Source organism: Nelumbo nucifera, chromosome 1 (assembly GCF_055504915.1).
Source record: "Nelumbo nucifera cultivar China Antique chromosome 1, China Antique-T2T, whole genome shotgun sequence".
NCBI lineage: Eukaryota > Viridiplantae > Streptophyta > Magnoliopsida > Proteales > Nelumbonaceae > Nelumbo > Nelumbo nucifera.
Window position 1 is genome coordinate 134,413,246 of NC_142649.1, and position 72,089 is coordinate 134,485,334.

Here is a 72,089-nt window from a genome sequence, read left to right on the forward strand (position 1 = left end):
ATACATATGATGGATCTCCCATCCCTTCACCATGTTGGGCATGAATGATCAACCCTACTAAGTTGACTAGTTTTATACTTGTATATGTATTTAGGGGTGAATAAATGGGTAGATTCTAATTGGAATAGAATGGAATTGACCTTGAACTAGCCTTGATTTGACTGTACTTAATTTGTTGCCAGGTAAGATCTAATTCCATTTTTTTGGCACTAATCCCTATTCAGGCCGATTCTAGGGTCTAAGGGTTTATCCTACCCAAACCGATCTAGATAATTGGCATTACTTGGTCTTGGTGGAACTAGCCTTGGAATTGGACATGCCTCAAAAGAAATATTGAAATGCTTTCATGATGTGAAGATTTGAACCCAAGCTCTCATGGTTATAATGGCCATGGTCTCACTTGATCATTAAGTCACTTAAGTGCTTTGATTATTATTTTTTTAATTTAATAGTTGAATGTGTACAATAAGTAATGTAAAAGGTAATATTTACAAACTTAAATAATAAAAGATGAGTTTTATATTGTATGTTAATATATTATGATCATATTAAATTACTCAATCCAATTAATTTAATTATTGTCATTATTATTGTTGTTATTGTCATTGAAAATCAAATTTTCAAAGATAGACATTGGAACAACCGAGACTAGAAGCAGCCTTGGAACTGATCTTCACAGGGTAGGTTCTAGTTCCAATTCCTACATAGTAAGCTTCAACCCATTCTCACCTAGGTTCCAAGTTTTGCTTCTTGATATTGTCTCAAACTAGTGAGCTGGATAAGTTGAGGTGTCTCGAATTGGTGAGTTGGACGAGCTATAGAATTCCGATGACTTATAAGCACATAAACAGTTAGAGGCCTCGAGATGGACCCTTGAAAAGATAGTCTTTGATGCTCAAGTCAGTAAGACCATTGAGAGGGTTGACTAGGTTGTATTGGCCATATGAGTTGTGAACTTGTGAGTGCAAGAAGAGTTGAAGAGAGTTTGAGTTCAGAATGCACGAGTGCATAGAGAGTTTTACCTAGGGTAGTGTGCCCTATACAGATGTTTGGGAAGCCATTGCACTCTGTGCTTGTGGGACACATGCCATCTTCTCAGGTAGTCCTCGCATTAACCGTTCTCTTACATGGCTTAAACATTCTACTAAGGGAGGATGAAGAGAGTTCGAGCCATTGCATCGATTTGGGGGTTGGGAGACACCTCATTGATGTTCACCACGTGTCTCGCCCATAACAAGACATGTGGTGTTTCCTTAACACTAGCTTACTCTGATAACCATTGTTTTAAAAGGCTTAAGGCTTGAGGTGAGACGCATAGATTTGGCTTCAAGGCTTAAGACTCACAATTTTGATGTAAGGCTTAAGCCTTTGCTAGAATGAGGCATAAACCTCAAGATACCTCATGCTTCAAGCCTCAATGATTATTTAGTGATTTAATGCAAATATATATATATATATATATATATATATATATATTATGCATTTTTGTAGTTCAAATATATGAAAGAAGCACTTCAATAATTATGAGCCAAATAGATAAAAGAGTAAAAATGAAAACCATAGAAGAAATCAAGTTCTATTAGTTTCTCATATTATTTTATGAGAGTTCAATGCAAAAGGGGTCAATCAAGTTCTTAGTTTCTCTTGAATATATCAAGTGAGCTTATTATTATTATTATTATTATAAATCTAACATCTCAAGTTTGTTAATTTTTTCCTAATGGATTTATTTTTCATTGATTTTTTTGCATAGATCAAATTAACAGAATTGTTTTCTTTCTTTTAAACTATTGAATGGCCATAAATCTAATATTAAATTATATGATCATATGTTTCATTTTTTTAAATCGGTCATTTGAATTATTTGAGAACTTTAAATTTTAAAATATGAAATGTAAAATATTTATAATTGTCACATTAATTATTATTTTATTTAATACTTAAATGTATTGATTATAAACTTTTATTTTATGAATATAGTTAAATGTATTGATTATAAAGGAAGGTCCCACTCCAGTACAGATATCCGTCCTCTATTCGGACACGTGTTATTTTCTCATTAGGCAAGGATTATGGCTGCATTAGCATCACTTGTATAAATCGGATTGTACACTTGTACTCTCTCCGTCTGTGTTGTCGTGCATCTATATTCAATTGCAGGTTGTTTTGTCAACCAAATCAATCAGATCAACTTCGTAGTTTGTCACTCAAAACCAATTGGCCATTAGCGAAAACCCACCAACTCGGGTTGTATCTATTTGGGTCTATTTTCAGTTTAGTTTGTTTGTTCAAAAGATTTAAACTTAAAAAATTAACTTTAAATTTCATAAATTACAATGATATTATTAAAAAATAAATTACAAAAATTAAATCTATGATATAAAATATTTTAGACTAACAAATATGGGAATTTTCCTACTTTCCCATATTACAAAATTAAATATAAAATATAAAATATTAATATATTTATTAAACCAAAGCCAATTTGAAGTACTAGAAAACCGACTAACTCGGGTTGAGTTTGATCGGATTGTTTATTAAAAAGTTCAAATATAAAACAATTATATACTCTTATGTATTTCTATTGTTTAACTTTCGCTTAAGAAAGCACGCGTCCCCATCACCATGCCTCTCCTTGCTCCATTACCCCCCTGCATTCTCTTTGACTTTCTCTCCTCTCCTCTTCCCACCACTCCCATTAAGCCATGTCACTCAAATACTTAAAAATATTCCTATAATCTCTCTCCTAAGATATCTCATTTAAACCAATAGGAAAGTATCATGTTGCCCCACTCTCTAATGAATTTCTAAAATGCATCCCCCTCAATCTATATCCATTCTCCCTCATTTAAAATATTCATATTAATTAATAAATAGTTAAATACGGTTAATATTTAATCCCACCCATATTCAATGAATATTAAATAGTGTTATTACCAAAAGTTAATAAATACGGTTAGTATATTTAACAATTATAAAAAAGTATACAATTTTAGTTATTGTTATTATTATAATTAATAATCAAATACAAATGGGGGAACAAAATATTATAATGTTAGAAAATGAAACTATTAATTAATTTATATTGAAAAATAAAAGATAAATTAGTGTAATTTTGTTAGTAAACTACCAAATAAAAATATAGATTTAATAACAATTTAAAAAAAAATCAATAAATCCCCATAGTTACATAAATGTAATAAACATTTCAAAATTTGTCATAAACTACATTTTCATAAAATAACATTTTTGAAATTAAAAGATATAAAGTATTTGAAAGTTTATTTAAAATGCATTAAATAATTATTGAAAATTATTAGAATATTTTGGAAATTTTAGGAAAATTTATTACATTTGATAGATTTTGGAAAATCATTGAAAAAATTATGTAATTTTCATTGCAAATTATTGAAAATTATTAAAGATAAATGACTATGGGAAATGAAAAACTATAATTTGAACAAATAATTACACAAATTATTAAGATACATTAGTATAATATTGGAAAAAGGAAATTATTGGTTAGTTTATATTAGAAATTATAAGATAAATTAGTATAATTCTGTAAGTAAACCATTTAAAAAGAAAATAATTTATTTAATAAAAAATTAAATAAATTTGAATAAACTTTCAAAATTACACAAGTACAATAAATTTTCCAAAATTTTCATAAAATTATATTTTTGAATATTAAACACAATTTAGTATACTTTTAGAAATTTACCATGTGGTTGATACTCAATATATCATTTTGATCATTTCTATCATCAAATTGAATATTGGGTTGACGAGGACAATGTTTTCAAAACTAGATCAAACCAGATGGTTAGATCAAAAAATTGGGAACCGAACACCGTTTTTCCTCAAAACCTCTTTTTGTCCAAAAACCGTTTATTTGGTTAGCGAACCGCTGACTTGGGCGGTCGAATCGTTAACCCAGACAACAGTTTTTGGCCTTTTTTGTTTTTCTAATTTTTTTTGTCAGAGCGGGTCATCCATTTGACAAACAGACTATTCGACCCCAAAACTGTTCCCTATCCGATCCAATTTTAAAAACCTTGGACAGGAAGTGGGTGTCTTGCCTTGAGTGTGCGGCATGGCCTAGCCCAAGGCCCGATCCATGGACCAACCCGACCCATGGCATGGCACGGGCCCGTGCCGAACCAACCCCCCAAATTATCCTAGAGGAGGGAGGCACGGCCCGGGATGCCTCGTGGCCCAGCACAGCACGACTCACACTTTGTACAGGCCACATGCGGGTCATGTTGTATCGACCCAACACGACCCAATTTACACCTCTACTTGAACCCGCCCAATATTGGGGACAGGGCAGGGAAATTCAAGGATTCTCCATCCTTAATGAGTGGGGTGCCTTGCCCCTGAACTCGCTCGACATTAAGAAGTGGTTACCTCCTTGAACCCGCATGACACTGGGGACGGGGCGGGGATGGATGCCCTGCCTTGAATCCACCCCATTGTTATTCCTATATAATTGTTAATTATTAGTAGAATTAATAAAAATGTTACTTTTATAATTATTTTTATTTATTTTAAAAGTAATCAGAATTTCATTTAAAAACAATAAAAAGAATAAAAATTATTAATAAAACTAAATTTATTAAAAAAATATTTATTCATATTTTATTAGTAATTATTATTATTTATAAATCAACATTAAATAAAAAATAAAATTATTAAATTTTTCAGATTTTTCCCGTGCATCGCACGGGTCCCTGCTAGTTTGCTTTTAAATTCTCCCGAAAAATGTGATTTTCGTTTGCTGAGTGCAAATTGCGACGCAGACATAATTATTATTGCAATAAAGGAAACAAAAAAAAAAAAAAAAAAAGAAAAAAGAACATAAAAAAGGAAGCCGAGTCGGATCAAGCAAGCCAAGCCGAGCTTGCTGCTGTAATTGGTTACTTTTTGTGTTTTTCTTTATTCGAACCAAGAGAGTGCAGAAATGGTGGGAGCTTCTTCCAAGTCGACTGTTACTTTTATTTATTTATTTATTTAATCAGATTTCATCTTGAATTTCTCGATTTAAAAAGTAGAAGCTTTTGCCGCGTCCGTCATGAAAATGGTTTTCCATCTTTCATTCGATTCTCCTCTTGATGAACAAATCAAAGATAAAGAGAAAGAGAATGGAGCTGCTCCCAGAGGGAGCAAACCAGAAGAATCGGTTATGGATGTTCAAATCGCTAACCCTTCTCGTCCTTTTCTTCTTTTTCGTTCTTACTACCATTTGCAGAAGATAAGGAACTCTCTTTTTGGTCTGGTCTTCTGCTTCCCTACCTCCCTATTGTCTCTCGTCCTATTTGTGCCTCTGGCCTACAACGGCGCCAGCATTTTCTGTCTAAACGTCTCTTTTCCGACCAAAATCTCGCCGGAATCTACTGGCTTTACACCTGAATATGCAGTAGGACAAACAGCACGAAAATGGTCTTCTTCGTCTTCCTTATCCTCCTCGTTCATGTATGCTGTCAAGGAGGAAACCCCACCTTCTAAACCGAAGGGACATGTGCCCCCTTTGCAGGAACAGGAGTCTTCAGTTCTTCCATGGAACTCTTCTTCGGCTCAGAGATCAAGGTGTCACAGAAAGAATGAGCTGATGTTTAAGATTCTGCAGCCTACCGCCATGTCAAGGCAATTTTCTGTAAGAGTACACGATTTCTTTCATGGGTCACATTCGAATTCTTCCTGCAAGGTTCGGTTTTTCATGACTTGGATTTCTACTTTGGAGTCGTTCGGTTACAGGGAATTGCTTTCAATAGAGAGTCTTTTTAAATCACATCCAAATGCTTGTCTCCTCATAGTCTCCAATTCGTTGGATTCAAGTGGAGGAGGCCAACTGTTGAAGCCGTTCGTAAACCAGGGATTTCGGGTCACAGCAATTTCCCCTGATTTCAACTATATCTTCAAGAATACGTCTGCAGAGATTTGGTTCAATCGCTTAAAGAAGGGGAGTGTAGATCCTGGGGAAGTTTCTCTTGGTCAGAACCTCTCCAATTTACTTAGGCTGACACTCCTGTACAAATTTGGTGGAATTTATATAGACAATGATGTTATAGTCTTGAAGAGCTTTTCCAATTTCAGAAATGCCATAGGAGCACAGACTATCGATCTAAAAACTGGAAATTGGAGTCGCTTGAACAACGCTGTCATGGTCTTTGACAAAAAGCATCCACTCCTCAACAAGTTCATCGAGGAATTTGCACTTACCTTCAATGGGAACAAATGGGGTCACAATGGACCTTACTTGGTTTCAAGGGTTGTTTCAAGAGTGAGCGGAAGACCTGGCTTTAGTTTTACTGTGTTGCCACCGCCAGCATTTTATCCAGTTGATTGGAATAGGGTTCCAAGCCTCTTTCATGGACCCCGGGATGCTGCCCATTTGAAATGGTTGTCTTCAAAGCTCAAGCACATTCACAGGGAAAGTTTTGCTGTACATCTATGGAATAAGCAGAGTAGGAAGATGAAGGTTGAAGAAGGGAGCATTATCAATCACATAATGTTGGACTGTTGCATCTTCTGCAACTATACAGTATCAGTCTCATAAGTATGCTAGAAAAATGAGGCAAATGTGTTGTCATCTCACTCTCTTCTTTTCTCATGTCCCGATCCAGTAATGTGGCTATGGACCAACTCAGTCCATTCCATTGTTTGTGTCAGAAAAAAGGAGTAAGAAAAAGAAAAGCTTTTCTTTCATCCATCATAATCTGAACATAAACAATTGAGTTTATGTAACCTACACTGTACTTTGTCTTCTTGCCAGATCAATTAAGGCAGTCACGGAAGACCATTTCACTTATTCAGTTATACACAATTTCTAGAATATCAGTGTTGATAAGATGGATTATGAGATTCTCTGAAATGGCATTTGTGAGAAAATTTTAACAAGTCATGCTAACATGAAAAAAAAAAAAAAAAGAATTTTATCTCTAAATGTCTGTTTAAACATTTTATATGGATGGTTTCTTAGCCTTTCTCTTTCATTTTGATATAGTAGGGGAATTAATATTTAGTTTCTGGTGTTAATACTTGCAATTATATATCAAGATCCTTATTCTCCCTTGACGTTGTAACTTGTACATATTTTCCATGCTTCTACTCATTAGGTGCTTCATGCTTCTTTCATGGTATGTTACAGTTATTTCACATGAATGATCACATCCTTTCCTTAACATTTTTATGAATTCCAGATCTAGGTTCATACTTGATTTATGCAATTTCTTCTAATTTATGTGTTAACTGTTATTTGTGGTAAGTTTCATTTTATTCTTTTTTTTTCTCTGGAGGAGGAAGGTGAATCCTTTCTTATCTCAGCAATTAATGTTATGTATACTAGAAAACTATCCTCACAGACTGATTAGTTCTCCTTTTGTGGCTGTGACTGCACACATCATATCACTGTTGCAACTTGAAAGACTTCTTTCCCATTTGCCAATTAATTTGAAGTTGGTATAAAAATGTGTGATTTCTTGGTATTGACTACTGCCATACGAGATATCTATCTCGAATTGAGACCATGAACAATTGAATAACTGCATGTTTTGCCGTTTCTCCTGATGCCTGATTTATGGACTGATTGCTCTCTGCTAAGATAATTTTCATCCTAATGTTATTAGGGTGCTAAATGCTTCCTCTTCATATATCTGTTTGACAACTTGTTATATCTGCAAAATAGCCATTTTGTGTGTTAACATATTAAATTAGTTGTTACAACTGGAACATGGGCTCAACTCTGTAACTGGATATGAAAACTTAACATTTATTTTCACTTGTTTTCTTCTGCAAATTATTGTAAAGATAATAAAAGAACAAACATGTTAAAGGTAGTATAGCATCCCAAATTATTATTTACTCAAATTTACATGTTTTTGGACCGTTGACATATCTGAGATGGATGCAAAGTGCTCATTTCCAATTTTCCTTTTTAATGGGTAATAAACTTATCTAAACTTCCCTAGACGACCGAATACATTCCATGGGATGACAACTTGCATGACAGTCTAATGGTTGGGTACTTCCAATATGTTTATTGAGGAAGACAATGATTAGCTGGTTTGCATGGCCTGGAAACTGCTCCTAAATGAATTGGGTTCTCTCAGGCCACATTATCATTTTCAAATCAGGAATATATTCCTTCATCTTCTCCCTTTGTTATATGCATCTGTGAATTTAAGGGCGTAATAGTTTTCATTTATAATCAGAATGCAGGAGATTGAATCATGGGATTGGTTAGACCATAATCTTTTGTCATTTCCTGCATGAGACACCATTTATGTCTAAAACAATTATCTTATAGATATGGAGAAAATATTTCAAACTCTTCTAAGACTAAAATAAATTCATGCTATTGAAAATTTTGAAGGCCTCTCTCTATCTCTATGGCAATTGTAATGAGGTTTGAAATCCTGAGTTTTTCTATAGAGATGCATAATTTGCAATATCTTCACTGAACCAATAAAAGGTAGGGGAGTAGATGGATCTACCATGTCCATGATCTCCTGATCCTTCCTAGCTATTGGAAGTTTGCTTCCTGATAAGAGAATGCATATGTTTTTAACTAGTATTTTAACATCAAATTGTTGAAATCTTCCTCAGTTGATCCTTGTTCCTAACAAAAACTGTTGTGCAAGCAAAATTCAAAGGAGAGCCAACTGCCTTTTATTTTCATGAAATTCAATTACTCTCAAAAACTGTGCTAATAAAACAAGATCAGCATATAGGGAGTTAACCTTTCTATTTGATGATGACAGATTGAAACTATTTGAGTTGAAAATGGGTAATAATAGTTATTGAAAGTGCACTTGTGCATGTATTCTGGATCTCTAACTGTCGGATCAGAATCCAATCTGACAATTTGCAGCTTTACAACATAGTGCTCAGATCCTGAGAGGGTGTTACACCTTGGGGATGCTGAAGAAATCATGGATTACAAGGACAATATCAACAGGGTCACTAGATCTTTTTCTTTTTCCTTGTTCAGGAGGCTGTTAGAGGGACCATACCCCCGTAGTCTGGACTCTGGAGTGATTGTCTGCAAGCACAAGTTACCTATAGCAATCTTCTGGTGACACCATGAATAATACCGTATCCATGGAAAACTATATAAGAAAACCACTGCTGGAGGCCCTACATAGTGATGGAAAACAATATACAGGATAATAGGAGCCAAAAAATAAAATGGTATATTCTAGTTATAGGCATGCTGGTGTTGGACCTATTCCAATGTCAGTAACATGGACTTCAGCTCTCTGATATTCACAGATATTCACATGTGCTATATCTGTTCCATCCAACTTTGATTAGAGGATTATGGAAAGAGAAGAAAGTAAAGCTTATGTAAGGGTGAACAAAGTTGGCTAGTTTTTTTTTTTTTTTTCTTTTTTCTTTTTCAGGTACACCATCCATTTCATGCTTTCAATTGATGATTGCAACTTTTGTCTTGCTCTCTGCATTTAAGCATTCAAGACGGTGATAGTTCTTTTTATATATTTTTCTCCTTCTCATAGGGTGTTCAGATTTTGGACTTTCTTATTACGTAAACTGTGACAGATAAAACTATGTATTCCTGCAAAATGGATCAGAGAAAATGCATTCACAATTTAAACCAACTACACAACAACATTTTTAGGTAATTGCAGTCAATTTCAATCAAATTTAGGGAATTGTTATTGTTTTATCATGTGAATGTGTGGATTTTCTCCTTGCATATAGTATATCAATAAAAACAAGCTACTGATGTTCTTTAGCTTGTTTCTATCCTTTCACTCTGAGCATCTACCCACAAAAAAGTTTGCCCTACCCTGGGAATCTTCTGGGTTTCCAATATTTTTTTCATCATATTGACTGGTTTGTATCCAATGGCTTCTTACATTTAAATGATATCACTTGGATGATGCTCCATGTAACTTTGAGGTAATAGGTTTATTCCCCATCTTTCCTATCAAGAAAAGAAAATAAACCATGACTACTTACTTACCTTTATCTGGACTTTATTAATCTGATACCAGGTGTTTGTCAAGGAAACACCCTGGAATGGTAAATAGGATTCCAATTTGAGAAGGTAGCACAGTGAAGATCAGTTCCTAACACAGCTTTAAAAAGCAATACAAAATTAATAGGTTCACAAACCAGTGGAACCACAGGCTCTCTGTGGTTAGGTCAATGGACCTCATGTGCACCCTGCTCTGTCCCCAGTCCCCAGCTGAGTCCCTCTATAATGTTTAATATGCAATACCTAAAAAAAAAAAAAAAAACAGCTCATGATGTGAGCAGAAAATCAAGAGGTTAGGTGTAAGCTCAAACCCATATAAGACCCTACAGATACTTGGTAAATTTAGAAGTTCCCTTATCCAAGTTTTAAAGCTTTAGTTATTTCATAATCTCAAGCTGTGGGCGGTAGGGACGATGATCGATGAGCCAGGATGGGCTTTGGGCCTATGGCTTTAAATATATTATATTTAATAATATTATTTTGTATCATATGACATAGTGTATGCATAAAATATATGTTATCTATACTTTATACTTAGAACACAGTTGTCCACGTCAGCTTACTCTCTTCCTCACATTGCTTCCCAACCCCCTTAGAATTTTGTAATTTTTTGAATTTAAAAAATAAAAAAATCAAACATGGATGAGGAAACTTATATACTAATCAACAGGTATCATAGTGGTAACCAGATGGTTTTCACCAAAATTCATGGGGGTGGGGGTTTGATTGGTCAAAGCTCTTCCAGTATCATACCTTTTGGGCACCATATTGTATGTATGTAATATATAAGTATATTGTTGGCTGGGGTTGACTAGAAATGAACACCCTACTCGGCAGCAAATCAAAAGATTAGTTTTAAGCTCAAGCCCATATAAGAAAAGAGTCAAAAGACCCTGCAGATACTGAGTAAATTTAGAAGTTCTTTAGCTGTTAATGCTGCAGCAAATAATCTGTTGCTTTATTACCCTTGGGCATTATTCTAGACCCAAGAAAGCATTGCTCTTCCACCCAAATTCGCAAGATTCAAGTAGCAAACTGGAGTGTATTTACCATGTTTCTGATGGATTTAGGTGGTGGGGGAGGGGGGGAGCTTAAAACATGAAAACATGAGGTTCTTGTGCGGAATAAATTTGTTCCTTGTTCAATAATTTCCTGTCGTGCAGATCTGTTTCAACATTCACACTGTAAGAGGCATTAGGTTTTTTATATAAAAAGGAAACCTTGTGAACCATTAGAAGGTGCAATAGTATAAAGAAATCATGTAACTTTATTCCTATGCACCAAGAAAGAATAATGCACTATAATCTCAATTCCTTATAAATATTGGGGCATGCCAACCCCAGAGGAAGAATTGTACACCACAATCTGAATAAGTTCATGTATGCTTATGACTAAATTACAACAATGTAATTTGGATAATATATGATTTCTGGATCTTTTTATGTCATGTATCTCTTATGGTGTAGCAGCAAAACTTCTGATGCAAGTCCTGCACAATGAAAATGTGGTAGGAGTTTCATTGGAGATGCAGAAACTCTGAAACATAGATGGAACTGGCATCTTTGAGCTAGCTGTATGCTTTCATAACTGCTTGGACTATCAAACTAAACTTAGTGCTCATTCTTTTTGCACTAGATGCTCTACATCTCCTAGTTCCACTTCACCTGCTTTGCTTTCTCCCTCGTTCTGAAATAGCAATTCTATCTCCTCTAGAGACTTTCCCTTTGTTTCTGGAACAAATTTATAAGCAAAGACAACAGAGAGAGCTGAAATCATGGAAAAGATGAAGAAGGTTCCTGCCACTGTAATGGCACGGGAAACAGAGAGGAAGGACATGGCAATCAGGCCACTGCACACTCGATTTCCTACTGCCCCTAAGGCTGATGCTTGAGCACGCAACCTCAAAGGGAAAATCTCAGATGTCAACACCCAGCAAATTGGACCAATTCCCACTGAGAAAAAAGCTACATTCCCACAAACTGCCAAAATCGCTAGCACAATTGTAACTTGTCCATGCCCCGTTAAAGATAGAGCAAGGCTTAATGCAAGCAAACAAACAGTCATCCCGATTGTGCTCACATACAGAAGTGGCTTTCTTCCCACTCTGTCAATGAGAAAGATAGCAACCAAGATGAAAGCAGTCTTGGTAAATCCAACAGCAACAGTTGCAGCAAGAAGTGGGCCATTATCCTTTATTCCAGCTTCTCTAAAGATGGTCGGACTGTAATATACAGTTGCATCGATACCTGTGATCTGTTGGAAACATTGGATTCCAAGACCAGTAATCAGCATTCGCCGAAGTGAGGGAGAAGGCTTCAAAAATTCACGCCACACACCCTTTTCTTCATACTTCTCTGCATTAGCAATTCCCGCTGCTGCTTGTATCTCCGCCAGCCTCTGTTCCACTTCACTCTCATTTTCATTTGTTTTCAGCAGCACCGTTCTTGCTTCTTCAACCCGGTTTTGCATCACCAGCCACCTGGGGGACTCAGGGATGATGAACAATGCAAACCCAATAAAGACCGAAGGCAGGATTCCCACAGCAAGCATTATTCTCCAGTTTATGTGTGCTGAAAGTCCTGAAAATGCATAGTTTGAGACGTAGCCAAGAAGGATACCTAGATTTATAAAAATTTCAGGAAAGGATGTGAGAGATCCTCTGGCAATGGCTGGTGATATCTCTGCAATGTATACAGGCGCAATCATGACTCCAAAGCCTATTCCCACCCCAGCTAACAGTCTTCCGATCATCAGAACCTTGAAAGAAGGAGCAAAAGTCATTATAGCAGCACCTGTTTGAAAGACAACAGCTGCCAGGGCCATTGTCCATTTTCTACCAATGGCATCTGAGGTTCTTCCACCGCCCAAACTTCCTAAAAGTGAAACGATGCTCAAAATCCCAACAAGAACTTCTTCTTGTACCTCTGTTATATTCAGATCCTCCTGAATAAATATGATTGCTCCACTCATGACACCAACATCTACAAATGGAGAAAGGCCCAAACTTTAAGCTGCAAATTCACTTTAAAAGTACTAATTATAGAAATGGGAGCAGAAATGGGATATGAGTCTTGGTTGCGAATAGTATCATCAAATAACAAAAAGCTGTTGAATAAAAAATTTCTCAAAATGAGCATTCTCCAATAACGAATGGTTTTGGAGATCCAAAGAGATCTTTCATCTCATATTCTAACTACAGTTCCGGACAATGAGAACTATTAAAGGTATATAAAAGAAAATTTATTGCAAAAGGGTAAGATGAGTTCTGTTGACAGAAATTAGATTCAACTCTTTCTGAAGTTTTACTCAAAGCAGATAGAAGTTCTAAAATTTGTTTGTCTCTGTATGCCCAAAAATGGAAATTTGAAGAGGACATAATGCAACAGTTTATTTATGGCATGGCGTGAAGTCATAGACATTGGATGAAAATCGACAAGCTCTCCAGAACATCGAGTCGAATTCATGTGCAGAGCACTGCAATAACCAAGATCTTGCATATATGCATGCCATTTTAGTGTGATAGAGTGAGCAGTCAGATGCCCGACTATCAATCCAAATAAAGCTTTTTTCTTTCCGGATGAAACATAAACTTCCTATGTGAAGTTTTACAAAAGAATTGCCGGTCAAAGAGAGAATATCGGAAAAAAATAAGGAGAAATAGAAGGAAATATACTTACCGTAGCCGAGGAGAACAGAGTTGAGAGAGGCGAAGATGGCGCAAGCTATAACGTATTTCTTGGTATTGTCGCTCCGGCTCTGTTGACAATGATGATAAGAGGGGTCATCCACATCTGGAAGATCTGAATCCATCCTCCTGTATTTGTTCTTGCTTCCCAAGGGAAGGTTAGATAACCCATCGGGGTTTCCATTTTCCTGAAGACCCATGTCTCTTCCTCTCTCTCTCTCTCTCTCTCTCTCTCTCTGCTTTGAGGAAGAGAAGAAACTAAAGTTGTGTTCTTTCCTCTGTTTCTCATCTCTTAGAGTCTCAGAGCAGAAGCCATTGTTCCAGATCTGAAAAACGAGTAAGAGAAAGACTTCGTCCATGTTGTTGGCTTTTATGGGTCCCTGTACTGAGAAGACCTTTTACTTTTGATTGGAAGATCTGGCTGCAAGTGGGCCTTCTTTCTTCGCAGTAAGCAACATTTCCATTAAAAAATACACGAGGTGGAGAGCATGGAACGCGACTTTGACCTACCCATTCTTTTTTATTAAGAAAAGTTCTGTTTCCAAGCATCCGGAGACGAGTAAAAATGAAGATCCTTTCTGAAAACGAAGATGAATATTTACTGTATTTGAGAAACCGAGAGTGTTTACCCAAAAGAAGAGAAACTGAGAGTCGGCAAATGGGTTACTATAGGAAGAGAAGACTGTTATTTCATGTTTTTCCCTCTTTCGTCAATTTATTTTGGTGGTAGTTGGAATTGTTGATTCCGTTTTTGCTGGTAAACTTCCTATTGGTTGGTTTTAACTTTTAAGATCACGCCGACGCGGGGCGCCAGAAGTCGGGATCTGAGCCTACATGTGACCCATGTGGATGAAATACTAACGTGTTCATTCGTTATTTTACACGCTATTGTTTGCAGCAGATCCGGAAATGGGTAATATCTTAATCCCGCCCGGTAGCCGATTGGGGAGGTCTTTCAGGCAGCAGCTCTAGCTAGGCTTTACAAGGTGGGCCCCCGAACAACATATTAAGCCGTGAAAATTCTTAATTCTGAAATGCCCAAAAATGATTTTTATTGATTTTTGTTTTTTCAAGAGCCTCATTGAAAACAGCTCAATCCAGGCTTAAGCCCTCTCAAGAGGCCAAGAGTTTTTAAGCAATGTTCAAAATTTGTATCGTATCGTTGGCTTTCCGAAACTCCGAAAGGGTGTCTCGAAATTTGAGCCTTTTTTAGGGATGAGACTGGATCTGCTCCTAACACCTGGGGCCTCACAGGTGCCTCACACGCACATCTTATCACGGGAGATATTCCCAATGTACAGTGGGTGTTCTTGTGAGACGCCCATTTGTGAGAAGCAGATCCCGTCACTTCAGGGGTAGGTAAAGAATTTACATCAACGCCCCACAATGCCCTATAGTAAGTACATCCCAACCTTGTATGGAAGACATCTCCCGTGGATGTCTCATACGTGTGGGGCGCAGATGTGGACTCGTAGCTAAACCTAAAACCAACCCCTGAATCATTTTTGAAAAAAAAAAGTTTGAAACACTCGATACACCCGTTTGTGCCTATCGATAATTTAAAGTTTAAACCATAATTTTAAGATGAGATTTATAGCATTTGCAGACTGGCTCCCACGTCAAATTTGAAAGAATCGAAACAACAAAACTTATGAAATGTTAACATACCTGGGGTCTTCGGTTTACCCTCACAGGTGCTCAACTAACACAGCTCGCCCCAAACACAGGCCATCTCCCAAAGGGTCTTAATTTCAGATGTGTCTGATGCGTTATAAAGCCGCCCATAGGATGATCATGGACTGGGCCTGACCCAGGGCAAGCCTGAAGTGTGAGCCTAGATCAGACTGGGCTTCAAGCATATATTATATCAAAGATATATAATAGTCCATCTAATATGACTTACAATATGTAAAATATATGTTGTGATAAATTCTAAGCCTTGCTGAAGCAGTTGTGGTGTTGTGTTTTTACGCTTGGCTCAACCTCTCAGGTTGAAAAGGATTTACGTTGAATCTGATTGCATGGTATTTGTTAATATGATAAAAGAAAGGAGCAAATAACTTTCCTAAGGAGATATGGATGATCTTTGATGATATCAGAGCTGAAGTGAATGGGTTTGTTGAGGTTAGATGAAAATATGTTAAGAGGTTTGTCAATGTCAGTGTATTTTAATATTACTTTTTCATAGTTTATAAAAAAAAACATCATCTGAGCCTTATTCCAACCCCAGCCATATAGGGTCAGTTACAGTCTTGTCTGTCATTTCTGTCTGTTTATATTAATTAATCCTTTATTTTGCTCCATAGGGCCAATGGGGGCAATCTATCCTCAAACCCACAACACCCCAACCCTGGTGCACGTAGGATTCAATCCCAATTTTCTTCTACAACCAGTTGAAAGACTTTACCAACTAACCAGTTGGCACTTTATTTATCCTACTTATGATACCGGTTGACTGGACATAAGTTTTTTCAGTTATAAATCCTTACAAAATTATATAAATTATGTTATACATAATTATCTTTTGACTTGTTCCTTTTTATTAGACTTTTGAGAGAACATCTTAACTTAGAAATGACCACTCTTATGTAACTTTAATCTCAAATTTCAAACACTTCCCATCTAGAGTTAATTTACTTTTTCAAAGGACAATGAAGGCTCCTTTTGAAGAGGGATAACAAAATCATGTTAACCAGATTAAAAGGATGGCTATTCATTATATGGTCTAGACCGCCACTGCACTGAACCAAATCGGAATTGGCAGTTTGGTCTGAGAATTCCTCAAATTATAACTTTCTGGTTTGGTGTGGTTTTTTAAATTTTAAAACCAGCCCAAACTGTAAATCAAATTATCAATAATCTATTCATTGATGTATATAATATATATGTATGTATGCATATATTCATTTAACATTTCGATTTCATACATTATTGTTGTTTGTTTCAATTTTTAACTTGTAGTTTGATGCTTAAAGAATTGTCTATATTTGAGGAAGTGTGAATGTAATTTATATAATAGTAATAGGTGGCATTTTTTAACATTCCAATTTAATATTTGAATTATATTTGTTATTTATGTTGGCATGCATGTTATTTGGGCTTTCTAATTGGGTTAAGCCCAATAGAATGACCCAAACCATAATTTATTGGTTTGGTCTGAAATCTTCTCCAAACCAAACAAACCAGACTGTGAACTCCCTTTATTAAAATGAGCACAAATTTTCCGACCATTAGATGGATGGTTAATGAGCCTTATCCCCTAGATTAATTGGGCAAGGATCAACATAAAATTGACTAATGCCCAAATCAGATTGTCACCCGTTAACTTCTGATTATGTTGATTTTTGGAAAATTTTCCTGGTTGAATTGTTAAAGGGAGAATGACTGATCAGCCCAGCTCAGCATTCTTTAGCCCCATCATACAGGGGGAATGAATCCTGACCATGGATTGATACCAAATCCACAGACAGGATGTGGTGATTTATAGGAGGGCCTACTAGTAGACTATGGGGGGCTGTAATTCAGAATTCTGCATTAAGCTGCAGTGTATTCTAATTGTTAAAAGGGCATGCCATTAAAAAACATTGGGAACTGACCTTTCCCTTAGATCAAACTTCAAAGCTTTATGTGTGAAAATGAGGGGAATCATCCACAAGATAGAAGAGAAGCTGCATATGGAGGGAATAAAAGAGGGGAGAAATAGCACAAGCCAACTTAATTACCATGAGGATTGCATGTTTAAAGAATACAAATACCTTGGGAAACCAAGGAGGGAGAGTTTGTTTACAAAATGAAGGAGAAAGATTCATGTAGAAGAGAAACACAACGGAGATAGTTGAAATTGGCCTTGGTCATTAATACAAGAGTTAAGTTAGGATTCATTCCGTTAAATCTAGATCTCAACCTACTTTAAGATTGGATTTGCTCGTCATAGAGCGTGCTTCACACCAAATCCACACAATACATCGTAGCCATGCATTGAGAACATCTTCCGTACTTGATGTTTTCATTCATGGGAAAATGTTTCCAATGCACAGCTACAATGCATTGTGAGTAGACCTGTTTATGTGCCGGATTCGGACTTGATTTTTACCAAAATTTGAATGGGGCTCTGAAGCCCGAACCCCACATAATGTCCCATGAACAGGTCTAACTGTGAGATTGGTGTGAGATGCATTATGATAGTTCACATTTAACAAAGTGTGAACTATCACATCTAATTTAACAAAGTGTACTTTTACTGTTTTACATTTAACAAAATGTACCTAACATTGTATTAAACCAATCACATCTTATTTTGCACACCATAGATTTTGTTTTGATATAAACAACAGTTGTTGCATTGTTGAATTTCTCTCAATAGTTTCTTCGATCTCCTTCTCAATATTTACTGGTCTTTCTCCCTCTCTATCCTTCTCTTGAAAATTTCCTACTCTATCGTGAGAATCTTGATGGCCTAACCAATGTTTTAAAACCTAGCCTAGATGTTGAATTGTTTCTTCCGGCAGGTTAAAGGGTTAGTGGTTCAACGATACAGATCAACAGGTCACATTCATAGTCATAATTATAAAATTTCCAAAAATTAGAAATAGTGCAAAAAGAAAACCCGATAACCCATCAACACAAGGGGCATTAGCATGGGTCCCAATTTAGCTGTTCAGGAGGCTGTGAAACTAATAATTACAACCCACAATAGTGATAAAACGCATGGACCCACAGTAAGAAATTAAATGATTGTTGAGTCCCGGAATTTTATTATTGGCATAAGCATTATCATTGATTCCACATCCTCTTGAACAGCCATTATTGCTGCATTCAGCTAATTTATGACAGACCAAATTATCTACTTCTATATATTATTGCATTGCCCTACACATTTTGACTAAATGGCCTCTTTACCATTAATTTATAGACGTAAAGGTTTCTTTGATGCCTTTTGTTCTTTTCTTTTCTTTTTTTCATTTCCTTGTGAATGCATTGATATTATGTTAGCGACAAAACAAATTTGAAGCCTCTCTTATATGACATCTCTTTGACACCATTGGTATTAAAACACTTTATACACTAATCTTTTACAAAGATATATATTTCTTTTCCTTTTTTTAGTTCTGTCTTAGTGTGGGTGTTGGAACTTGGAACCGATATAAGGATGGATGCAAACATATTAAATCAGATTTGAATCAGGGTATATCATATCCAAATCTGATTCAATAGCATATATTCAATTGGATCTCATAAAATGGTCATTCAAATCCTAATTGTTAAGAATGTTAGATATTCAAATCTGATTTAAATTATGAAAAGTTTAATAAATTATTAAAAAAATATAAAACTTTATATACAGAAAAATAAAAAGTATAAGTTTTTTAACTATTTTCATCATATATATATATATATATATATATACATATCTTTTTATAAGTGAATATATTTATAAATATATATAGGCTGAATGAGATAAGGGGTGATCTGAATCCGATCTAATTTTTCAATCGGATCTGATTATCCAATCCGATCCATTTTCACCCCTAGAACTGATGCGTTTCACAAATGTTACATTACACCAACTTACCACATAAGAAAGAACAAGAAAAAAAATGGAAAAATTACTTAATCAGATGTGGCAAGCAACAAGCTGTGTTGGAAAAGATGTTGCAGCAATGATTATGGTGATGTTGGCACCATTGCTGATTCCTCCATTGCAATTTTTCAGAAAATTGCTTATATTTTTAGGAATTAGCAATTTTGTTTGTTTGGTTCCTAACGTGAAGCCCACTTTTAAGAAATCGGCAATGATATGTATTGGGATTTGTGAGGGGATTTTCTGGAATCACCTTGGTCATCTTGAATCTCCAAAATGATGTGGCATGTAATACATATATATATCCCAAATGTCTTCTATATTTTTTTTATTTTTATACTTTTATTTATTTTCATCCTTTTTAATTTTTATTATTTAATTATGACATATGGGGTTTACAATTTAAACTAAAAGGTGGAATTGTTGATTTGCTACCAAATAAGAAAATAACTCTATTTTAGGTTAATTTTAAATTTATATTTTATTTCTATCATCAATAAAAATAATTATTCTTTGATACACTTATTTTTTAATATGGTCAATTAATATAAGAGTCAATGAAAAATGGGAATGAATACCCTAAAAATAAGACTTAATGAGGGGAAATTGAATGAGGAGAAATGTAGTATTTCAAATTACATTTTATACCCTCACAATTGGAGAGACCAAATTCAAAAATAGGGGTATTATAGTCAAGAATAAGATTCAATGAATGTTCATTGGAGTTAATACCTTAAATATAAGGCTTAATGAGAAGGATTTGAATAAGGAGAAAAGTCATTGTTCAAATTACATTTCTGTCCTTACAACAAGAGAGACCAAATTAAAAAATTGGGGGTATTCTAGTCAAATAAAAAATTCCACACTTTGGAGATTTTCTTGTATTGGGATTTGTGAGGGGATTTTATTGAATCTCTCTCTCTCTCTCTCTCTCTCTCTATATATATATATATAGTAATTTTCTTGTATTGGGATTTGTACTTTAGTAATTTTACTAAACAGGGGACCTATAGGGTGGGGAGTGCTCTCCTCATCCCCACCTACAGGGATAGGAATGGCAATGGGGCAAGCTCAGGGCAAGGGTCATATTCCCCATCCCCGACTCTTGTCAATCATCCATATTAATCCCGTGGGGGGATCATCCCCATCCCTTGCCCCATTTGTGATGGATCCTTGCAGGGATTAGGAAACAGGGAAAGTTGGTTGTCATCCCCAAGGCTTAGTTTGGAAGGAGTACAAATGCAAATATGTAGAATGCAAAACCTTATATTTTGTATGTATCTACATTGTACATATTTGCATTTGTACTCTTTCTTTTTTGAAAAATATATTGTGGGAAGTATTTGAGTATTTCCATCAAATATTATGTTTTCTAATTAGTTTCCTCTCTTATTTCAATAAAAACAAGAGAAAAAACAGAAATGATAGAGACATTAAATGACAGCAACAAAAAGAAAAATGGATTTTGCTTGCAGAAATAGTGAATTTGATGCTTCAGAGGGGTAAGTCAGAGGAGGACTTGAAGTTTCAGTTAGGGCAATTGAAATAGATCATAATCATAAACATACATATTTTGGTTAAAATGCTTAGAGGAATGATCACGTAGCTTCCCAATCTAAGGCTGCATTTGGCATTCCTTATTTTAAGGATTTAGCTCATTTTTGCAGTTAAAGATTCAGTGTTCACAAAGGGCATTTTAATTGCAAAAAGGACATAAGTCCTTAAAATAAGGAATGCCAAATGCAGCCTAAAACAGCATATATTTATAAGTTTTGAACTATGGGTACAATTTGGACGAGTCCAACCCAGTTCAAAATTTATATGAATTGGGCTTGGATTTTAAATCATTGCCTTGGGCCTGAGCTCAAAACTTTGGACTTTCTTATTTTTTACGTCAGTGGTGGATCTAACTTTAAGGTTCCAACCCTGGTTTGATCTGAGCCCAGTCTAGCTACACATATGTTAAAATTCAATTTGGGTTGATTGATCAACCTCAGCTTAGATTGGAACTGAACCCAATCCATGTATATCAAATTTCATTGAAGGTTGGGTCTGAATTGGACATATTAAACTTGACCTTGGACTTGGGTCTTTAGCTAAATACTTAGGGTTGGTCTTGGGATGACCTTAAATCCTGATTAGCTCACCCGACTTGCAACCTTAAAGAGGACTTTTAAGCATGGAGCAAATATATGTACTCAATATAGGGGTGCTACTTGGGTAGGCCCAACCTAAACTGGGATCAACCTATCCTATAATTTTAGATAGGCTAGGCTTAGGCCCAAAATTGTTTTTTTTTTCCTTTTTTTTTTGTTGGGTCTGAATCTAGCCATAGATTGTTCAAGCCTGGCTCAATATTATCCTAACCTGAACTTATCCAATTATGTACATACATATATACATATATAAACACGTATTTACATATTTTTTTACAACGGACTCTAACAAATAAAGGCAACTTTTTCCCTTAATATCAATAAAAATCACACTCTTAATATAATAACCAAGACAGAAAAACTTTTTTGAAAAAATATCAATTAATGGCACAACATGTATCATCCTATAAGATATCTTGTATTTATTTAATATGGGTATTGCTTACCTTCTTCCTCCAGAAGCACGAACAACAACGACAAACCTGTTCTCCTTCTTATTAACTTAGTTCTCTTCTTCTTCTCTCTCTCTTCCTTCCTCTTCCCCATTCTTTATTCCAGAGGGAATTTATCGAATTTTCCAGAAAGTTGATGTGTGCTCATCTTCTGGAGTTGTAAAGGGAAAGAGAGGGGCGTTGCGACGGGGTGCTGGGTTATTTTCGGTCTCACTGGCATCGCATGAACTTTGGGTTGTTGGTCACTGGATTCTATTGTTGGGGTTGGGAGTTCTTGATTGCCCTTTTACTTTTTAGTTGTGCTCTTTGTTGTTTATCCAAAATCATTCAATGCTTTTCTGCTGGAGATCTATGAATTTTTCTTTCTTTTTTTACATATTTTACTTTATTTTGTTTTTTGTTTTCTTTTTTTGCTAGGGTCTTCGGGTGGGTTTGCGTGCCAGCGCCATTTCTGATGAAGACGCATAAGCTAGTGGAGAATGCAAACACGGACGATGTGATCTCATGGAACGACAATGACACCACCTTCGTTGTTTGGAAATCTGCAGATTTTGCCCGAGATTTGCTCTCTAATTACTTCAAATACAACGATTTCTTGAGGGTATTTGGAAGTGTGGTCATTTATTTAATAAATGCTGTCACATAGGCTCTATTTTAGTGGTTCCTCTCTCATGTTTTGTATACATCGAGAATAGCAAAAGGTGACTTCAATTTCTTTGCATATTTATTGTTTAGAGAAATTATTTTTTAAATCTTTCTCCAATGGTTAGATATTTTTTCACTGTTATGCTAATGTGGTGCCTAGTTATCATAAACGGTTGTAATAATTACTTTTCTCCATTTGGTAAGCAAATAAAGTACTCACTCCTCCCTTTCTTTGTTACAGTCGTTTAATTATCTTTGATTATTGTTTTTGTTTTCTATTTATGCCAAAGTAAACGAGATGCTATTAATAAATAATAATATTTTCTTCGAGGATCTGGAGTGATCAGATATCTCCGGTGGCTTTAGCATGCATTTGAAGAATTCCGCTTTCAATGCTCAAGTTCAGGTGAATGGTGTGGATGGATCATTTGTCTAAGAAAGGAAAATGAAAGAATAAGGGAGTAGAGTCATTTGGTACCAAATATAATTTATAGGTGCATACATCTCGTATCACAATGCCCTTAATTGATATTTTTTTCAAAAAACACTATCCTAACCTAGCTATTATATTAAAAGTATTATTTTATTGATACTAGAGGCCAAAAGTTGTACTTATCAGATGGAACCCCTGTTTTATAATTATACATATATATATATATATATATATATATATACATTTATATCAAATTTTAGTGTAGACTAATTAACTAACACATGTCCAATTTGAGTGGCTTTATAAACAAAAAAAAACCCAACTTGAATGCATTTAATTTCAATACAATTGGGCCGGGATTGGAAATTTAAGCTTCGCCTCAAGCTTCAATTCTTGGTTAAATTGTTAGGGTTGGGTTTTCGTTGAATTTAGAATGCATTTGACATTCCTTATTTTAAAGACTTATCTCCTTTTTGCAGTTAAAAGTCCACCCAATTTACACATGTAGTCTTAACTCTCAACAAAAAACCGAGTCAATGATAAAATTTGTGAACTATTGGATTTGGAAACTTGAATTCTGGTTTCCTACCCATGATAACTCTACCCATACATACCCACATAACATCACCGCCACACATGGGGAACACCTCATCCTCTTACATGTTATTATGCTTATTATGCACGGTGAGATGTTTTCAATTTATAGAGGTAGTGTTTTGTGGGTAGGAGATGCAGAACCGGGGAACTTGGGACATATAAAATAAAAAGGGAAAATTCCATATTAGTACCCTGTACTTTGAGCCTAATGTCACTTTGCTCCCTGCTCGTGAACTTTAAAATGTGCCCATTTAGTACCCTACCATTAATAAACCGTCAATTATGTATATCATGTGATGACATATGCAAATTAAATATTTTAAAAATGATAAAATTATCCTTCCAAACTATGTTCATCATCTTCTTCCATATAATACAATGTTTGTGTGTGTCGTCTCCTCCCTTACATCCCCAAACCCAACGTGGAGCCTCTACCATGCCACTAGACTCCTCCAATTGAGCGGAGGAAGGAAAACAAGCAAGGCCCAAAGTACAGGGTAGTCTCTCCTTCAATAAATGAAGGGATGAGAGATCCATCATATGGATGGCCGAACCCTACAGGAAAGTAGGGCGAAATTTCAAAAATTTCCTCTCTCCCATCTGGGAATCGCATTTCCTATTTTAGAAAACTGCATTTTTCAAGGATCAATCTTGGACCAAGAACCAAACCAGATCTAAACCAGAACTGTAGGAGAGGGATATACATGATACGAAGAAATAGTATCTCCCAATGAAGGTATTCACGCCCAAAGAAGACTCCAAAGACTGCTCCCACTGAAGATGACACAGCGAACGGTGGAGCAGAATCAACAGAGTTTGTCCAGCGAACCGAATTCTTCAGCAAGAATTCGATGGAGGCAGTGAGCACGACTTCATATCAACCTTTCCCAAAAACTGATATCAAGACACCTCTTGATCGCTCCTACAATGGAGATCGAACTGGCAGTATGGCGGCAACTGGAGGAAATCGCAGGGAGAAGATAGCGTAGTCACACTGTTGTTGTCTTCTCTCTGGGTGCTATGAGATCTGATCTCTGAGAAGCTTGGGATGCTGAGGATGAACTGAATGGTTTGCCCCCTCCTCCTTTTATAGGCTTAAAGGGAGCTCCTAATCTCATTAGGAGTTTCCTAATCCAAATCAAGAGTTATCTTTAAGAAATAAGGATAATCTCTTATCTTATTTACAGATTAGATCAACTCTCTCTTAATCTCATTAGGAGGTTTCCAGATCTGAATTCAGATCTGGACTCTCTGAGTGGATAGGGTAAGACCCTATCCTATCTGCTGATTTAATCCCAGATCCGCCCCCTTATTTAACTAGTCAAACTAGGTCAGTTCGAAATGGGCTTTAGGCCCAAAAAGTCTAAGTGCTCAAACTGCTTCCAACCTACTGCCCAGTTGGGCTTCTTTATATAGTGTGGGACCCAAACATTGATCTACACATAAGCCACATTGGTTCAAGCCAGCCTCTGTTACAAGGCCTGGCCGAATTCACTATAAAGACAGTGAACCCCTTGAAGCCTATCACATGGACTCCTAATGGGCCCAACACTTACACTAAGTGGTCCCTAGGCTAAGCCACCTTATAAAAACCCAGGGACTGTGGGCAGATGCAAGATAGCCCATCAGGTATTACCCTCAATGGTCTTACATTTAACTTCTCAGCCCATAATGATCAAACACTACCCCACAAGAGAGGACCTCTCCCTCGGTTGCAAGGAACAATGCTCCACTCTCTACTCACATGAATCCCGGGAATTAAAACCTTTTGCAAATATTTTGAAACCATAATATATATATTTATATCCGTATATAAAATATATTTTGCAAAACAAATTTCAACGATTGAAATTGGCTGCCGGCAGTCTTGGTTTCCATCAGAGAGAGTGCATCCCCGATCATTACCTTTGTCCGACAAAGGGGCTGATCCTATCACTATGATCATCCACTCAGATGAATTCTCGAACTGTCCCAACATACCCAAGTTTTGACCCCTGCTAAGGATCTCACTGATTGGCATATCAAAGACAACCCAATCCGATACCTAGTGCAGTATCATAATCGAGTCTAGGGGTCAGGTGTAACTTTCCAGTTTTGCCCACTAATCACCAAGGTCCAAGGCAATATTGGAAATCTGGTCCAATTCAGGGTTTCAAGTAAACCTACACTACATGTACCTTGGGTCTCACCCTAGCAGCTAAGACAGGCCACCCCAACACTTGGCGGCACATCAATGTCAGCCTTAGCAGGATAAATCTCCCCAAACTTATCCAACGGCTATGAACATTCTAAACTAACACGAGTCTTATAAGTGTCTAGTTTAAGGGTATTACACAAAAACACACCACTATAACATGAATCAAATATGTACTTTATTCATTTACAATAAATGTCATAATGTACATCGAACTGATTGGAGCTAAGGGCATACACTGTTTAACAATAAATTCAATAGGCTGCTCTCTCTCTCTCTCTCTAAAGTGACAATTTTGCCATATCCTCAGTTCAAATCTGAATTTTGAACATGCATAGCAATGGCCATGCTTTTGCAAGTACTTCACCTTCTTCAAAAGCAAAACCCATTTAATTTTCTTTGTTGTTTTTCTTCTCAAACAACGGAGGAGAAGCCATTTCAGCCTTCTAGCTACTTAGTTTTCACCGTCAGATGTTCAATATTCATTGCTTCAGCTGAAGAAAATCTAATCCTTCTAAGTTGTCTAATTCGAAACATGTCAACTTACTGGCTGTAAGTTGACTCTTTTGTCACCTTCTCTCTTGTGGGGACCCAGGTTGGGTAATTTGGAGGAAAGTTTCTGTTCTTAGATGGGTTGAGATTGACTTCACTTTGGTTTTCCTAGTTCGATCTTGTCATCTCATCTCACTTCTATATATAAAATAATGGACAAGGAAGAAAGCTACTCGGTAGCCTAACTCTCAGTCATCTCGCATTTTTCTCTTATGATTATTCGTGGCCATGTGTCTCTTGAAACCTCAATTGTTGCCTGTCTACCGACGGGCTTCACAGGTTTAGATTACCCTCTAGATTACTATCACACAGTAATTGAAGCAACGGTTTGGTGATCAGAACTCCAGTGACACTAATACAAGAATGGTGGATTACATGCTGAACAATCCTTTGCCTCACCAAATGTCTCTTGGCTTTTGTAGTGCCACGTCTCTCGACAGATTGAGCTTCTCCGAAGTTACACAATTCACCGACTTTGGCCCCAAATTGGCTGTGAACCAAGCCAAGCTATCCGATGAGGAAAATGGGATTGACCAAGGTTATTTTCTTAAGTTTTTGGTTTTGAATGACAAACTACAGGATCAAAGCCTCTTTATTAATCCTCCACCAATAGCAAATGAGGAAGAAAAATTCAAAGCTTATTCTGATCAGACGTTTGAATTTCACCAAGGAAAGTGAGAGAATATCCCTAGATTTACCTGTTGAATTTATTGAGGTGGAGATTAAATTTCACCAAGGAACATAAGAAAATAATCTGAGTCCATTATCACCAAATTGCATAACTTGAGAACCTGGATCCATTATCTACACATGAGGAAAATAACCTGGCTCCATAACTTGAGGAAATAACTTGTTGAAGAACAATTTATTGAGGTGGAGATTAAATTTCACCAAGGAACGTGAGAAAATAAACTGGTTTATTATCAACAAATGAGGAAGAAAAAATCCTTGGCTGTAATGGTGAGAGGAAAACGTTATGTGCGTTTTCCGACCATGTGGGGATGGTGGATATGGTTGATGGAATTAGATTTATCGATAATTGTTGAAGTGGTAGGAGAAAGGAGGAAAACTAGTTCAATGAAAAATATATGACGCTTGAAGGGTATTTGTGTTCTTTCATATGCCGTACAACAACTGTTAATGGTTTTGCAGTAAAATGATGTATTTTGAAAGTTTAGGTACACATTTTAAAGTTTAGGGACCCTAATATAGAATTTTCACAAATAAAAAAGTAAAAATAAAAAGTTAAAAACCATCTTCCAGGTTGCCAGTTCTTAACCAGTTGATTTGGCATCTATTTGGCATCGATGCCATTGCTCCAGAAAATAGTGACACATCAGCACCACATCGAAAAAATGATGCTCCAGAAAATGCCAATATGTTTGGAACCGCTTTTCCATAAAAAATGGTGCTCCAAGTCATGCCTTGGAAATTGAGAAGGCATGGTTTGGAGCAACGCCGAATTTGACGTTTTCCTAGATTGGAGCTCATTGCTACCAAAGAGGACGTGATGTGGACTTCCTATAATGGGTACTAGTGCTGAAAACAGATATGGAGAATTGGTACCAAACATAAAGTGTTGTTGTTGCTCCAGGAAACGTCGTACTTGACAACAACGTTTTCCAAACAAAAAAAAAGACACCGTTTTATCAGAAAATGATGCCTCCAACCCATACATCAGCAAATGGTGCTGTATCTACACCGTCGATGCCAAACATATACTTAATGAAATCAGGATATACTCCTCATAGAGTAGAGATCGGCTTCCATTGGGATAAACCCATGCCTACGAGTTTGGCTTCGGTCAGGGCAAAGCCCATTCGAACAATCTTTTCTGCCTTACATTGAATATATCTTCGTACTTGTATATTTTATATTATGGAGAGATATTCGCAATGCAAAGTTGCAATAGTCTGTTGGAATGGTGTGGGCGGGTGCGGATTTGCCCTGATGAAGCCTAGGGTTGTCCACGGGTCGGGTTGGGTCGGTTTACTGGGGTTTTCCCAACCGACCTGACCTGGTCGGGTTACCTGAGATGGAAACCGAAACCGACCCAGTGTTAAGCAAAACCGACCTGGTCGGTTTGGGTCGGTTTCGGTTTTGCTCATGTACAAAAAGGACATAGAAGTCTAGAAGAAAATATCTATTCTGAAAACTGAAGTTTTTAAGATATTTTCTAAAAATATATTTAAAAAGTTAGAATTAAAATAGAAGACAAAAGTTATCAAGAAAATAAAAAGTCAAACTGTTTTATAGAAAGAAGGATGAAATTTGTATATTTCAAGAAACTTTTTAAGTTCTAATCTAAGTAAAAAATGACACCTAATTATAATTGTAGTTGCCTAATTGGTTGCCTATTTGGTGTAAAAGACTATAAAAACTAAAATAGAGACAACTTAGTTAAATAGGAACTAGAAGACTAGGTTAGGTTGTAATTAGGAATTAGGATAGAGGCAACTTAATTAAGTAGGAACTAAGTTGGTTCGGTTCGAGTCGGTTTATGAATTTGTACAACCCGAAACCGACCGGTGCTTATGAAAACCCAACCAACTCAAGTTGAGTCGGTCTGAATTGATCGGTTTGATCGGATTGGACCTTCTTATGAACAACCCTAATGAAGCCGTACCTAAACTATTTCAATCGCTTTTTGCAATTTTGCATTGACAACATGAAATAAAACACATAAACAAGGATATATTCTCGATACAAAACTGTAAGGGCTGCTCCAATGGGTTTTACCCTGACGGAAGCGAGACCACATCTCCGCCCCCATAACGTCCCGCCCCACAATGCCCTATAGCACATCCTCGTCGTGTATTGGGCACATCTCCCGATACCGATGATATTATCATCGAGAGATGCTCTCAATACACGGCGGGATGTGCTGTGGAGCGTTGTGAGGCGGAGATATGAACTCGACCGAAGCCGAATTCCACAGAGCGCATCTTATACAGACTTCAAACCCCATCCCACCGTGTATTGAGAAGATCTCCCATGAATAACAACACAAACGACGGAAGATGTTCCCAATATATGGTGGGACGGGCCTATGGGGTCCTCGTGAGGTGTGCTTTGTAAGGCCGGACTCGATTTGATGGGATCGATCAAATCTTGCGAATGCAGCACTCATGATCAGTTGCTAGACCTTCCTTGCGGTCTCCCAGCAAATCCTGATGTTCAGTCTGTTCTGTTGACGGTGCGCAGTTGCTCTGCATTGGCATTTGCCATTGAAATCGAAGAGGAGCGGGTGCGGGGATAAGTTCGTTCTGTCATTTCCGTCCCCAACTAGGCGTCTACGCGGGAAAGCCTCCCCTCGAACGTTTGAGAGATTTCTCGTAAATTCGGAGCTGAAAGGGCGAGGATGACGGTGGAGCTCGCGAACGGAAATGGACTCGCTAATGGGGATTTGCAACAGAAGAACTCTGACAACAAAAAATCGCGAGAGAGCGAGCGGCGCCGGCGGAGACGAAAGCAGAAGAAGAACAACAAAGCACCATCTCAAGCGACCACCGATGTTGTGGCCGACGATAGCGAAGGCGCCGAAGATGAAGCCAAGGAAAACGCCGATCCACAGAAGGTTTTTTTTTTGTTTTTATTTTTTTTGTTATTTTGGAATCAGTCATTTTCTTACTTAAGCTAACCTTTGTCGTCACTTAGAGACTTCAGAGTTTTGGTTACTGAGTACAATGATAGATTGAAGAAGCTTCTGTGAATTCGTGTAAACTGGTCTGCAGTAGATTAGGTTTGAGATCTGGTATACAATTACGGACTGAAATCCAACTCATTGTTCTGTTAAATTTAGGATTATGATATCATTAAGTCTTTTCCATTCAACTTTGTTGGATGGTTTATTGGCTGTTTGGGGTTGTAGTCCAGTTATCGTATTTTGCCTTCTCGGCATCATATATCTTCTCACAAATACATTGTCTCTTCAAATGGTGATAATTATAGGCTGTCGAGCAAGTTGAAGTAGAGTACGTCCGCGAAAAGGCTGAGTTAGAGGACGACTTACTTGAAGATTTTAAAAAGGTTTTCGAGAAGTTCAGCTTCGGTGATGCTGCTATTACGACAGAGGTGTGTATGCGATTGTAGAAAAATTAATTAATTCTGAAATTTATAACGTTTTCATGCTATTTTTCCCTTTTTTTTATTTTTCCTACATAAAGGCATCTTTTACTTCTATTCAGGAAAGTGATAAAAATAATGAAACAGCTGCTAATGCAGCCTCAAATAAGAAGGTGGATTCAGATTCAGAAGAGGAAGAGCAGGATGCCAAGCAGAAGGAAAAGGGACTGTCAAATAAAAAGAAAAAGGTTTGACTAACTGGCACCCCTATGCTTCATTTCTCTTCCGCCTTGTTGTTAGGACTTAATAATTTAAGCTATCTTCCTGTAGCTCCAACGACGAATGAATATTGCTGAATTGAAACAGATATGCTCAAGGCCTGATGTTGTTGAGGTATGGGTGACTAATATATCCCTGCATGCCTTGTTATTTTTTTTTACTGCCTCAGTTGTCATTTATGGAAGCTCATAATTGTCTTCTGTCTGTTCCGTCTAAGTTATAGTGTGTCAGTAGTAACCATTAGGAGAATTGTATCTGTCTGTATCTTAGGGGCCGTTACTTGGTGTAATGGTAAACCGGATTTTTAAATCTAAGGAAAACTTTTTTTATCAGTAACCATGATCAAAGAGGGTCACGAATGATTTAGAAATAAAAAGTAAGAGTATCTTGCGTTTAAGAATGTATCAAGTATGGATATGATGCACAACATGTAGATGAGCAGCTGACCATCCTAAATAATCTGGGAAAATAGAAAAGCAAGATAAACTCAGTCATGTGGCTAAAACCTTGGGCCTGGTGTCTCCAAACTGATTTGGATCTTTCTACCTTTCCTTGCAAGTGAATTGACCAGGTTGGTTGATCCAAGGACAAAACAACAGCTGACATCCACTATAAAACCACTTGGCATTCAACTAATAAGTAGTTCCAGATTGAAGAGGATGCCAGTTTAAGGCCCTGTAACAAAGAGAGAAGTTTGGCTCTCAAAGAATTTCTTCTACTGGTTTTGAGTTGCTTGGCAATATGTTACCCTACCTATTCATGAACACTTCTCCCACCTCAGATGGACTTTGATTGTCAACTCAGCATCCACTAAATCTAATCCTTATGTTTTCTTCTGTGGATGGGTCCATGCTTGGGTCCGTTATCTTTCCCTGTTGCAAAACTATCTACAGCTTGCCATCCCCCAATAATGGAGTTTGTATGTGCTTTAAATTCCTCTCTTGTTGAAATTTTTTTTGTTTGGTAATAAATAAAAAAAAAGAACATTTTATTAATAGAAAGAAGAAGTACAACTGTAAAGGTAACGAGAAATCACAACCAAAGGCTTACATTAGAACCAAGATGGTACTACATCAAACAAAGTAAAAACAAAAATAAGAAATAACTGCTTGACTCTAAACCAAGTAGAGACCAAAAATTTGCTCTAAGATCCTCCTTTGAGACTCCTTCAAATTCAGGGAGCATAAGAACCATGGTTTTCGAACCGCTGTTGACATGGACGGTCGGACTGTTTGGCCCGGGAACCGTCTAGGCAACTTGTTCCGTTTTACCCCAAATCCGGTCCTTGCCCAAAAACCATTGAACCGGTCAACGACCTATTGACCCGGGCGGTCGAACCGTTGACCCGTTCAATGGTTTTGGCCGTTTTTATTTTTAATTTTTTTTTATTCTTTAATGTTTGTTGTCAGAATGGGCCGTCCATTCGAACCATTGACCCGGAAACCGGTGGCCAGAACGGTTCCATTTCCGGGTCGTTTTCTAAAACCTTGATAAGAACCCAATCCATTACCTTTTCCCACATAAAAGAGTGATTTGATCCCTTCTTCATGCCTTATCTTCAAAAAGTCTTCTATTTCTTTCATTCCCAATCTCCCAACAAATGCCAAAAGGAATGCAACTTCAAACTATTTTTGCCGTGATATTTCCTCTCATTTTAGGCCAACAAGCAAATAGTTTATCTGCTGGTGATATTTCCCCTCTTGTTGAAATCTAATGGGCCACTTTTGTCACCAGAGTCAATCAAATTATAAACCTCTTATTCCTTGTTTTCAAGGTTCTTGCATTTCTTTTTTATTTCCAAACAGGCTAGAAGACTTCACCTCTTGTGCACTTCCATATACTTTTTCATGTTGTAATTTGGGGAACAATCTAAGTCCAAAAGCTCCATTAAGCCTGTATGCAGTTCCATAAAGCTCCAAAAAGAGCATTCTCACCACACCCAAGCAGAGGATGCACAAATATAGAGAGATGAACCAATATTATGATTGGAGTATGTCACCAATGTCTATTATTTTCAAAGCAGTTTCCTATAAAAAGGCTTTGATCCTAGCGGGATCAATAGAACAAGATAAAACACCAAAATGATCAATCTATACCCTAGAATCAAGACCTGAGGGTTGGACAAAGTTATGTTTAAGCAACTCAACAAGATTAAAAGCTTCATTACACTCAAAATCTCCAAGATCTCTCTTAAAGGCAGAATCTCAAGAAACATCAAGGGAGTAAAAGGATAACAAGAAAAACCTTTTTTTAGCAACTGAAAATGGACTTTGTTCTTAACGAAATAGGCTCTCTCTATCAATGTCAATGGACCTTTAGGAGAAAAGTCCAAACTAAGATTCCACAGCTCCCCCTGGAAAGAATTTCAGGAGATTACAAGCTCTTTGAAGAGGAAGATGTGGTAGATTCTTGGAAAGGAGATTCTCCATGAATTCCTCCCTAACCACAAGTCACACCATAATTTGGTGTTATTACCATTTCTAATCCCAAATATAATGTAAGGAATAAAATTATTGTAGGTTTTGAGAATATCATTTCAAGGATAGTAGGGCCCAGATAAAAGAGATTCTCTTGGAAACCGTCACACTTAACCAACCAAGCCAAAGGGTCCCTTGTTTCACCAACTATAGCCTAGTTAACCTCTTCATTGCTTAAAAAGATGTCCATAGAGAGTATTCTTACTTTTGGGTAGTAGGAAGCTTTTCTCTTAATGGATACAACATAATTGTTATTGATAAAAAAACTGCTGTCTTTTAATCAGTGTTTTAAAAGGCGTGGGAGGCGTATGCCTGGAGGCACGCCTCCAGGTGAGGCGCTTCCAAAACGCCCTGAGGCGTATGCCAAAGGCGCTGACACCTCTGAGGCGTACGCCTCTTGCGTTTTTTTCATGAGGCCTGCTAGAGGCGTACGCCTCATGTGCCTCATGCACATCTTAAAAATGACAAAAAAATGAAAAAAGAAAAAAAAGGAAAGGAAGGGAAAGGAAAAGAAAGGGAAGGGAAAGAAAAAGAAAGAGAAGAAAAAAGAGAAAAGGAAAGGGAAGGGAAGAAAAGATAAGGGGAAAGAAAGTGATTTGTCCCCTGCCCCTTCGGTTGGGGGGCTTCGTCCTCTAGACCCCCCCTTTCAACTAATGTTATGCATCTTTATTCTTCTTAATATAAAAGATTTTTATTAAAAATAAAGAAAAAAATGAGATCCTCCCTTCCTCTTCATCCTCCTCCTAACCCCCCTCCTCTTAAGGAGGCTTACGCCTCCTTGTGTTCGGGAGGCTTACACCTCTTGCGTTCTGAACTACGCCTCACGCTTCTAGGTAGTGGAACGCCTCGCGTCACGCCTCCGCATTTTAAAACATTGCTTTTAATCTATCAAAGGTGTTATTGTATTACACCAAAATGTTGCATGGACAATTGACATGGATACAAGAATCAGAATCTGAGACACATTTGGGTGTTTGACATGGAAAGACGAAAAAAGGGCTTGTGAGCACATCTATAAACTAGTATAACCTATTAAAATACTACACACTTTTGTTGAATTTTGACATTTTTTATGTTACTATATGATTATGCAAATATAGGTAATAGGTTGTCTGCTGATCCACTTAAGTTCTTTACTCAGTTAACTGGTTCCAGGGTGTCTAGCATTTTTTTCATATTTGATTGTATTTTCTATTTGATGGCTACAGCCTCGTTGTTTGATCTTGCATTAACAGTGTTGTCATTTCTAAGGTATGGGATGCGACAGCAGCTGATCCGAAGTTGCTTGTGTATTTGAAATCGTACCGGAATACTGTACCTGTGCCAAGGCATTGGTGCCAAAAAAGGAAGTTCTTGCAGGTGTGTCTCTGTATTGACATGAATGGAATTTGGGGTAATGCATGCTTGTATGCTTGATAAGAAGACACGGTACATGGAGGTTGTGGAAGAGGGTGAGGGAAGATAAAGTCGATAAGGTTTCATTCCTCTTATATGTATATGTGGTTCTTGCAGGGGACTGGCTGTAACAATCACGGAGACAGGACTTGTTGGTGTTTGGCGAAGGGGACTCTTGTTTCTCTTTTGATATATTTTCAAGGGTGGGTGGGGGTGTGATTAATTGAATCATGCCACTTCTGTATGAAAAATAACATGCCTAGGTTAGATGGCCTGTTCTGCATGCCAGAGAGTGGAGGATTGTTGATTGGATGGGGAATTAATGATTTTGCTATGCAATTCCACATGTGTTGTTTTCATTGTCAATAATGCTTGGACTAAATGTTCTCTTTTTTTGACAATGCAGATGGGCGGTTAACAGCGCTTTAAAATTCTTATTTGTGGACCTATTTAGCATTGAATGCTAGAACCATGATTCTATTTGTTTGTTGGTTTCTCTTGAGTAATTTGTGTATTTGGTTTTTTTTTCAGGGAAAGCGTGGTATTGAAAAGCAGCCTTTCCAACTTCCTGATTTCATTGCTGCAACAGGAATTGAGAAAATAAGACAGGTAATGAATAATTTTCCAGTGCTATTCATATTCATCCTTTTCCAGGTGATTCCAATTCTTAGAAAATTTTGATACTGCCTGAAGTCTTGCTTCACTTCGTCCTTTCCAACCATGTTGTTTAGTTACTAACCATAGTGTTACTGGCTAAAATCTTAAAAAATGCTGTTATGTCTCTAAATTACCAATATAGCATATAGCCACAGACCTGTAACAGGGTTAGTATCTTTTTCAGTGTTAAAGGATGATAGATGTTTTTGGGTTTTGGAATGATTTAGGATTATTTTGATGAATTTTGGCTATTATTAGGAGCCTAACTTTAGACAGAATGTCAATGACTGAGAGGTGGGATTGTTGGAGCAACTCATAATAAGGTTAAATGCAGTTAACTTAAATGTTCAGGAGAGGGGTTCAAGAATGTGGAAGCTGGAGAAATCAGGTTTGTTCTCCACAAAATCCTGTTACAGAGTCTTGAATGGCTCCTATCCTGTTAGCATTTGGGCTTGGATTTGGAAGGCATAAGTCCCCTTGAAGAGAATTTTCTGTGTTCTGGGTGGTGAAAGATTCAGACCATTGACACCTTGATGAGAATTGAGAAGGGGCATGCAACTGGAGAATGTCTGTTATTTGCGCAGAGAGGTGCTGGAATCAGCTAACCATCTGCTCATTCATTGTCCGTTTTGTTCTTTGATTTGGTGCCACTTCCTTTGTTTATTCCATAGAAAGTGGGTCTTTTTTCCTTGTTCTGTAACTAAGTTGCTGGCCTGCTGGTGGGTAAAGAGTTTCTCACCCAAAGCAAAGTTGCTATTTGGAATTTTCTGCTGTTTGTTATATACTGGACCATTTAGAAAGGAAAGGTAGCAACAGACTATTTGAAGACAAGGCCCCCCATGGAGGCTATCATCTCCAGAGTTGAATGGTTGCTGATGAGTTGGAGTAGAGCATTGAAGCAGTTCTCAGATGTTTCTCCTATGTTTCTGAAATTAGTGGAGTTCCACCATTTTCTGGTGTTTTTTTATATGTTTTGTGCCTAGGACAGATTTTTTTTAATGTTAAAAAAATAGAATTCTCTTTGATTGCTTATCAAAAAATAAAAAACGAAAATAACTATGCAAATAGTATAATTTTTTTTATAGATACTATGCAAATAGTATAATAATCACTACTAAATTGTGTATCCTGTGTCCTAGTGATATTCTCTTGGAATATCTTGTTCTTCTCTTATAGACAAATTAGCCTGAAGCAGTTATGGCATTAGTTGGTATTTGGCTATTTGATGATGTGACACTGTAAGTGGCCAAATTTCATCTCACTGAAAGCCATGGTGGGGACTAAAATTTGAAATATTAGCATGAAGTGAAGGAGAGTTTTTTCTCCGAATTTGTGGACTTCTTAGTTTAATCGAACATGATTCAGAAATTGAGCCAGTCTTTTATAGACCTTTTGGTTTTTAGATGTAAAAATATGCATGGTATCAATGGAAGGATCCATGGTTTGTGATTTTGATATCAATTAACATTTTTCCATGTAGAGCTGGAGAAATTTTGGAGATGTTTAGCTAATTTCTCTAGGATATTTGGAAAATCTAAAAAATCAGGAAAGTTTTCCAGAAACATGGAATTTTAATATAATTGCACATTAAGAATCAAAAAACCATAGCAAAGAACTGATTAAATCAGGTAGGAAAAATTAAGAGACTGTAATAGATATTTTTCTCTTTGTCTCCCTTTTGGTCCTTAGCCATCGTCTCATCTCTATATATGTCAATTACTTGTCATTATATGTCTTTATTGTTACATGTTTTGATTAGATTGAGAATACTCTTTTGTAGTTATATGCATTTTTCTTTTCTTCTTTTTTGAATTATAGTGACTTAGTAAGTGAATCATATCAATGTAGCAAGTCAATTATCCAATCTCCGCTTCCCTACTGGTTCTTTTAGGAAATATTTCTAAAAAATTATGATGATTTTAATGAAATATTGAAGAATTTTTTAATAATATTCAAAAATTTTAAACTTTAGGGCCAACAGCCTATGCCGTTGAGTAGGGGTGTGCAAAAAAACCGAAAAAGTGTTTTAAAAGCGCAAGGCGCAAATCGAATCCTAATAAATTGAAAACCGAACGCTGCATCACTACCAGTCTCTCAGTTTGACAGTCTCTTTGAAAATCGAATCCCTAATAATGTAATAATCGACCTCCTACCTCCGCCGCGCCTTTCCAGTTTCCCCTTACTTTCCTTCTTTGAGCTTTCTCCGTCACTCTCTCAAACTCTGAGTCTCAGTTCTCTTCTTCCCCAACGGACCGACGGCCTTTGGCGCTCCGCCCTCCAACGTCTGACCAGGCGACCTGTCTCACTCTCTGTTCTCTCTCTCAGACTCTTCTTCTTCTTCCCCAACGGGCCAGACCTACCAATGGGCGATCGCCTCTGACCGGCGGTGTCTCTCATTCTCAGTGAGTGCCTCTCCCTCTAATCTCTCTCAGTAGTCAATTCTGTTCATTGGCTCTCATTCTCTCATCAGTCATCTCTTTGACTCTCACTCTTAGACTCAGAGCCTTCACTCTCTCTTAGACCGTCTGGCGTCTCCTCTCAATTTCTCATCTCTTGGTCTCTCTCCATCGGCTCTCACTCAGTCTCTTCTACAAGAGGGAAGGTTTTTTCCCCCTTTTTTTAATTTTCAGTGCAAAGAAAAACCGAAAAACCGAACCGTGGTTAACCGGTTGCATCGGTTCGGTTAGATTTAAAAATCGAACAGGTTGGTTCGGTCTAGAAAATCACCCCACGGTTCGGTAACCGAACCGTGAGCACCCCTACTATTGAGTACATTCTTGGGAATGCCATGTTATCATGAGAGTGGGGTAAAATAGTAATTGCCCCTATTTCCTTTTGACCAAAAACCTAGACATGGGTGTGAGTTGATGAACGTGTTCAGTTCAAAAGCGCTCTCAACCGCATAGGCTGTTGGGCCCCAACAGTCAAAGTTATCCCCACTGGTGTGCCTTTTTCTCATTGGGTCCTTTTGTGTAATCTTGGGGTTCTCCGCCTCTTTCAGTAATAAAATTCTTATATTTACCTATAAAAAATGATGGATAAAAATATTGCTTCAGTTACAACTGCAAATTGAAATCTGCCAAAAATAACCCTATATTTTGCTCACTCGCTTATGCTCTGCACAACTTCCCCCTTACTGGTGTTGTTTCCTTGCCCCTTTTAATACAAAACATTTATCATCACTGAATTTGTGGAGTTTGTATTTGTGTTTTTGCATGACTGCACAGGTGGGTATGAATTAATTTTTTCCCCAAAAATCCCCCTCTTGGAAAAGAAAATAATCAATAATCAAGATCTTTGGCCATTCCAAAAATTAAGTCTAATTCAAGGTAAAGTAAGAAATAATAATACATAATTAAACCTAACAGCTGAACATATGTCATTGATCCACTTAATTTTTCATCCAAAGTTTAAAAATGCAATCTTATTTGTTTTTAGATTGGTTTGCTTTGGAATGGGTCTTGGTTTGAAAAAAGAGGATTTCAAATGGTAAGGAATTGAAGAAAGCTTCATTATTAACTCTCAGAGGTGATGCTTGAACAATATTGCTTGACCAGAAAAACCAATTAGGCTTGTAACTTTTAGATTCTATTTCTAGTTTCAATTCTGTAAGTGTTAGTGTGATTGCCATAAAAAAAGCTTTTATATTAAATAGGAGGTTTTTGATTGTGATGCAGTTGCCTCACCAAAAAGGGAAAAAATAAAGAAATTTTATTTCAAACTATTTATGTATCACAATTTATCAAAAAGAAAAAAAACTATTTATGTATCACATTGTATAGAAAGGGCTTACATTTTGTGTTTTAGTTTATATGTAGGAAAATTTTGACCTATTTTTGAATTGAGCCTTGTTCAAAGTTTCTTGCATCTTCTGGCCTGTTTCAAACTATTTATGTATCACAATTTATCAAAAAAAAAACTATTTATGTGTCACATTGTATAGAAAGGGCTTACATTTTGTGTTTTACTTTATATTTAGGAAAATAGTGACCTATTTTTGAAGTGAGCCTTGTTCAAAGTTTCTTGCATCTTCGGGCCCTTCTCGAGTGGGGGGAGTATTCAGAGATGGGGAGGGTAGACTGGTGGCGTTGTATTCTGGACTTATAGGGGTGGGAGATTCACTAAGAGCTGAAATTATGGCCTTACTTCAAGGTTTGAGGCTGGCTAAGTAATGAGGTTTTCACAACCTGGAGGTGGAAGGGGACTCGAAGTTGCTGTTAGGATGGCTGCAAAAAGAAAGTTTGGGGGCTTGGAGCTTTTGACAGCAAATGAGGGAAATCTTCAGCTATGTAAGGGAGGTTGGGGCTCTCTTCAAGTGGATCAAGAGATCAGCTAGCTGATACGTTGGCCAAGGAAGGAACTGCTTAGGGAAAATCTGTTTTGGGCTGTGCTGTAATCTGTGAATTAATTGTGGGGTCTATTGGGTCAGCACTCCCTGTAGTGAGTGCTTGACAGTTGTACACTTATCTTTTTCAGTAATGAAAGTTACTGTTTCCAATAATAAATGTTTCTTGCATCTTGAATGATCAAAAAGGTACACAAACTTGCATCTTGATGTAATTTTGCAACCTATTTCGTGGTTTTATGGCATCTATTACAGGCATACATTGAAAAAGAGGACAGTAAAAAGTTAAAACAGAAGCAACGTGAACGTATGCAACCAAAGATGGGAAAGATGGACATTGATTATCAGGTTTGCTTGTCCTAACCTTTTGTTTCCTTCCATATGGTTCTTCCCTCCCTGGCATGTTAGTCATCTCAAAATCTCTGTTTCTTCATCAAAGTTCGTCTGTTGGTGACCTATAATAGGAATACCTATTTGAATTCCTTTTTATTTAAGTGCCTAGTTTCTGTATGCAGGTTCTCCATGATGCATTCTTTAAATATCAGACAAAACCAAAGCTGACAACTCATGGTGATCTTTATCATGAAGGAAAAGAGTTTGAGGTATAGTTTCTATATTGGCATTGTTCTGATAATTGAGCTGAGCATATGACCTTCAGAGTTAATTCTTCTGTAATTTGGTATTAGTATGTTAACTCAATTAGAGATGGAACTTAAGTTTTTATTATAGAATACAGTTTCTGTGACACCTTACCCACGTGATTTATCCATCATCCAGTTAGAAATGCTTTGACTTTCCTTAAGGGCAAGTTAGTGTTTGCTGATATTTGTGAGTAAAAGCCATTTATATCCAAATGTTGGTGGCATCAAGGAAGGGTGGAACATTGTGGATGTTCTTGTTATTTTTCTAGGATCCCTCCAGGCCACACTACTACTAGTTTACACTCCATGTTAGGGCAAAGAAGAGTAAATCACTATGGATGCCAATGTTACTTCTATGACATTTCTCTAGGTCAAACTAGTTTGTCTTGTATACAAAGGGCATCTATTGATGTGAATGATACAAAAGATAATGTTGTGGTGCAACTCCTGATTGGTTGTTTGTGGCCTTGTTTTTAATTTTTGGTCTTACAGATTTATTTATGATATTATATTACATGCTAATTGCTAATTATTGGTTATATGTAATTGGATATACAGATAAATGTTAGGTATTAATTTAGGCACATCCCTTTTCTGATAAAGGGGCAAACTCCCAGTTATTATTTAAAGAGTACATATTTGAAAAGACAAACTTTCCTTTTATCATTACAAACAGCCTTATCTTTCTACTAGGGATATCGGAAAAATAAGATGTGCCCAAATCAGTCCATGTAGGTTGCCCCACCACCACCACCACCACCACCACACACACACACACACACACATGCACACACTGGGGGGGGGGGGGACAGATCCATTTCCTACATTTAGTTTCAACCTTTTGAGCTACATGCAATTTTGCTCCTTTTCTATGGTTTTGCAGCAAAATCTTCTTTTGGTGTTAAGCCAGGTCTCTGCTAATATGTACCAACCTTGTGTTTTTTGTACAGGTGAAGTTGAGGGAGTTCAAGCCAGGTCTGCTGTCCCAGGAACTTAAAGAGGCCCTTGGTATGCCTGAAGGGGCTCCTCCTCCATGGCTTATCAACATGCAGGTTAACTGAGCTAATATGTTTTGCACAATAATATTTTTTTTTTTAATTTCCCATCTTTTGTTATGTATAAACTAATGGATTATCTATTCAGAGATATGGTCCTCCACCATCTTATCCACATCTTAAAATCCCTGGACTGAATGCTCCCATTCCTCCTGGAGCTAGCTTTGGTTATCATCCTGGTGGTTGGGGTAAACCTCCTGTTGATGAAGTGAGTTTTTTTCCCATAAATATTCTACAGTAATTTTTTAAAATGTTTTTATAGTAAGCTGTTGTGGAGCATTACTTCATTATCTCACTTGATCTGTTAACATTGTTGTTAGTATGGACGCCCTCTGTATGGAGATGTTTTTGGGGTCCAACAGCAAGAACTGCCTAATTATGAGGTAATTTATTGCAACCTTTTTCTTGACCCCGGACAGGTTACTTGTGAGACATTTGAAAAGATTTTAATCAAATTCATGTTAATCTAGATAATGATTCAAATGTTCATCGATTTGGAGTTGATGAATGGAATAAAAGAACAATGTTTGGTATGTGGACAGGAAGAACCTGTTGATCGGAGTAAGCACTGGGGTGATTTGGAGGAAGAAGAGGAAGAAGAAGAGGAGGAGGAAGAAGAACAAATGGAGGAAGAGGAATTGGAGGCTGGCATTCAGTCTGTAGATAGTCTTTCTAGGTATTATGCCTTGCCTTAAGCCATTCTATTGTATTATACTACTTGTTATTGTATTATTTTCATCTTTTTTTTTTTTTTTTTTGGTTCAGTACTCCAACTGGGGTGGAGACACCTGATGTTATTGACCTCCGAAAGCAACAGAGGAAGGAGCCTGAGAAGCCTCTGTACCAGGTAAATACATCATTTACAGCTGTTGTTAGGTTTACATGGGTGCAACTTGGGTTGCGTCTTGGGACCAACTCAACAAACCCGATCCAAACCAACTTGAGTTGCCTGAGGAAGGTTGAAGCATCCTTCTCTGACTTGCCCTAAGGGTTTGGCTTAGTGGCAGAGCTGAATTTCGAGTTCTGTGGATTGCTTCTTACTAGATTTAGGTCAAACATTAATATCATTGAAAATTTTCCTGTTTGAGCCTAACCCAACATTACCAAGTTGACTTGGGGTTTGATTAACCATATTTTATGATGGGATCCATCTAGAGATCAGATTATTTACTTGGATTTCAATGTTGTTTTTTTTAAGCAACTTCAAGGTTTTATTATTGATGAAATTTCCTTTTTTATTTCTATATATATATATATATATATATAAAGGTGCTTGAAGAGAAAGAAGAAAAGATTGCTCCAGGGACCTTGCTTGGAACAACACACACGTATGTATGCTGACCCTAGAGAGCCTGTGTTGTTAGTACCCCGAGTGCCTGTAGATATAAACAATCTGACTTTTCCTGGAACAGGTATGTTATTGGTTCTGGCACCCAGGACAAGACAACTGCGAAGAGGGTAAGTATGCTTGGACAGTGTTCAGAAGGAAACCACTTCGTTTGGAAACTTTGATCTTCATAACTTTGATTATTCAAGAACCAAAGATCATCATCATGGTCTCATGGACTGGATTATCATTGCCTTTTCATTCAATGCATTTACCTTTATTCACTGGGTTTATTACATTTCACATTCAGGTTGATCTGCTACGGGGCCAGAAATCAGACAAAGTGGACGTCACTCTACAACCAGAAGAGTTGGAAGTTCTGGACAATGTTTTGGCTGCAAAGTAAGGGATAACATGGGAGAGTGATACTCTAAGCACTAATATTCTCTGTATTGGGTTTTATTGACATACGGACCTCATTGCAGGTATGAGGAAGCAAGGGAGGAGGAGAAGCTGCGCAGCCAGCGGGAGGATTTCAGCGACATGGTTGCAGAGGTTTGCTGCTTACACAGTTTTTTCCCTCCAATTTTTTATTTGTTGGTCAACAATTTGCCATTTACATGAGGATGGAATTGTGCAGAATGAGAAGAAGAGGAAGAGGAAAATGCAGGAAAAGGAGGGAAAGTCAAAGAAGAAGGATTTCAAGTTTTAATGCGTCTGGAATTTATTCATATTATCGTACTCAGTTATGTGTAACACTCTTCATGTTGAAGAATGCACCTGATTTGATGGGGTTCTGTTATGCCAGGCTGGTGAAATTTATTGGGTGGGTTCACAGTCGGACTAACCTCGTTCTATGTTATAAATCAGCGAATGATCAGAGTCAGAGCCTTATTTTCTATTGTAATTTGCCCTCATTGCTAGATTTTGAATGAAAGATGAACTTCGGTGCGGAGAAAGCATGTAAGAAAAGGTTTAAAAAACCGACACGTATCGGTCGATACATATCGTATCGGGAGCACCCCGATATGCCCCTACAGAGGATGTATTGGAGTTTTGACCGGTTCAGGGGGTGAAGGAATCTTAAACTGGCCCCCTGAACCAGTTTTGAAAAAATAAAAATAAAAAACTACAGATACTGCCCAATACGCCCCTACCGTCGTATCGGGCGTATAGATATTTAAAACCTTGGTGGATTACTCCGAGCACAGGCATCTCGCAATTGGGTGTTTATTAGACTTAATCGTATGTTAGAAATCCAATTTCTGCAGCCTGCGAACAAGATGTTTCTCTCCTACTTGGATCTGATTGTGATCAGATTTGGTGACAGCAAATCCAGGTAAGGTTCAAAATATTATTACGTATTGGTCGGTATTGGTTGATACGTATTGTATTGGGGCCTTCCTGATATGCCCCAACAGGGGGTGTAGGTCATGGGTCAGAGGACTTAAACCGATTCCTTTGAATTGGTTTTGAAAAAAATAAATAAAACATAAAAGCACCAATACAGGGCATATTGGCCTGGATCGATATTTATAACCTTGGGTTCAGGGTGTATTTTACGACTCTAGATCTCATGCCCACAGGAACTCTACCCATGTCTACCCAAAACACACTACCTTCGTGCACTGGAAATATGAAATATCTCGTATAATACTATGCAAGGTTCAAATTTTCAATATGATGCACTCGATATGGGGTGAATTATATCGTATTTTTTAAATCAAGATATAGGAAATGCATAGAAATCGTGCATACCGTATTTTTTTATGCATATTGTACGCTTATTGTGTTCATACGCGCTTATATCGGGCGCTTTGGGGCCGTATCGAGCGATACACTACCGATACGAGGGTGTATCGACCGATATGCCACTAAAAAGATATGGGTGGAAAATAAAAAGAGTATGGGGGAAAGACGACTTCTTACTCCAAAAAAAAGCCTTCTCTCCCCCCAAACCACTCCAAAACTTTGAAAAACTTACTTAGAATGTTAGATCTACAAAAAAAAAACCCAAGAAAAATACATCAAAGTTGAAGATTTTTGAAGCTTTGGAAAATATTGCGAAAATAGATGTGTTTTTCAACTTTTTTGATTTGTTGTTTCTTTCTTTTTTGAATGCTTGGAAGTGTTCTAACCTTGGCTGATTTACATTTCCCTGTAAAAAATTACAATTTTTTTTTTATTATATGTATAGATCTATGGATTTTTATGAGGAAAATTGGAAAAAATAAAAAAAATAAAAAAATGAAATTCATTTGCATGTAGGGACTTAATATGTTAGAAATCTATAGATGATTTACCATATCCATTTAAGATTTAAAATTTTCTATGTAATATTTATTTATTTTTGTAATTTTTGGAATTAAAAAATAAATATGAATTATTTATTTTTTATTGTGATTTGTCCATAAGGACTGAATATAGTGTTAATATATGGCTGATCTATCATATCCATAGATCTTTTGGCATTTATTCTTCAAGTATGATTTTTTTTTTAAATTTCCGAATTAAAAAATAAATATTAATTATTTAATTTATTGTGATGACTGAATATAGTGTTAATATATTGTTGATCTGTCATATCCATAGATCATTTAGCATTTATTATTCAAATATGATATTTATTTATTTTTTGTAATTTTCAGAATTAAAAATAAATATTAATTAATTACATTTTGGTATGATATAGCCTTAGGGATTGAATATATTGTTAATATATGTCTGATCTATAATATCCATAGATCATTTGATATTTATTCTTCAAATATGATTTTTTTTTAATTTTTTGTAATTCTTAGAATTAAAAACAAATATTAATTATTTATTTTTTATTGTGATTTGCCCATAAGGATTGAATATAGTGTTAACATATGGCTGATCTATCACATCCATAGATCATTTCGCATTTATTATTTAAATACATCTTTTTGAATTTTTATAATTTTCAAAATTAAAAATAAATAATAGTTAATTACATTTTGTTATGATATAGCTCTAAGGACTGGATATAGTGTTAATGTATTGCTGATCTATCATATTCATAGATCATTTGGCATTTATTATGACATAGCCCTAAGGAGCAAATATAGTTTTAACTATCATATGATTCATATTCATAGATCATTTAGCATTTATTATTCAAATATGTTTTTTTGTAATTTTCATAATTAAAAATAAACAATAATTAGTTACATTTTTTGATATACCCATAAGGATTGAAAACTAGATATAAAATTTATATAAAAGAAACTAATATATTTTGTGATATGATTATATGAATGATTATGATTGCATAGTTTTATGATTCTTATTTAATTAAAAAAGGAAATTGATAATTTTTTAACATTTATCAATTTTTTATTTCAATATGATCATTAGAAATAATTTCTATACAACCACATCCCTATAAATGCAACAACCTCTCCATATTTTAAAATCATAGTGGATGAAATAGCAAAAACAGGAAAATGTATACGGATGCCTACACCCGTACACCTTATGAGATTATGAGGAGGTTCTTAGATGAGAAATCATTTCAAAACATTTTTTCAAAAAGTTGAAACATATGTGCTCACTATTACATGTGATGGTTGGACATGACCAACTAGATTGTCGATCATCAATTTTGTGGTGCATTGTAATGGATAAACAATGTTTCATAAATCCATTAATGCATCTAGTGATCGACATAATGCACAATATTTGGTTAAATTGATGAATATAATGGTTGATGAAGTTGGTGTAGAAAATGTTGTTTAAATTGTGACTGACAATTGAAGTTATAAAGTAATGGGCAAAATGTTAAAAGAACAAAATGAAGCACTTATATTGTACACCATGTGCATCCCATTGCCTTGATTTAATGTTAGAAGATATCTCTAAAGTTTCTATGGTGTCCAGAGTCATTGAAAAGGAAAAAACGATTATCAATTTTTTGTATAATCACTCAATTGCTCTTAGCTAGATGAGGAGTTTTACAAATAACAAAGTTAATACGCCTAGGGCCAATTCGCTTTGCCACTCATTATATTACTCTTGAAGGTCTGAATTCTCAGAAGGCAACATTGAGACACATGATTAATTTAGATGAATAAAAATCACTATTACAAGGAAGAACGAAAAGGGGAAAAGAAGTTGAGAAAATTATCAATGACAACAACTTCTGAAAATTAGCTCAACGAAATGCTTTGTTGATTGAACTTCTTGTAAAAATGCTTTCAATTGTTGATGTTGAAAAAAGAGCAATAATGAGAATTGTATATGAGACAGTGCATAGAGTGAAGAAGATGATTGTAGAGAAATTTCTAAATTCAAATAAGTACATCTTGAACATTATAAACAAGATATGAAATAGATAGCTTATTTACCATTTGCATAAAGCATGTATCTTTTTCTTTTTTACTTTATGTAATTATATCATTAATTTCTAATATTTTATGTTAATTGTTAAATGAGTATTTAAGATTCCAGTTAACAATGTTACTTATTTTTCCTTTCTTAAATTTTAGCATGTTATTTAAATCCAGTCTTTTAATGTGATCATGATCTTGCTATAGATAAGGATTTATTATTATCTTTGAAAAAAGTCATTACAAGGCTGGAGCTAGATGAAACCATAACTGGCTTTGCTTATAAGAGGTAAAAGTATAATTATGTAAGTTGATAAATTGTATAATAAATTAAGAATATATTCTAATCACATGATACTGATATTTGTTATTTCAATTAAGGCAAAATTATTTCATGAGGCATTAAGTGAATTTGCAAATCCTATGGTTGTCAAATTAAGAACAAGAACTAACTTGAGCAAATTAAAATTTTAATATATTCTTGATTTTCTATCCTTTAATGTTAAATTATTAAGTTGTCGATTAATTAATTTTACTTTTAATATTATACATTTTATATTTGTATTAAAATATTTTTTTTTGTTTTCTCAGCTGAATGATAGTTAATTTATGGTTAAAGATGCTCAATATCTTCGTAAAATGACAATAAAGGGTATTATCACTAACAACTTCTTTTAGTGGTTGTAAACGAAATTGAAATACCTTTGACCTCATTCATACAAAGCAGAGGAATCGTCTATCCTATGACACTTTGGAAAAGTTAATATATGTCCATTATATCATGAGATTGAGGGTTAGACACCTTATTAGAGATAGAAGGCACCCAGAAGGTTACTTCGACCCAATTGATCTTGATGATATATATGATGAAGAAGATCCAATGATATCATGGTTAGAAGATATTGAAAAAGATGCAAGGGTCTTAGATGAACCAGATAATCCTCCAAGACCCGATCCCTATATTGCTAATCAAATGAAGATAAATGTTGATAATTGGGTTAGAAAACAAATATGTAGTAGTAAAATTGATAATAGTGAAGACTTTATTGATGATGGTAATGGTGATGGTGGTGTAAGATCTGATTCTAGTTATGAATATAATAGAGGTGGCTATGATAGAACATAATGTTACAATTAAGGTGATGCTAATGGTAGTTTTGTCAAATATATACCACATGCATAATTTAATGCCACTTAGTCAAGAGTAATATCATCAAAGTCTTAGAGAAATACAATTAATGGATAGTTCCAGTTATGGTTCTTGTGGTTATGAAAGACCAGATGAATGGAACCAACATTATGGAAGATCCATGGGTAGTAATGAAATGATGCTTGGATTAAGTAGCATGAGTTTGAGTTCAACTTTTGATTATAGTTACAATTCTTTTTAGTATGTATATGAGTCATATGACACGAGCCATACAGCTACAACCCCTAGAACTACAATGAATTCTTAGCTTTTTGGTGGTTTTTTTAAAGGATACAGATCAAATTACTAGACTCAACTTGGTTATCAATAATGTTATACTAAGGAGCAATTTGAGCACTTTAGACAAATATACACAATGTCATACTCTAATAGAATGAGTTGAAGCGCTTTGGTTAGAGACCAACATAATGTAGATATAAGCAATTATGAGCCTGCAAGAAACTCCCTATGATACTGAATTATTGATTGCCATCACTTGACTTCAAGTATATAAGTAAATTACTTATCAAACAATGAATTTTTTAATTTTTATTATGATCTTAATATTTGTTTATTAATTATTTTTGAATTGTATGTTATATAGGTTATTAACGGATATAATCATTCATGAAGGTATGTTTTACATTTCCATTACTAAATGCTTTTTCTTCAATTATTAGACATTGTTGAATTATGTTATATGCATTGAATTGAATTATTAAATATTGATGTAAATATAATTTTGATAAATATTGTTTAGAGACTTAGATGTTCCCGTGTATTGACTATGATGCGGTTCATCATAAATTCTATTAAAAATATTTTAATTTAAGGTATATTATTTTATTAAAGCCTTATATTTAATATTATTAGTGTATTTTTATGTTATATTGAAGTTCTTATAGTGTTTCTATGCCTATCCATGCGTATTTTAATTTTTGTCTGATACTCATTCATATTTAAGGCATATTTTGATACATAATTTAAGATTGCCTTTCGGCTAAGCGTTTCCGATACTTTGAACCTTACTACTATGTTATAGTAGGAGTATGAGATGTTCTTTAGGTACTTTTAACATCTTTTAGGTCTGGGTACAATGCACGTAGTAGTTGAACGAACATTTGGGGTTGTGTTATGGTAGTAGTTTGTCACTTATTTTAAGCTTTTATTACTACATTGGTTTCATAATAGAGTTGGGTAAGTTCACAGGAAGAATTGCAATGATATATATCCAGATTGTCGCTAGAACCCTTTGGCGAGAAAAGCTTGGTTGTGTTTAGAGAAAACAATATGAGTTGTTTTGAAGTTTACTGCATGTGAACTCACATCATCTGCATCGTGGTTGTAGAAAAAATTCTACAACCACCAATGAAAGAAAGCCACATCACTCTATGTATGATGACGATGGACTCCTAACAATTAACATCCATTTCTTCCCAAAATATAATACTTTATTAAATTGTAAAATTTTGAAACCTTTTAACATTATGCTTTACAAAAAAAAAAGAAAATTATCTTTTATACATTATTGAAGCTCTCCTCTTTCTTTCTCACGCTCTCCCTACCTTCTTTGATCAACTGTCCATTGGTGATCTGAATTTTTCACTCCCCCGTCTCTCTCTCCATTTTATTTTGTTTCTTCTTCCCTCTTCCCCTAATTCCACAACCCGTTTTTTTCTCAATGAAAGCTGCTGCAACCAACGACGCAACTCCCTTCTTTCTTTCTCTCATCCTCCCTGCCTCCTCTGGTCCATTGTCCACAGGTGACGGTGGCGTGCACAAACTCTCTGCTTCCCTCTCTCTCCCTCCCCTATGTTTTATTTTGTTTCTTCTTCTTCCCTTTTCTATTGATTCCACAACCCATTTTTTTGCTCAAAGGAAGCTGTTTTAACCACTGGTGCTACCACAACCAATGGTGGATATATTCTTCACCATATATTAAAAACAACTAGGAATTATTATAAGAGCTAAAATCATTTTTACAAACTGCACCTCATATGGTGGGAGGTATATAATACAACAGATTATACAGTTATGCATGTCATCAAGTGATTGATCAAAGACAGAGAATTATTATGTAACTATATTGCTTGTAAATTAGTTTTAAGTGTAAGTTGATTGTCTCAATTTTCCTTTGAATGCACTTTAGAAATGAGAACCTATATATGTACCTAATCAAATTTGAATCTTTGGCTACATTTGGAAACGATGCAAGTAAGTGTGAATTCAAATATGTAGAGTGTAAAACGATGCCTATAAATTGTAAAGTTTGGTTAGTTTGACAAATTTACCTTCTTATCAAATAGACTTTTAGCTATAATCAATAAAATATATTCCAATAAAGTAGGGGTGGATTTGAGCCGAGCCAAGCCGAATAGTGCCAGGCTCAAGTTTGGCTCGAGACTATTCTACAAGGCTCAAGCTCGGTTCGAGCCAAAACCTTGAGCTCGAGCTCGGCTTGAGTAAAAAGTTCATAAGCTCGAGCTCGGCTTGTTTTATATTTTATAAATAGTTTATTATAAAAATATTTAGAAAAAATATTTTATAAAAATAAAAATCATATATAATTATTTATTTTATATTTAAAATATTAAGAATTATAATAATTAATATTAAGAATTATATTTCTCGAACAGCTTGTGAAAAGCTCGGCTCGTTGTCACCCCTACAATAAAGTAAATTCCTTTATTGGAATATACTTTATGGATGCAAACACGAATTCCAATAAAGTATATTCCTTTTCTATCAAAAGCCCACTTGAATGCAAATCTACTTCTTTTATATTGATGTACTTTTACATCTCATTATCAATGTAAATATGCATTGGAAAATTTGTTTTCTGTCATTTGTCAATGCATAAATGTAATATTGCCAAACACAGGCAAAAGTGAACTATAGTGCAAATTTACCCTAAACTGGGATTTACACTCTATTTGCATTGTTTCCAAACGCAGCCTTTAGATTCTCTGTCGCTTTTGCCCTCAATAAGAATGGACATAAAAAACAACGTAGGAGGAATGAATGTGGTTTATACCATTGAAATGGCAATGTCTATAACGAGGAAACAAACATTCAATAGGTCTTCTATCGAAAAAAAAAAATTCAACAGGTCATCTTCTGGTTCAAAATTCTCATCAATTTTAAATACTAAATATTATTTGTAATGAACCAATTCTTTTTTGCTGAATGCAATTGCTAAAATTTATTTGCAGCTTCTGAATCAAGTATTGTTAAGATTGAGAGTGTTAGTAGTGCACAACTTTGATTTCCTTAACCGTGTAAGGCAAGAAGAGCAAAAAGTTCAAAGTAATGGACAGTGGGAAGTACCCCATCCATGGCTAAATATGTTTGTGCCTAAGTCTTAAGTAAGTAGATTTAATCACCTACTTGATAACATTTCTACATCTTTTGGATCGCACATAACCATTCAAAGTACCGTTTCAACAATGAAAAAAAGGTATTCAAAATACTGTTTCAGCAAAGAGAAAAATGTTCTCGTATTGCTTCCTATTGATCTGGCTACAAGACACCACAGCTGCAAAAATATAGGGGGTTTGTGCACGCCACCGTCGCCGGTTGATAGTGGATAGGGAGGGCAAGAGAAAGAAGGGAGTGGCATCGGTGGTTGCAGCAGCTTTCTTTGAGCAAAAAATGGATTGCGGAATCAGGGAAGAGGGAAGAAGAAGAACCAAAATAAAATGGAAAGAGGGAGGGGAAAGGATATTTCAAATCGCCGGTGGACAATTGATCGAAGGAGGCAGGAAGAGGAGAGTGAAGAGCGAATAATATTTTTTTGGGTAAATTTCTTAAACTACCCTTATGGTTTAGCTAATTAACTAAGTGTACCTTTACTGTTTGAAAATTGACTAATGCTAGTCTTACTGTTTCTGACAATTGACTAACTTTACTCTTACCGTCAAGGTTCGTTAATATTCCATCAAAACTCATTGCACGTGATATATATACTTTCTAAAATCCAATTTTACCCTTCACCTCTCTCTTCCTCTTTCTCTTTCTCCCCTTCTTTTTTACCAATACAAGGATTCTCAGAGGAAACGGTGGCTGAGGAGACAATGGCTTGGTTGTACTGGTGGCAAGAGATGGGGTTTGCTGCAACGACGGATCCCATAGTCCAAACTACCACAATTGCATCTCTCTTTGAATTTGCAGTTATAGGAGGAGTTCCAAGTTCCAATGGACAAATGATTTGGAAGTGGACTTTGGGGTTTTCGATTGGGCACCGGAGGTTCCAACAACGAAGGTTCTTGCGGTTCCAGTTTCTTTTATTCTCTCCCTTCTCTTTTCCCTCTTTTTTCCTCTTTTATTCCCTTTGTCATTGCCGCTGCCTCTTCCAGTACCAGCACTGGTCTTGGTGGAATTGAAACAAACTGGCTGGCCTTGTTGGCCTTCAAGGGTCGAATAACATAGGATCCTCTAGGGGTTGCTTGCTTGGGTGCTCTGGATTGGTCGGTTGCTTCACCTTCTTTAGATCGCAGATTTAGTGCTCTGGTTTTAGTCTTGATGAAATGATCGCCTTCGTTTTTCGGAGGCTTCTGCTGTGGAACTGAATCTCTCTCCAAATGATGACGACAATCTAACTCAGTAAACAGACTCTGCTTTTGAAGAAGAAAACACACCTCCGAAGCTAGAACCTGAAGAGCATGAAGTGGAATTGTGGATTATGGAATTTTGATCATTCTGCAACTTGAGGTAGGGGAACACCATTGTCTTTCTACATTTGGTTCTTTGACTTTCTGATGTCCAGGTAAGACTGTATGTGGGAAGGAATTTGAATTTCATGTTGAGAGGTTTAGAAACAGAGTTCTGACGTTAACAACTTTGCAACGACATCTCAAAGACGGGGAAGGTGGGGTTCCTCAAAAGGGGTCGGGGTGTACTCTGCACTAGGTCTGACTGGGTTGTTCAACCCCTTGGATACGATGAAGCTTATACCCAATTAACAACTTTGCACTAGGTCAAGTAAAATTCACCGCCATTTGGGGTGAGGGGAAGACTTGTTCCTCAAGAAGATCTGAATTCGCCGGTTGGGTTGAACGGCGATGGCTTTGCTCGACAACCCCTCTGCACCCAGTTAACAACTCTGCACTGAGTCACCCATATTTTCCCAGCTCCAAATGTATCCCCATAAATGTAGTTAGGGTTTTGATTTCCTTTTTCTTTATTTTATTTTGAAAATTTGAAGAAGAAAAAGGGTAAAAAAGTATTTTTTGTCGCTATGTTAACGGGTGTTAGCGGTAAGAGAGATATTAGTCAATTGTTAGAAACAGTAGGAATAGTGTTAGTTAATTTTCAAATAGTAAGGGTACACTTAGTCAATTAGCTAAACCAAAAGGGTAGTTTAAAAAATTTACCCTATTTTTTTTGGTAAAGCATAATGTCAAAAGATTTGATTAATTGGGTGAAGGTTTCAAAATTTTACAAATTAATAAAATATTATATTTTGGGTAGAAACAGTCGTTAATTATTAAGAATCCACCAACGTGCGCGACTTTTTTTCATTGATGGTTACAGAGTTTTTCCTGCAACCATGATGCAGACGATGTGGGTACATTGCATGTGATACGTTGCTCTATTTAGTTTTTCTATTTGTCTTTTTAATTAGGGAAAATTCCCGATCAATACTTTGTACTTTGGCTTGAGTGACAATTTGGTCCCCAAACTTTAAAATGTGACAATCTGACACTTGAACTTTCAAAATGTGACAATTCAATACCCAAACTTTTAAAATGTGACAATCAACACCTGTTGTTAATCAGTCCGTTAATCAGCCGTTAAGTGACATTTGAAAAGTCAAAAATGTCCTTCAAAGGCCATCTAATTCTCTTTATCAACCATCCAAACATTGACAATAAAATGAACAATCCTAAATTCTAGATTCTTCTATTCAAAAAAGTTGGTGATTGTTTAGAAGAATCTAAAATTTGGGACTGTTCATTTTATTGTCAATGTTTAGATGATTGATAAAGAGAATTAGATAGCATTCTTAGGATATTTTTGACTTTTCAAATATTACTTAACGGCTGATTAACGGACTGATTAACAACAGGTACTAGATTGTCACATTTTAGAAATTTGGATATTGGGTTATCACATTTTAAAAGTTCGAATACTAAATTGTCGCATTTTAAAGTTTGAGGGACAACTTGTCACTTGAGCCGTGCTGATCCGGAATTTTCCCTTTTAATTAAAAAATATTAATTAAAATTACTCTTTTACCCCACACCACACCCATGCTAACGTCAAATAGCCATACTTTATCCAAAAGTTCGCCGGTGGCCAATTGCCCCTAATAGTGAAAGTGAACCGCCAAAGAAACAAGTGTGGCATATTTCAAAAATAATGTTACATCGGAGTCATAATAAGATTTAATTTTTTTTTTTATAAAATAGCAAAAAGTGCACGTATGTATACTGTTTGGTTAGTCAATTTCTCAATTGCCGTTTTCTAAAATATTGGCCCATCTGAAAAAAGTCCATTTTTTTATGTATAATAATAAATTTCCTCCAAATTAAGTCGGTGATAGCTCTAATAAATCAACTGAAATTGGAATTTTTTACCAACAAAACATATTCCAACCATCTACTAACATCATCTCACACCGCACATCTTAACTTGAAATTGGAACCCACGGCTAGGTATGAAATGTGCGGTGTGGTGTGAGATGAAGTTGGTAGAGGTTTAGACCAACTGAGCCACCCCTCATTGCTAAAGACCAGCTTAATTTGGGATGTTTGTGTATTAGCAATATAATCGTTCACTTGGTCTACTTTGATTAAGACGTTACTCTTGTCGTTTGTTTGGCGTAAAGCAGAGCTTATGGATTTGTCCACAATCCTCATTAACTTTGTCCAGGTGGCCTTTTCTTTTACCAACTCAAGTACGAAACCATAGATGGCGGCTCAGTTGGTAAGGTAAGATCTCTGACTCATTGTAGCGACCTTGGATCAAATTCCGCTGCTGCCTGCTGCCATGGGAAATTGAGAATGCATTTCGACTGGGAAGTAGGAACAGTGATGGTCAATCTCTTCTGAAACGAGAGAGGTTAACTGGAAATAATTCTACTCCCCGAGCACTCGCGATGCACAGAGTCACCCTGATGCTTGGTGCTGCAAATGAGCAATCACTAGTTCAAACCCATTTGCAGCGACTGAAACACTTCCAATTTTGTTATATTTTTCTGTTTCTCCATTTAGAACTTAATTTCTCCAGTTACTGTTCTTTAGATTATGCTATTGATTTGTTTTCTTTTTCTAATTCAAGCTGTCTGATGCTTTCTATCTATGTTCATGTTCTTGAAGTGGATAACTCTTAAGTGTCTTTATTCTCTCATCTAACTCAAAATTTTCCATATTAATTGTAAACAACAAGCCATACAGGTGAGGTGAACACTCATTTGTACCCAGTTCAAGTTCAGTTGTTTCTTCATCTTCCCCCCATGGTAATTAAAGGCGTGTCAGCACTCAGCAGGAAGAACCTTCTCTTTGGGTGCCGATCATTTAAGCCAACCCAACAAGCTTCTCACTGATCTCCCACACCTTCCGTGCCTTGTCTGCATCGCTAGCTTCCTGTGACAGCTGGTTCTCGAAGGAGGCCGAGTCCTTGTTCCAGCTCCAGTACACACCTGACTTGGTCAGGCTTGGATCACTCACCACCTGAATAAAGACCAAAAATGTAGAAATAAAAAAACCATTCAGTTGATGAGATATCACAGATTCACAGGTCTTTTGCTTAATTTTGTATCTTTATTTTCTACATCTTCATCTGACCTGTGCAAGCCTTTTGCCGGATTCTTCTTCAGAGACAAAGCCCTTTGTGATGTATTTCTGGAAGGGAGGGAAGAGTAGCCTAAACAAGGGGATATGCTCCCTAAACAGACCTGTTGTTGCAATGCAACCAGGGTAAAGGGAAGCAAATGTAATCCCAGTTTCCTCATGGTAACGCCTGTGGAACTCCTGCATGGTGAGCATGTTGCAGACCTTGCTGTCCTTGTAGGCCTTGGCCCCATCAAAGTTTCCTCCATCGATCATGGTCGAGCGGTTCAGCCCGTTCAGACCTCCAGCAAGTCCCCGAAGATCTCCGAGGTTCGCCTTTGGAGGTACATTCCCAGCCAAAGTGTTTGTGTTCCCTGAATATTCCACAACAAGTTAAGACAGATGTTTAGCACACAATAAGTTGATGATTATCACTAAACCATTTTTTCTCTTTTGTGTTTGCATAAAGAAAGTGCCTGTAATTGATCCGACGATGATGAGACGCTTAGATGGGTAGTCTGATTTCTTAAGGTCATCGAGCAGCAGACGCGAGAGGAGGAAATGACCAAGGTGATTAGTCCCAACACTGAGTTCGAAGCCGTCGGCAGTGAAAGTAGGCTCCCTGGCAGTGGGTAGGTAGACGGCAGCATTGCAGACCAGCACGTCAAGTGGCCTGCCGGATCGCCTGAAGTTATCTACAAACTGGCGGACACTGTCAAAGGATGCAAGATCAAGGTGCATCACAGTGTAGTTCTCCTTCTCAATCCCAGCTGACTTAGCAGCTCTTTCTGCCTTGAGAAAATCCCTGCAGGCCATTATTATGTGCCACTTCCCTGTTTCGGCCAGAGCCTTGGCGGTGGCCAGGCCAAGACCTGATGACGCTCCAGTGACTATCACGCTACCCTTTCTCAGCGTCTTCTTCCCTTCTGGCGCAGCTCGGATGACTGAAGGAGTTGCAATTGCTGTCTGAGCTCTGATGGGTCCAACCGACAGCTTCCCTTGGCTGAATTCCCTCTGCAAGTTTAGCCCATTGTTAGCATGAACCAACAAAACCCAAAGGGATCGAGTACGCTCAGAACAGAGCAGGAGCAGTGCAATTGATAAACAGTATAATACGAACAGACAGATCAAAGGGATTATATTCCAACCGAGAAGGAACAACGTAACACAAGCATGGACTTATAATCGCAAGTTCAATACAATGTGATTATAAATTTTTGGGTGGGTTACAGATTTACAAAGAAACAACACCCTACTTCCCCCTTTTGGATTTCAGTTCAAGAGTCGGAACCAGTGCATTTTCTAAACAGACATAGTAAGTGAATTAAAGAAGAGAGTAGAGTAGAACCCTGTACCTTCGTTCTTGCTGTGAGGTTAAGGTCAGATTTTTGGTGTTCTGAGAGGGAAACTCCAAAGAACCCTGCATCCTTGAGAGATGCATTAGGCTTTCCCTGCCACCATTGTAGAAGGAAAACACAATGTGTTAAGAAAAGCGGAAAGAAGAGAAGCTGCCTGGAACAATGTAAGGAGTTCTCAAACAAATGGGTCCGCAACGGCAAACCTCTTTGTGGACGGAGAGAGCAGACGGAAGAAGAGAAGCTGCCTGGAGAGCCATGAGAACCAGAAAATGAAGCTGCGAGTACTTGAACTAGTTAAACTGTAATGGGTTGTTGACAACAACCGAGTTGGGACTTGGGATAGTTTAGTGTGGATATTGGATTTGGAGAGGAGTGTCTGAATTTTTTGGAGATTGGATGAGCCTTATTTATGGTGTCCAGTTTGGATAGGGAAAGCAGAAGGGATAAGATTTATGGTTGCAGAAGCTGCCACGTCAACATACAGCACCCAATCACATTCTCTTCTCCGGATTTCTTGTGATATTTCTTTTATATCTACTTTTATATGGTCCAAATATTCTTGGACTACTGATATTTTTTTTGCTGAGAGTCTTTTCCTACAATAACAGAGCAGTTCGAAGTTACAACCCTGGGACAAAGACAACAATAATTTGTGGGTTTTGCTCAGACAACAAAATCACGTGATGCTTCAGAAGAGTGTCAGATATTATTTCATCTGGTGGCCTCCACGTCATCAAATCTCGTCCACGTGGGAGTTGCATGAGATTTCCAACCTGGGTAATTTCTCTGGGTCACACGTGTCATGGGTGGGCTCCATGTTTTGATACCAGTTGTTCTTGGGACGTTTGTCAAGGAGCAAGTATCCCCTGTCTTTTATGTCAACAGATTTGATTTTTCGTTGGTCTTTTCTTGGCTACTGCCGTCCTAACAGTTGATCGGAGCCGATGGTGAAGTTTAAGTGAATGGACGGTGGGGATCACCTACTTATGCTGATTGTTGCTGTTGGCCATTGATTGAGTAGACTGCAGCAAATAAAAAAGCACATGGTGGACGTAGACCACTCTGTGACCTGAATGAATGACAACGACTATGGGCCCAGTTTTAAGCACGATCCATAAGATTAGGCCAGACCAACTAAGCCCATTTTAATATCACTCTCCTTTCCCTAGCCCAATGTTCAGATCTAAGCTATCTCATAGGAAGCGAGGCCCAAATTGATGGGGCCGAAAGCGTGAAAGTAGTAGGTTTTGATAGCTAGACATATAGTTAATACTAACTGAAAATTTATTCAATAATGCATATATGATTAGGAATTATATTCTATTGATTTTTATGGATAAAACTTCATGGATCCAAACCTGCACCTGAATCCATTTCTCCATTCAGAATGGATCTAGATGTAGTAAGATCACTCTAGAGTTGACTGGTTTCATGGGATGGTGGATTCACATCTAGGTCATATGGAAATCCATTTCCACTGATTATTAAACACACACACACATTAACACATACAAATGACAGGCTATAGAAATGAAGTTCCAATTATAGAAACTACAACTACTAAAGGGCAACTCAAGTGCCAAATGAGGGAAATAAGGTGAGAACTAAAGTGGTAAAACCAGATAATAAAACCCTAGGTTCTCAGAGAAAAATAAAAATGAGGAAGCAGTATAACCATAGTCACCAACTCATCTGAATCATTTTAACAAAAAACTTCTGATATTGAATAGCAAGAGCCCTTCAAGAAAAGCAGTAGCTTTGGAAAACAGAGGAGAAATGGCCATGACATTGCCCACTTTATCCATGATGATCTAGCCTCTTTCACTTTTAAGTTCACCCACATTGGGTTCAGGCTTCATGCTGACCCCTTTCAAAATTTAATAAATGCTGAATCAGGCCCACCCTAGTTGCACCCCATACTAACTTGGATGGTCTGGGCCAGGTTTAAGGTGATCCAAGCCCATCCTTAAAGTTTGTACCCTCCAGTCCTGATGAGTTTACTCCTAACCTTGACTCTTAAGTAAGCCTGGCCTTAAATTTTTTCAAACTTGGGCTAAGGCTCTAGATCTAGCCGGCATAGATTTTTTAAGTTGTTTTGATCGACGATGTGTTTTACTAGAATTTGTTAATCAGTGATTCCAATCTTTGCATTTTGTAAATACCAAGTGGATAGCCTCGTACACATGCAACGAGGAAAAAATATACACAAAAAGTGGCAAAACATTAGGCTATGTATGGTTTGAAGGAAAAGGTAGGGAAAGGAGGGGAAAGACAGGGAAACCAATACAAGGTTTGTAAAGGTTTCTCTACCTTTCCCTTCCTTTCCCTACATTTTCCTTCAAACCAAACATAGCCTTAAAGAGACAATAGGTCAATTCAAGCAGGATTTGCCCATGTGATGTGACTATAGGTCAGGTGGGCTTGGATTGGGTCAGGTTCGGGTTTCATAGGCTCATTAAACAAATGATAAACCCAATATTTTACGCCCATGCTCAACCCGAAGCCCACAAGTACAATCCCAGCCCGTTCAAAAATTCAGGTTGGGCCACGGCAAGTTACACCCATCATCTGAAAACTGACCAAAATGCTTGTATTGGATCTGGATGCTACCAAGACTACGAAAGAGAAATCGACCTCATTATCAATTATAATCGATCATTTTCCTGCTGCATCCACTCCACTATCTGCACATAATACAATAAAATAAGGGGGACCGAAAGAGATAGTCATTAAAATCAGCTTCATTGCGAGTTAAGCCAAGCATACCAAACTGAAAAGTATCTTTGTTTAGGCCTCGAACATTCAACCATGGTTCTTTCACCCACAGAATGGAGAATGGCCAAAACCGGAAGAGGGAACTTTTATATGAGTACTTTTCAGACAGATCACTTGGTTTATCTCTATCAACAAGGCCTTCAGACGCAGACCTGGTTCTTTCAGCCCATATCCAACAGGCCCCCTTTAACAATTTCCCTCCCTTCCAGAAGGCTCCACTAATCCTGAGGCTGTGTTTGGTTTAATGGGAAATAAGGGAGAGGCAGAAAAATGACTGAAAGTTCTTAAGGAATTTCATAAAATTTGTTAATAACTTCCCCTCAACTTTGTGTTTCTCTGTTAATTTTCTATCAGACCAAACATTTGCTTAAGAGCCCTGTTTAGAGTAACAGATATTGAGAAGAAATTATAAGTTTATGGAGATATCTAGCTCTCATGAATTAGCCCAAGAATAGATCCTCTGGGCTTGTCTTGTAATGTAATGAATGACTATTAATAACCCACTAAATTTTTTGAATGAAGGAGGAATACTTGTTCACACAATTTTTTTTTTTTTTTTGAGAGGAGAAGGCACGATATGGCACAGGTGGCAAATTGGCAATGGAATAGGAGAAGCAAACAAACCTAAAAGGAGAAAGGGACTTCCTTATCTGCTGTGACATAGGTTGCAGCACATTTTGTGATCCCCCCCAAATTAAACAAGGACACCAGCCATTGCTTGCAGCAGATGAGTTCTGCAGTGAATGAGCTTAATCTTTCAAAACCCCATTTTCTTTCCTTTGCCATACAAAAGCTTATCCCTTAAGAGTTAAGACAGTCATGCAATAGAATGTGTCCTACAGAATGGAAGTGGGAGATAAAAATAAAGCCTCTTGGCCCAGGAAGAATCTAATGATTGATGCAATCAAGAGCCACACGAATCTATGACCAATATATTTCAATTCTTGTAATAAACCCAAGGTTCGAAGTATTGGAAATGCAAGGTGTATTGAAAAGGTAATTTTAAAAGATGTATCAAGATATGTTTTGGAAACGTATAGATATGGACGAAAAATCAAGATACGCATGGATATACTAGAAAATTCAAAAAATCTTTAAAAAATATAAATAATAATAAAAATGAGTTTTATATGATTATAATTAATTTATTTAAACATAAAAAATCATTCTTTAATGATTTATACGAAGTATTGGGATATAATTAGTAACCATAGAAAAATAATAAAAGAACTAAAATGTATGTATATACATACTAATATTTATTAGTTAATATTTTTTTGAAGTCCTTTATTAGTTAATATTTATTATATATAGGTTTAGATGATATTCATTATGTATACAAGTTAATATATTTCTTAATTTTTAATAAATAAATTTAACTTGTATCCATCTTATTATTATATAAATATTAATAATCAAGTTTATAACATTTGTTGGGAAACACCCACCAAGGCAATAAAGATTATTTAAGTATAAAAAAACATGTTGTTTTACTAAGTAATTGAGACTGGCATAATGGTTAATTAATTAAATGTTGTAATTAAAGGTAACTTAAATGAGCATTTAATTAAATTATATTAGCATTTAGTGACTCAGACTTTAAGGCTTAATTAAAATTGATATTAATGAGAGAGAGAAGATATAAATTAAATTTAAATTTAAAAAGGAGAGGGAAATTAAATTAGGCTGATACATAATACATACCGGCTTGTTTCAAGTATGTATCGGCACGTTTCGGATTGTATCGGCCAATACATACCCGAAACGGACCGATACAATGCCGGTGGACCTGTATCAGTTTGATACGAACGAAAAAATACAAAATCATTTAATTAGAACGTTTATCAAAACTCTTCCAAAATGATACATATCTGCCTATAGGTTAAGAAATTTAAAACCTTGAATAAACCTTTTTTTTTTCTTTTCTTTTCTTTTTCTTGGCTGAAGCACTCAAAATGGAATGCTTTCTTTCTGAATTTTATGCTTTATTCCAGATTGTTGGGCCAGATACGAGTGTTGTTAATAATCATGACTTATCCCTTATGATGGATTGTTAGATTTTGCAGAGAGTAGTGTTGCTTAGATCAGTTTATAACTTATCCAATGTCAGTCTTGCTCGTGCTTAGACTGGTTTGCTTGGGCCAAAAGGAAAAGCTTAGGATATGGCTTACTTTTGTTGCTTTTGGAATGATGATTCCCTTCTTTCTCTACCTGATGATTTCGTAGTCGTAGGAATGCAACCTGGGCAGATTAGATCCGGCCTAGGATGAACCCATTTCCAATTGTTATGTGTAGAGGGGCAATCTAAGGCTGGTGCCAGGTCAACTCAAGGTGCTAATCCAAGCACAAATGGGGTTGAATTGGAGGTTGATTCAGATTGAGGTTGGGGCTGGCTTGGATTATCAAGCCATTAACCAAGCCCAACTTGAGCTTAAGTTGGGCTTTCAGAATCCGGGCCCAAACTTAGTTTGTAAAAGCCAGCCCAACCAGGAGATAAATCTCGGGTTGGGTCTATATATATTCGGTCCGAGCCCAAGCAGCTAAGTGGAATCTCCTAATGACTAATAATCCCATGCTCGCACAGGGATAATTACTTGTATCAATGTGTATTTGTTGTCTTATTTAGGTTGTGTTTGGTAAAATTTGTTGTCTTATTTAGATTCAAGTGTTTGAATCTAATACGGAAGTTATTGTTGTTCTTTTAATTTTCATTCAAATTACAAATCCTTTAGCTAGATTTGAGAAGAGATAGAATGGTAGGACCCATAATTTGATAATGCGGTTAACTTTTGAAGATTCTTTTTTACTTTTTCTAAGAGAAGATTAGCCAGAGATCCCTAGAGCAAGATTTGGAGTTGAATTGCGTCTAAATTCTGATACTAAATGTTACAATTAGGCTAAGTTTGGTTTGAAGGAAAAAGTAGGGAAAAGAAAGAAAAGGTAGAGAAACCTTTACAAAACTTGTATAGGTTTCTCTACCTTTCCCTTATTTTCCTTACGTTTTTCCTTCAAACCAAACATAACCTTAGTGATTTATTTTTCTCTTTATTTTATATGATGAGAGAGAATTCAGGTAGGAGGAAGGTGGTGTAAATTTTACATCAGTGTTTAAGAAATGTAAAGCTTATACTGCCAACAAGTGCAAATGAAATAAAAAGTACAAATTTTATATCAAATAAGAATGCAAATCGTAATAATAAACAAATGAATACAAACTGAACTAGCTGTAAATTTTATATGGTCCAGTTCAATTTTGCATTACAAATAAGCAGAGCCTAGAAAACAGATGGTTGCAATTATGTTTCAAGTTCACTCCAAGATGGGCCCCATTTAATATTAGTGCTCCTGGTCCTCTACAGGTGGGAATCTAAGTTAGGGGCCTTAAATTAGGCCCCTACCTTTCCCCTTTAATTATTGGTAATGCTTATATAAATTCATTTTGTCTAGCTTTGTAGAATGTAATGTCTAAAGCAAACATTGAAAGGTTGCAAACCCTAGCTCCACTTTGAAGATACGGGGTTTGGGGTTAAAAGAAAAGGAAAATTATCATGAAATCTATATTTTCCAACAAAAAGCCCATACAAACTGTACTTTAGTTCAATTCTGACACCTTTTTTTTTAATATCATTTTTTCATATTATCCACATGCAATTAATACTTTTGTCCATATTTTTGGTTAGTAAATGTTGAGAAAAATATTGTTTTTCCCTGATAAAATCATACACATTCATTCGCCTTTTATATGTTAATCTGTTATAACAAATCGACCAGATATTCCATTCAAGATTTTTTGGTTTTGGAAAAAAATGTAAGAGATATTGTTAGATGTGTGTATCGTTTCATGTAATTAAAGAAACAAAACCTTAAAAAAAGAAGAAAGTAAACCGCTGAATCTATTTTTTTTTTAACCCTAGCACTTACGCTAGGTTGCAGTTTGGCTCGGCACTCAGGTCTAACCAGCTTAATTTGTAAAATGATATTATTATAATATGTTGATCTTTGTCCCATTTTCACATTCAATAATATGTATATGTTTGCATGAAAAAGGTAATGGATATTTATGCATGTGTAGGGGGTGTTCTGTACTTTGTTTTAGGTTATAGTCCCATTATATATGATAGATTTGAAGGCCCAGTTTACTTTTTGGTAAGTTATTTACCCGGGTAAGTAGTGATACTTAGGAAAATAAAATTTATCAGGAAAGACTTACCCGGGTAAGTGCATTTACCCATGTTCTTTTATTTCTAGGCATCATTTGCTTTTTGGGAAGTTACTTACCAGGTAAGTGTTTCTCAGGAAAAACTTACCCGAATAAGTGCATTTACTAATATTCTTTTATTTTCCATGCAAACAAGATAATGACTATTTTAGCCATAAAAATCCATTATAACAAGGGACATTTTTGTCTCATTCAAGTGTTGACAACTTTCCCCCAAGGTGAGAAAGTTATTTACCCACCTAGGAGATGGGTGATGCACAGAAAAATAAATTTTCCTTGGTCCCCACATAAATCTAAAAAAAAGAACATGGGATTCTTGGTTAATGGGAATCAAAATCCCATTGACCAACTTTCCCTCCTCTCAAATTCCAGAAAAAGAATGCCCCCTAATGTAAATAAGGCAATGATCATTTTAGCCATATAAGTCCATTATTGAAAGGGGCATTTTAGTCCCATTCAAGTGTTGACAATTTTCTCTTAGGTGAGAAAACCATTTACCCACCTAGGAGATGGAAAATAAACTTTCCCTGATCCCCACATAAATCTGAAAAAAGAACATAGGATTCTTGGTCAATAGAATTTTCTCATTAACCAACTTTTCCCTTCTGAAAATCCAAAAAAAGAACGCCCCCAAAATAATAGTAAATTTTGAAACTCATTGCAGTTTTAATAATGCTCTAGAGTTTACAAATCCAATGAAAACCATGGGAAAAAATTTGATTGTCTAAATTCAATAGCGTGGATGGGTTATCAACAGACCTCTTCCCATATAACATATATTGATTCATAAAAATTCATTGTAACAATATCGATGGACTGCTAAAATGTCCTACAGTGAGATATCTGCTGATAACCCAGGCTAGAGTTGGACAGCCAAAAGTTTTGTCCATATATACCAGCAACCCTAAGTCTCAACCAAATCAGTTTCTAAAACACCACCATTTCAAATAATCCAAATCCACGAGCTTGTTTGTAATCAAGCTTATCTAGATGTCCCATCTATGGCAGCCAAACTTTACCCAAAACTCATTGTTTTTGAAAGAGAATGGACCCACGTAATATATGTGCATGTCCCACCTTTTTTTTTCGGGTTCTTCCTTTTTAATTTAATTTCAAAAGTGGATCCATCAAAATGACGATTTATTCATTCATCAATCATCATCTCATTAAGCACCAAAGACTACCTTCCCAGCAGCTGTGGGGGTATGAGAGACCAGGTCTTTGGAATTGGAACAATTATGTCTCGCGCATAGCGTATTGAGTTAGTCCATGAGCTACTTAATTGATTACATTAACGAGATGTAGAAAGCAGTATACAAGGAGAAGCTCAATTTAGTAGATACTTACAATATCCAGTAAAATTTGAAATCAGTTAAAATGAGATTTTATTTAAAAAAAAAATAGGAGAGAATGGTCATTCTCTCAAATGAAAAAAAATATTATTTCATTAAAAATGAGAATGAGATTCTGATTCTATCCAACCAAATGACCTAAATTCCAATTTTAATTTCAATTTCAATTTCAAACCCCTATTCCCTCGAACCAAATAATGGTGTGGACCGCCTAATGTGGATCAGTTTCTATAGAACGATGGACAATAGAGTGTATAGTCAAGGTCGAGTCCACTGCAAATTAAATGCTTCGATCGGCCTCAATAAGAGAGGGACATGCCGCAATAGATGTGAAGAGGTCGACCACCAATTAAAGTGGCATCATCCTCTCTAATCGCAAAACCAATCGCTGAGGAAGATAATTAATTTCCACGCACCATCAATCACTATTAATCTTGATCAAGTTTCAAATTTCCTGGTAATTAACTTAAAAAGATGAATGGAATTTGAATATCGAAAAATATAAATAAATTAAACTAAAAATAACTTTGATATTGCATTTTATGAATAAAATTAATTAAAAATAATTTATATAAAACTTGAGCCTATGATACTTGATGAAGGATGATTTGGCTCGACCTAGTAAAGAGGGGACATGTGGACACAACCTGACCAAGAGATGACAACTCAGCCTAACACGACCAGTTTGCAGTAGTCCGAGCTTGGATATTCAACCACCTGGGGATAAGGTGACTTTGGGACACCTCGGACGAGATCACCTCAGTGCCAGATCACAACAGATCACTTCGATCCCAAAGCACTTCAACATTCAATTCAGTTTGGAACCTAAAAGCATCAGCTCGGGGATACCAACTCCAGACTACTACGTGGTGACCCCGGAAATTCCTCCAACGGATTCCGAACCACCCGGGATCACTCCGCGTAACAACTAGCATTATCTCCTCCCCGCCCGATTCGGCGGAATTGATAAGCTTATCAGTTGACAACGTTATCCCTTAATTAACGAAGATACGGATCTCATCGTGACGAACATCCTAAAACTGATCCGCGAAACCCGTGAGGACTCAGCTATATAAAGGCTCCAACCCCGGGGGCATAAGGTACGTGTGATTTCTCTGCTCTCTAGCTCTCTACATTCTTAAGCTATTTCAGCTCGCAATAAGTATACTGACTTAAGCATCGAAGCGACCTCGTCGGGCTAGTCACCCCGGGTTCTCTGATCATCCTCTTGCAGGTCAACTTAGTCCGTCGTCTAACTGGAAGCCAAGTCACATCCAGTAGGGAGCAGCTAGATCGCACTACATCATTTGGCGTCGTATGTGGGAAGCGCTATAGAAAGCCTTTTCCACCTGAAGGGATGAGAGATCCATCATATGGATAGCCGACCTTGCAGGTAGGTAGGGCGAAATTTCAAAAATTTCTCTCTCTCCCATATGTGAATCACATTCCCTGTTTTAGAAAACTGCATTTTCAATGATCAATCTTGAACCCTAAACCGGACCAGATCTGAAACAAAAAGGTAGGAGAGGGATGTACCTGATACGGAGTAACAGTAACTCCCAACGAAGGTGTTCACACCCAAGGAAAACGCCAAAGACTGCTCCCACTGAAGATGGCATAGCCCTACTGGTGGAGAACGAACTAGCAATGGCGGCAGCAATAGAGGGAGGCAAGAGCAGAAGATGGCATTAGTCTCACTGGAGTTGTCTTCTCTCTTGAATCTATAATCAGCTTGGGTGAATTGGGGTTTGCCCTCCTCCTCTATTTATAACCTTAAAGATAGCTCCTCCTAATCCTATTAGGAGTTTCCTAATCCAAATCTTATTTGGATCTGAACTCTCTTTAAGAGATAAGGATAGTCCCTTATCTTATTTGCAGATAAAGATTAGCCCTCCTAATCTTATTAGGAGTTTCTTAATCCAAATCTTTATTTGGATCTGGGCTCTCTGAGTGGATAGGGATAACTCCCTATCCTATCTGCTGATCTAAATCCCAGAACCGCCCCTCTTTAATTAATCAAATTAAACCAATTTGATTTGGGCTTTAGGCTCATTAAGTCCATGTGTTCACTTATCCTCCAAATTGCTGCCCAGTTGGGTATCCTTGTATGGCGTGGGACCCAAACATTGATCTACTATCAGCCACATGGGTTCAGCCCAGCCTTTGTTATAAGGCATGGCCGAATTCACTGTAGGAAACAGTGAACCCCTGAGCCCATCACCATGGGCTCTTAATGGGATTAACACTTAACACTAAGGGGTCCCTGGGTCAAGCCACCTTATCAAACCCAAGGACTATGGGCAGATGCAAGATTAGCCCATCAGGTATTACCCTCAATGGTCTTACACTTAACCTCTCAGCCCATAATGATCAAACACTGCCCGACAAGAGAGGACATCTCCCTCGGCTGCAAGGAACAGTGCTGCACTCTCTACTCACATAGATCCCGAGAATTAAAACCTTTTGCAAACATTTTGAAATCGTAATATATATATGTATAACTCTATATAAATATATTTTGCAAAACAAATTTCAACGATTGAAATCGACTGCTGGCAGCTTTGGTTTCCATCAGAGAGAGTGCATCCCCGATAATTCACTTTGTCCGACAAAGGGGTTGATCCTGTCACTATGATCACCCACTCAAATGAATTCTCGGACTGTCCCAACATACCCAGGTTTTGACCCCTTCTAAGGATCTCACTGATTGGCAAATCAAAGACAGCCCAATCTGACACCTAGTGCAGTATCATAATCGAGTCTAGGGGTCAGGTGTAACATTACAGTTTTTTCCATCTATCTTCAAGGTCCAGGGCAATACTGGAATTCTGGTCCAGTTCAGGTTTTCAAGAAAACCCACACTGCATGTACCTCAAGAAAACCCACACTGCATGAATTCTCGGACTGTCCCAACATACCTAGGTTTTGACCCCCTCTAAGGATCTCACTGATTGGCACATCATAGACAGCCCAATCCAACACCTAGTGCAGTATCAGAATCGAGTCTAGGGGTCAGGTGTAACATTCCAGTTTTGCCCATCTATCTCTAAGGTCCAGGACAATACTGGAATTTTGTTTCGGTTCAGGGTTTCAAGAAAACCCACATTGCATGTACCTCAGGTCTCACATTGGCAGCTGAGACAAGCCACCCCAACCAACTTGGCAGCACATCAGTGTCAGCCTTGGTAGGATAAATCTCCCCAGATCTATCCAACGGCTGTGAAGATTCTAAACTAACACGAGTCTCAAATGTGTCCAGATTAAGGGTATTACACAGAAACACACTACAATAACATGAATCAAATATGTACTTTATTCATTTACAATAAATGTCATAATGTACATCATTCTGATTGGAGCTAAGGGCATACATTGTCTAACACCACCATCAGTAACAAACTCGAATCCATGGCATCTTTTAGCAACGCCGGACAAAACAACGAAGTGAACGTCTCCGGGGGCAACCTCAGTTCCCATCTGTCTCCATCGGTCAGTTCGCCATACCGCTTACTGTGGCTGGTGTCCCAACGTTGACCATGCCCCAAGCGACTACACAGGTAAATGCGCCACTCCCTCCTGTAGTTGGCGTGACCTTCGCTGAACCGTCCGTGGTTCCCCCTAGAGTCGGGCAAGCCCAGTTCGACGACCTGGTACACTGTGTACGGGCCATTCAGGTCCAAATGCAATAGGTCCAGCAATTCCAGCACTATCAACAGCAAGTCTTCCATCAGTTCTACCGGCAACAGTACCAACAACTGAAGGGATGAGATATCCATTGTATGGACACCCAAATCTTGCAGAATAGAATGGGCGAATCTCAAAAATTTCTCTCCATCCTACTGGGAATCGTATTCCCTATTTTAGAAAAATCATATTTTTCAAAGATCAATCTTGAACCAAGAACCGAACCAGATTTGAACAAAAGCAGTAGGAGAGGGATATACCTGATACGGAGAAATAGTATCTCCCAATGGAGGTGTTCACGCCCAAGGAAGGAACCAAAAACTGCTCCCACTAAAGATGGTGCAGTGCAAGATGGAGCAGAATCAACAGCGTTCTTCAAAAGAACAAGATCCTTCGCAAGTATCAGCTGGAGGGCACGTGAGCACTTCTTCTGATCAGCCCTTTCACAAAGGACTGATATCAAGATCCTATCTTGATCAATCCTACTGACAAGAGGAGATCGAACTGAAAGATATGGTGGCGGTAGGAAGGAGGTGGCAAGAGAGATTTAGCGCAAAGATGCTAAATTCTCTCTTTTGTGATTTCAGCTCTAAAGAGGATGTGAATATGAATATATTCTAAAGGCTGCCGCCCCTTCCTCCTTTTATAAGCTTGAAGGGATCAGCTCCTAATCCCATTAGGAGTTGCTGATCCAAATCATATTTGGATCAGAATTCCCTTTAAGTGATAAGGGTAAACCCTTATCTTATCTACAGATTAGATCAGCCCCCTCCTAATCCTATTAGGAGGTTTCCAGATCTGAATCACATAATTCGCCCCTCATTTATTTGATCAAATCAGCCCAGTTCAAAATGGGCTTTAGGCCTAATTAGGTTATGTGCTCACTTAGCCTTCCAAACTGCTGCCCAGTTGGGCTTCCTTGTATGGTGTGGGACCCAAACATTGATCTACACATCAACCACATGGGTCCAACCCAGCCTTTGTTACAAGGCCTGGCCGAATACATTGTTATGGATGGTGCACCCCCTGAAACCCATCACATGGGCTCTATGGGCCCAACACTTACCCTAAGTGGTCCCTGGGCCAAGCCACCTTGTAACACCCAGGGACTGTGGGCAGATGCAAGATTAGCCCATCAGGTATTACCCTCATTGGCCTTACACTTAACCTCTCAGCCCATAATGATCAAACACTGCTCGACAAGAGAGGACCTCTCCCTTGGCTGCAAGGAACAGTGCTGTACTCTCTACTCACATGGATCTCGGGAATTAAAACCTTTTGCAAACGTTTAGAAACCATAATATATATACTTTTATATCTCATGTAAAATATATTTTGCAAAACAAATCTCAACGATTGAAATCAGCTGCCGGCAGTCTTGGTTTCCATTAGAGAGAGTGCATCCCCGATGATTACCTTTGTCCAACAAAGGGGCTGATTCTGTCACTATGATCACCCACTCAGATGAATTCTCAGACTGTCCCAACATACCCAGGTTTTGACCCCTGCTAAGGATCTCACTGATTGGCATATCAAAGACAGCCCAATCCGACACCTAGTGCAGTATCATAATCAAGTCTAGGGGTCAGGTGTAACTTTCCAGTTTTGCCCATCAATCTCCAAGGTCCAAGGCAATACTGGAAATCTGGTCCGGTTCAAAGATTCAATTAATCCTACACTGCATGTGCCTTGGGTCTCACCCTGGCAGCTGAGACAGACCACCCCAACATTTGGCAGCACACCAGTGTCAGCCTTGGTAGGATAAATCTCCCCAGATTTATCAAACGGTTGTGAACATTCTAAACTAACACGAGTCTCATAAGTGTCCAGTTTAAGGGTATTACACAGAAACACACCACAGGACCATGAATCAAATATGTACTTTATTCATTTATAATAAATGTCATAAGTACATCAAACTGATTGGAGCTAAGGGCATACAAAAGTGTCTAACAGCAACAATTCCCTCCGTTGTAGCAAGATCAGTAGCCGGTCCCACCCGGCACCCAGCAGTACAGCTGAATCAGCCTCGTCTACAGAATATTCGCTCTTTCCGTCGAGGCGAGACTCCCCATGTTCCACCTCCTTATGGAAGCCAGGTCTTGCCCCGCAGCAGGAGGGATAGACAGGTTACTCCGCCCGCTTCACAGGGCAACGGTGGAAGCAGATTGGAAGATACTCAGCCCGCCAGGGCTATCTTACCTTGGCCCTCACATCAAGAAGGTTCGCTCGTGGGAAACCAGTTTGGGGTTCTGGCTGCGAACTCAATGCGAGACCCTTCCGTCCATGGCAGTCAGCCTCAACATCCAGAGCCACTCTGTGCCAGAATAGTTCCCGACCACACAAAGATCAGCAGCATCAATGCAGAGCCGATCAAGAAGCAACAGCGAAAGCGTTGCAAGGCACGCAGAACCACAGCTCAAAATAGTCAGCTCGCCAGGCCCAACCATCCAGAGCAGATAAAGGGTAAAGAGGAGGTGAGCTCAGCAATTACAAAGACCGCTTCCCTCCTCTCCGGGTCATCCCCATTGTCCTCCAAGCTACTGGTGACCCCGATGCCGAAGGACTTTAAAATGCCGCCTCTTGGCAAGTATGATGGATCCTTCGATCCAAATGACCATGTGGACTCCTTCCAGTCCCAAATGCACCTAGCTGGGGCTGACGAGTCCTGCATGTGCGTAGCCTTATCCACCACGTTTAAAGGAGTAGCTTGCACATGGTATCGGAACCTTGCGCCAGGAACAATCAGAAGTTGGGCGCAGTTCGTAGAGATGTTCACCTCGCACTTCATTACCAACAAGAAGTGCCCGAGGTCCCAAGAAAGCCTCCTCAACGTAGTCCAAAGAGAA

At 37.2% G+C, this 72,089-nt stretch overlaps 4 protein-coding genes across 4 annotated transcripts; 2 read left to right on the top strand and 2 right to left on the bottom strand.

Annotated features, from left to right (window-relative positions):
• Nucleotides 1–4,895: 4,895 nt before the first annotated feature.
• On the top strand, nt 4,896–6,946 carry LOC104586450 (uncharacterized protein At4g19900-like). Its single transcript, XM_010243698.3, has one exon. It carries the CDS (start codon nt 5,075–5,077, stop codon nt 6,557–6,559), a length of 1,485 nt encoding a protein of 494 aa, XP_010242000.1. The 5' UTR covers nt 4,896–5,074; the 3' UTR covers nt 6,560–6,946.
• A 4,352-nt stretch (nt 6,947–11,298) lies between these two features.
• On the bottom strand, nt 11,299–14,106 carry LOC104586451 (Major facilitator superfamily protein). Its single transcript, XM_010243699.3, has 2 exons — nt 13,681–14,106; nt 11,299–12,984 (listed from the first exon to the last, which is right to left on the bottom strand). Exons 1-2 carry the CDS (start codon nt 14,045–14,047, stop codon nt 11,621–11,623), a joined length of 1,731 nt encoding a protein of 576 aa, XP_010242001.1. The 5' UTR covers nt 14,048–14,106; the 3' UTR covers nt 11,299–11,620.
• A 15,387-nt stretch (nt 14,107–29,493) lies between these two features.
• On the top strand, nt 29,494–43,498 carry LOC104586452 (uncharacterized). The gene is made up of 18 exons (XM_010243700.3): nt 29,494–29,875; nt 30,250–30,372; nt 30,486–30,611; nt 30,694–30,756; nt 34,371–34,478; nt 35,046–35,123; nt 39,772–39,864; nt 40,032–40,118; nt 41,108–41,209; nt 41,301–41,420; nt 41,533–41,595; nt 41,755–41,888; nt 41,978–42,059; nt 42,482–42,540; nt 42,625–42,670; nt 42,850–42,941; nt 43,025–43,094; nt 43,180–43,498. The coding sequence occupies exons 1-18, from the start codon at nt 29,660–29,662 to the stop codon at nt 43,249–43,251; spliced, it is 1,734 nt and encodes a 577-aa protein (XP_010242002.1). The 5' UTR covers nt 29,494–29,659; the 3' UTR covers nt 43,252–43,498.
• An 11,895-nt stretch (nt 43,499–55,393) lies between these two features.
• LOC104586453 (protochlorophyllide reductase-like) lies at nt 55,394–57,595 on the bottom strand. Its single transcript, XM_010243701.3, has 5 exons — nt 57,414–57,595; nt 57,208–57,303; nt 56,329–56,866; nt 55,868–56,226; nt 55,394–55,753 (listed from the first exon to the last, which is right to left on the bottom strand). The coding sequence occupies exons 1-5, from the start codon at nt 57,465–57,467 to the stop codon at nt 55,598–55,600; spliced, it is 1,203 nt and encodes a 400-aa protein (XP_010242003.1). The 5' UTR covers nt 57,468–57,595; the 3' UTR covers nt 55,394–55,597.
• Nucleotides 57,596–72,089: the final 14,494 nt, after the last annotated feature.

Bases quoted from the DNA above. Each gene is read 5' to 3' on its own strand.
- LOC104586450 (XM_010243698.3), top strand. From the start codon at position 5,075: ATGAAAATGGTTTTCCATCTTTCATTCGATTCTCCTCTTGATGAACAA.
- LOC104586451 (XM_010243699.3), bottom strand. From the start codon at position 14,047: ATGGACGAAGTCTTTCTCTTACTCGTTTTTCAGATCTGGAACAATGGC. The intron at 12,985-13,680 runs GTAAGTATATTT...CTCCATTTGTAG, and splicing joins CTCTGTTCTCCTCGGCTACG to ATGTTGGTGTCATGAGTGGA.
- LOC104586452 (XM_010243700.3), top strand. From the start codon at position 29,660: ATGACGGTGGAGCTCGCGAACGGAAATGGACTCGCTAATGGGGATTTG. The intron at 29,876-30,249 runs GTTTTTTTTTTG...TGATAATTATAG, and splicing joins AAAACGCCGATCCACAGAAG to GCTGTCGAGCAAGTTGAAGT. The intron at 40,119-41,107 runs GTATAGTTTCTA...TTTTTTGTACAG, and splicing joins ATGAAGGAAAAGAGTTTGAG to GTGAAGTTGAGGGAGTTCAA.
- LOC104586453 (XM_010243701.3), bottom strand. From the start codon at position 57,467: ATGGCTCTCCAGGCAGCTTCTCTTCTTCCGTCTGCTCTCTCCGTCCAC. The intron at 57,304-57,413 runs GTTTGCCGTTGC...CAATGGTGGCAG, and splicing joins CTCTCTCCGTCCACAAAGAG to GGAAAGCCTAATGCATCTCT. The intron at 56,227-56,328 runs GCACTTTCTTTA...TGGAATATTCAG, and splicing joins CATCGTCGGATCAATTACAG to GGAACACAAACACTTTGGCT.